General features: G+C 58.2%; 5 protein-coding genes across 5 annotated transcripts in view; 4 read left to right on the top strand and 1 right to left on the bottom strand.

Moving 5' to 3' along the window:
• Positions 1-5,712, top strand: part of LOC119947389 (sodium/potassium-transporting ATPase subunit alpha-2-like) — a 19,120-nt gene extending 13,408 nt beyond the window's left edge. Inside the window, 10 exon segments of the mRNA XM_038769066.1 lie at positions 589-725; positions 1,632-1,782; positions 2,028-2,196; positions 2,503-2,657; positions 2,759-2,882; positions 3,195-3,340; positions 3,640-3,770; positions 3,861-3,962; positions 4,529-4,620; positions 5,537-5,712. Of these exon segments, the coding sequence (XP_038624994.1) occupies positions 589-725; positions 1,632-1,782; positions 2,028-2,196; positions 2,503-2,657; positions 2,759-2,882; positions 3,195-3,340; positions 3,640-3,770; positions 3,861-3,962; positions 4,529-4,620; positions 5,537-5,565 (1,236 nt within the window). The 3' untranslated portion in view covers positions 5,566-5,712.
• Positions 5,713-8,646: 2,934 nt separating this feature from the next.
• On the top strand, positions 8,647-25,612 carry LOC119947390 (sodium/potassium-transporting ATPase subunit alpha-2-like). The gene is made up of 22 exons (XM_038769067.1): positions 8,647-8,769; positions 8,988-9,047; positions 11,120-11,323; positions 11,553-11,666; positions 12,332-12,466; positions 13,210-13,327; positions 14,075-14,343; positions 14,730-14,928; positions 15,089-15,198; positions 16,288-16,422; positions 17,145-17,334; positions 19,060-19,235; positions 19,321-19,457; positions 20,887-21,037; positions 21,353-21,521; positions 21,677-21,831; positions 21,924-22,047; positions 22,375-22,520; positions 22,699-22,829; positions 22,942-23,043; positions 25,255-25,346; positions 25,460-25,612. Exons 1-22 carry the CDS (start codon positions 8,647-8,649, stop codon positions 25,486-25,488), a joined length of 3,069 nt encoding a protein of 1,022 aa, XP_038624995.1. The 3' UTR covers positions 25,489-25,612.
• Positions 25,613-27,689: 2,077 nt separating this feature from the next.
• CASQ1 (calsequestrin 1) lies at positions 27,690-39,528 on the top strand. The gene is made up of 11 exons (XM_038769068.1): positions 27,690-28,117; positions 31,848-31,932; positions 32,586-32,686; positions 33,686-33,797; positions 34,491-34,564; positions 34,711-34,841; positions 35,053-35,098; positions 36,434-36,488; positions 38,443-38,543; positions 38,961-39,035; positions 39,157-39,528. Exons 1-11 carry the CDS (start codon positions 27,821-27,823, stop codon positions 39,286-39,288), a joined length of 1,209 nt encoding a protein of 402 aa, XP_038624996.1. The 5' UTR covers positions 27,690-27,820; the 3' UTR covers positions 39,289-39,528.
• An 8,254-nt stretch (positions 39,529-47,782) lies between these two features.
• Positions 47,783-55,078, top strand: PEA15 (proliferation and apoptosis adaptor protein 15). The gene is made up of 4 exons (XM_038768976.1): positions 47,783-47,879; positions 53,126-53,299; positions 54,124-54,279; positions 54,390-55,078. The coding sequence occupies exons 2-4, from the start codon at positions 53,128-53,130 to the stop codon at positions 54,452-54,454; spliced, it is 393 nt and encodes a 130-aa protein (XP_038624904.1). The 5' UTR covers positions 47,783-47,879; positions 53,126-53,127; the 3' UTR covers positions 54,455-55,078.
• A 1,584-nt stretch (positions 55,079-56,662) lies between these two features.
• DCAF8 (DDB1 and CUL4 associated factor 8) overlaps positions 56,663-67,596 on the bottom strand; it is a 15,435-nt gene continuing 4,501 nt past the window's right edge. The window contains exons 2-14 of the mRNA XM_038768851.1: positions 65,247-65,318; positions 62,659-62,780; positions 61,844-62,571; positions 61,235-61,375; positions 61,041-61,135; positions 60,460-60,570; positions 59,914-59,986; positions 58,922-58,979; positions 58,639-58,746; positions 58,401-58,531; positions 57,390-57,509; positions 57,023-57,139; positions 56,663-56,926 (exon numbers count right to left, since the gene is read on the bottom strand). Coding sequence (XP_038624779.1) covers positions 56,813-56,926; positions 57,023-57,139; positions 57,390-57,509; positions 58,401-58,531; positions 58,639-58,746; positions 58,922-58,979; positions 59,914-59,986; positions 60,460-60,570; positions 61,041-61,135; positions 61,235-61,375; positions 61,844-62,571; positions 62,659-62,707 — 1,845 coding nt within the window. The 5' untranslated portion in view covers positions 62,708-62,780; positions 65,247-65,318 and the 3' untranslated portion in view covers positions 56,663-56,812. The remainder of the gene's footprint in view (positions 56,927-57,022; positions 57,140-57,389; positions 57,510-58,400; positions 58,532-58,638; positions 58,747-58,921; positions 58,980-59,913; positions 59,987-60,459; positions 60,571-61,040; positions 61,136-61,234; positions 61,376-61,843; positions 62,572-62,658; positions 62,781-65,246; positions 65,319-67,596) is intronic.

Raw genomic sequence — 67,596 nt, 5'->3', positions numbered from 1 at the left:
CTTCCCCAGGAACATTCCCTCCCGGCCACCGAGTCCCCCTGCCCTCGTTCGTCTCTCCGGGATCACCACATTCTAGTTATGTTCTTCCTAGCCTCCTCCTGCGCCCGGGCACAAGCATAGGAAGTCATCTCACCGGTGGCCCTTTTTTTGATGCGCTGAACGCTATGCTAAGCACTCGATAGTCCGATCAGAAACAGCACCTGACCCACCCGGAGCTCACAGTCTAGGCACAAATCTTAGGTTCTATGACTTGCCCAGGGTCTCACAGCAAGTCATGGCAGAGCTAGAATTAGCGCTTGGGTCTTCGGACTCCCGGTCCCAGGCTCTATCCACTGACCACCTTAGGTCTTTAAGGGGCTTATTGGCAGATTCAGGGCAGATGGGAGTCCCCATCTGTCTAAGGAAGACGGTAGACCCTGTTCCAGTGGAAGCCCCTTGTGGGCAGGAAACACAGCTCATCCTTTTGTCGGAGTTTCCCAAGCGCTTAGTAGAGTGTACTCCAAGAAATGGGCCCTTGATAAAATCCATTTCTGCTACTTCTACTCCAGCTCTGACACCCTCCCTTCCTTGTACCCTCCCCCCTGCCAGGTGATCATGGTGACCGGTGACCACCCCATCACGGCCAAGGCCATCGCCAAAGGCGTGGGCATCATCTCCGAGGGCAACGAGACAGTGGAAGACATCGCCGCCCGCCTCAACATCCCCGTCAGCCAGGTCAACCCCAGGTCAGGAGACCCCACCTCCCCCCAGCAACCTATCAACAACATGATTTCAGGGAAGGAAGCTTTGTGGGCTAATGTGACCCAGATTCTAACCCTGGCCGTACCACTAGCCTGCTGTGTCACCTCGGGCAAGTCACTGAACCTCTAGCTGCTTCATTTTCCTCAACTGTAAAATGGGGATAAAGCCTCTTTGCTCTACCTCCTTCGTAGACTAAGAACACCTTGTGAGGCAGGGACTGCATCCGATCTGATGATCTTGTATCTACCCCAGAGGATGGCGTATAGTAAGCACCTAATAAATGCCATTATTATTATTACTTTACTAATTGGGGGAGTTCAACAGTTAGAAGAAGTATCCCTACCCTCCAGGAACTTACAGTCTAGAGGGAGAGACAGAGGCTTAAATAATTTATCCCTTTTAGATGAGTTAAGACTTACCTTATCAGTAATAATAATACCTACTCCAAACCCCCACCCTCGAGCCATGGGGTGTGAGGGAGAGAGGAGAGAAAGAATTGGTTCCAAATGCAATGACACAGCGCCAGGGCTTGGGCTAAGTGTAGCTTCAATCAATGGTACTTATACTAAGAGCAGAGCACTGTCGTAAGCACTTAGGAGAGGGCAGGGAAAGCGTCTTGTCCACTCTGTTGTATCGTCCTCTCCCAAGCGTTTAGTACAGCGCTCTGAACACAGTAACACTCACTGAATTCCATCGGTTGATTGGTTACAATAGAGTTGGTAGAAAGGATTACTGCCCTCGAGGAGGTTTCAGGGCGATTTTCTCTGAGCCCCTCAGACTTCCAGGGAGGAGCCCCTCACTCTCCTCCCGGGGCATTGAAACGGAGAGTGGGAAGAGATGGTGATGGAGGAGGGCCCCCCCCCCTCAAATCGCCCTCGCCCTCTCCGCAGGGAGGCGAAGGCTTGTGTGGTGCACGGCTCGGACCTCAAGGACATGTCCACCGAACAGCTGGACGAGATTCTCCGGAACCACACGGAGATCGTCTTCGCCCGCACGTCCCCACAGCAAAAACTCATCATCGTCGAGGGGTGTCAGAGACAGGTCGGGGGGGAGGAGACGGGGATAGAGACAAGTGGGGGGCCAGGGGTCAGAGACAGGTTGGGGCTGAGGTCAGAGACAAGTTGGGGACCGGAGGCCAGAGACAGGTGGTGGGGGGAGGGGGGGGGAGGAGCAGGGGATAGAGACTAGTGGGAGGCCAGAGGTCAGAGACAGGTGGGGGGGTCAGGGCCAGAGACAAGTGGGAGGCTGGGACCCTCACCGGGCCCCCCCCGGCCATCCCCCCACAGGGCGCCATTGTGGCAGTGACGGGCGATGGGGTGAACGACTCTCCGGCACTCAAGAAAGCGGACATTGGCATCGCCATGGGCATCGCCGGCTCAGACGTGTCCAAGCAGGCGGCCGACATGATCCTGCTGGACGACAACTTCGCCTCCATCGTCACTGGCGTCGAGGAGGGTGAGCGGGCGGGGGGCGGCAGGGGGCCGGGGTCCAGATGTCCGAGACCTGGTGGGGGTGGGGTCCAGATGTCCGGGACCGGGGGGTGGGCCGGAGAGAGGCGGGAGTCCAGCCGTCGGCCTCTCCCCCATTGGACTCTCAGCTCATCGTGGGCAGGGAATGTGTCAGTTATATTGTTATAGTGTCCTTCAAGAGCGTAGTACAATGCTCTGCACAGAGTGAAAGCTCAATAAATACGATTGACTGACTGACCCTCTGAGTCTCCCCCTCAAAAAACCCCACCATCTGGGGTCCGTCCCCCGGCAGGTCGCCTGATCTTCGACAACCTGAAGAAATCCATCGCCTACACGTTAACCAGCAACATCCCCGAGATCACCCCCTTCCTGCTGTTCATCATCGCCAACATCCCCCTGCCGCTGGGCACCGTCACCATCCTCTGCATCGACCTGGGCACCGACATGGTGAGGGGGCGGGGCGGGGGACTGGAGGATGGGGACGGACCAGGGGCGGGCCGGGGGGCCGGGGGCGACCCCCGTTGCTCACCTGAGCCCCCCGCCTCCAGGTCCCCGCCATCTCCCTGGCCTATGAGGCAGCCGAGAGCGACATCATGAAGCGGCAGCCGCGCAACCCGCGGACCGACAAGCTGGTGAACGAGCGGCTGATCAGCATGGCCTATGGGCAGATCGGTGGGCATCGCCCGGCCGGGGGCCACCGCGCGGGGGGGGGGCGGGTTGCCCTGCCCTGCCCGCTGGGAGGGGGCACCGCAGGGAACTTGCAGGGGATGGGAGGGGACCGGACCCTCCCTTGGCCCACCAGCCCCCGGAGCCCCCACCAGGCTTCCCCCTGCCCCGCTCCCAACCCCCACCCCTCTAGATTGTAAACCCCGTGTGGGCAGGGATTGTCTCTCTTTTATTGCTAAATTGGACTTTCCAAGCGCTCAGTACAGTGCTCTGCACACAGTAAGGGCTCAATAAATGCGATTGAATGATTGAACGCAGGGATGATCCAGGCGCTGGGCGGCTTCTTCACGTACTTCGTGATCCTGGCGGAGAACGGCTTCCTGCCGTCGCGGCTCCTGGGCATCCGGCTGGACTGGGATGACCGATCCCGGAACGATCTGGAGGACAGCTATGGACAGGAGTGGGTGAGGAGGACAGCTGTGGGCAGGAGTGGGTGAGCGCGGGCTCGCGGGGCCGGATCAGGCCCACTGTTGGGTAGGGACTGTCTCTATATGTTGCCAATTTGTACTTCCCAAGCGCTTAGTACAGTGCTCTGCACATAGTAAGCGCTCAATAAATGCGATTGATGATGATGATGATCGGGGCGAGCCACGGCCCTCACGGAGCACGGCGGGAGCGGTCAGGCGGTCACAGGGGAGAGGGGACAGGACGAGTGGCGGTGACCATCTGTCGCCCTTTGACCCCCCGTCACTCTTCCCCTCAGACGTACGAGCAGCGCAAGGTGGTGGAGTTCACGTGCCACACGGCCTTCTTCGCCAGCATCGTGGTGGTCCAGTGGGCCGACCTCATCATCTGCAAAACGCGGCGCAACTCCGTCTTCCAGCAGGGCATGAAGTGAGCGCGCCCCGGGCCCGACCGCCACCCCACAACGGCTCCCTCCGGCCCCTCCGGCCCGGGTCTACCTCTGTGTCTCTGCCCTGCCAGGAACAAGATCCTGATCTTCGGGTTGCTGGAGGAGACGGCGCTGGCGGCCTTCTTGTCCTACTGCCCGGGCATGGGCGTGGCTCTGCGCATGTACCCACTCAAGTGAGTTCGGGGCCTCCGAGGGGACGGAATCTGGAAGGGATGGGGACTCTGATGTGGGGGGAATTCTGGGTGGGTGGGGACTCTGTTGTGGGGGGGACCCTGGGGTGAGCGGGGAGTCTACTATAGGCGGGGACTCTGATGTGGCGGGGATTCTGGGTGGGTGGGTAGGGACTCGGGTGGGCGGGAACTCTGTTGCGGGGGGCATTCTGGGTGGGCGGGGACTCGGGTGGGCCTGAATTCTGTGTGGGCAGGGACTCTAGGGTGGACGAGGACTCGGGTGGACGGGCCTCTGGGGGCGGGGTCTACGGTGGGCTTGTGATTTGGGGTGGACGGTGACTTTGGGTTGGGCAGGGCCTTTGAGGAAACCAGCCCGCGCACGTGGAGGGCGAGTGCGGGAGGTGACATCTGTGAGGGCCGGCCCTGCCCCGAGGCCCCGCTCTCTGTAGGTGTGGCCCTTGGCTCCCCCCTCTGCCTCCCTCTGGCTCGGGATCTCTGGGGGGGCACGTGTCCCCCACCCCCCACTTCGCCCCGCCCGTGACCTCGTCCCGCCTTCTCGCCTCGAACAGGGTCACGTGGTGGTTCTGCGCCTTCCCCTACAGCCTCCTCATCTTTGTCTACGACGAGGTCCGCAAGCTCATTCTGCGGCGCTACCCCGGCGGTGAGGACCGGACCCCCCGCCCCCATCCGCCCTTCTCCCTTACTCCTCTCCCTGCCTCCTTCCCCTTCCCCAATCTTCCTCTCCTTCACCTCCCCCCTTTTCCCTGCCCATCCTCTCCCATCCCCTCCCTGCCCTGCCCCATCCCCAACCCGCTCCCCAACTTGCCCTTTCCCTCCCTTACAGTGATGACGCCCCCTCCCCACCCTCAATAATCCCACCTCTCTTTCACCTCAACCTCATTCATCATCATCATCATCAATCATATTTATTGAGCGCTTACTGTGTGCAGAGCACTGTACTAAGCGCTTAGGAAGTACAAATTGGCAACATATAGACAGTCCCTACCCAACAGTGGGCTCGCCTGGCTGTCCCAGCTGCCCACCCCCACTCCCCTGGGGCCTTCCCTCCCCCTCCCCCAGGACCCCTCATCTTCCCTGATCCACAACGCCAGGACCACCCACTCCACCTCACATGAATTCATTCACTCATTCGTATTTATTGAGTGCTTACTGTTTGCAGAACACTGTACTAAACACTCGGGAAGTACAATTCAGCAACAAATAGAGACAATCCCTGCCCACAACGGGCTCACAGTCTAGAAGGAGGGAGACAGACATCCAAACAAGTAAACATGCATCAGTAGCATCAATATAAATCAATAGAATTACAGATATATACATATAATTAATATAAATAAGTATAATTATAAATATGTACAAGTGCTGTGGGGCTGGGAGGGCGGTAGAGCAAAGTTGGGGCAAAGGGGAAGCAGATGTAAAGGGGGTTTAGTCTGGAAAGGTTAATTCCACCCTGACCCCTGTCTCTACCCCGCTCAGTTTCCCGAAACCTCCTTTGAGCTGAGCAACACCTCTTCCCTCTTTGCATAGTTATAACCCCACTCTTCTCTCTCCCACAGGCTGGGTAGAGAAGGAGACATATTACTGAGTCCTGCCCAGGACCAACCCGGATTCCATCGGCTGTGGTGGGGGGACAAGGGAGGGGAGGGAGGGAGGGAGGGAGGACACCCTGTAGACTCATCTGTATGCAGCAACTGTAGAAACGATAAACATCTGGGGCCCTGCCTCAACCCTACCATCTGCTTATCTTCTTTTTGGTCTATGGGAGATGGGTGGGGGGGCTTGTGGAAACTATCCCCTTCTCAATGGGGAAACTGAGGCTGGAAGGGGGGAGAGGCAGCCCCCTGATCAGAGAACTCAAAAGGACTTGCTGGAGTTTTTAAATAAAAAGTGGCCCAACTCAATTGTTGGGAGTTGGGTGTGGAGAAGGGGCAGGGAAAGGTGTGGGCTCAGAAAGGAAACTGAGGTAGAGGCGGGGGAAGGGTGAGGCGGGGGAAGTGTCAGTCTGCTCGGTGGCCTCATGGGGAGGTAGCAATGGAGCCCAGGGGATAAATCAATCGTCAAGAATCCTTGTCCAGCCTTGTCCTTAGCCTCCCCACTCCAAACCAGATGGATCAGCTACCTGCACAGAGGCAGAGGATCAGACAGAATGACCGTCTGCTAACGCCACCCCCTTCCCTCATCCAGGAATCAATGAATGAATGAATGATTAAATGAATTCACTGAGCACTTACTGTGTGCAGAACTCTATACTAAGAGCTTGGGAGAGTTCAGTATAGCAGAGTTGGTAGACACGCTCCCTGCCCACAGTGAGCTTGCAGTCTAGATAGGGAGACGGACGTTAGTATAAATAAATAAATGACAGGTATGTACATAAGTGCTGTGGGGCTGACAGTAGGATGATTAAACGGTGCAAATCCAAGTGCAAGGCTAATACAGAAGGGAGTGGAAGAGGAGGAAATGAGGGCTTAGTCGGGAAAGGCCTCTTGGAGGAGATGTGCTTTTAATAAGGCTTTGAAGGTGGGGAGAGGGATTGTCTGTCGGATATGAGAAGGGAGGGCATTCCAGGCCGGAGGCAGGATGTGGGCGTACGATCAGCGTCGAGATAGGCGAGATCAAGGCACTAGTGAGTACACTGGCATTAGAGGAGTTAAAGCCGGGATGGAGTTTCCCACACAAGAAACTCATCCTAGACCTATTCAATCAATTAAGCAATCGTAATGATAATAATAATAATGGTATTTGTTAAGAGCTTACTATGTGCTTACTAAGCACTGGAGTGGATACAAGCAAATTGGGTTGGTTACAGTCCCTGTCCCATATGAGGTTCACAGTCGCAATCCCTATCTTACAGATGAGCTAACTGAGGCATAGAGAAGTGAAGTGACTTGCCCAAGGTCCCACAGCAGACAAGTGGTGGAGCAGGGATTAGAACCCATGACATTCTGACTCCCGAGGCCCATGCTTTATCCACTATGCCATTCTGCTTCTCCAATTTTCACCCTTCATGGAACTTACACAGTGGAAATGTCACCGTTCATCAACATCAACATCATCAACATCCTCACTCAGGATTTATTGACATCTACTATGTTTGGGACACTGTACTAGGCACATACAGCAGGCAAAGTGCTGTAATGAACACCTACTGTGGGCAGAACACTGTGTCTGACACCTAACGTAGCAGTGTGCTGGGTGTTTGCGGTGTGTATCGACCCATCCATGTATCAGTTAATCAATCAATCAATCAATTACTGGGAGCCTGCTGAGTGCAATGGACTGTACGAAACGCTTGGAGAATACAACACATATAAGGCAGATGTTCCTTGCTCTCAAAGAGTTTCCACACACAGACCCACGCATATACACACATCAATCAATCAGTGGCATTTATTGAGTGCTTACTATGTGCAGAGCACTGTACTAAGCGCTGGGGAGAGTCTAGTACAATAGAATTAGCAGACATATACTCACCCAGGCAAGACACACAGAGACAAGAACGCCCACTCTATGCTCATGAAAATTCAAATCAGCACAGGCCTACCAGACATAGTCAGGCTCTGCTCCTCTCTCACCTCCAGCCCCCGCTTTTTTCTCACCCGCCCGCCCGCTGCAAGAGTGAGCTCAGGAAAAACTGAGGTTTGGGGAAGGGGCTCTGGGGAGGGAGGAGGAAGCATTTCTCTATCCTCCGAGATTCCAGCCCCAGCCCTAGCTCCACGTCTTAGTCCTGGCTCTTCAGGGACCCCCAGGGTGGTCCAGTGAGACGGAGAGGGACTTAATGAAACCTAATGAGGCTCAGGGAGACCTGGGGTAGTCTAGTGAGACCCAGTGAGACCCAGTGAGGCCTAGTGCGGCCTAACGAGGCTTACTGAGGCCTAGCGAAGCTTAGCGTGGCCTAGGTTGGCCTACTGAGAAGCAGCGTGGCCTAGCAGCAAAAGCCCGGGCTTGGGAGTCAGAGGTTGTGGGTTCTAATCCTGATCCCGCCACTTATCAGCTGTGTGACTTCTCTGTGCCTCAGCGACCTCATCTGTAAAATGGGGATGAATACTGTGAGCCCCACGTAGGACAACCTGATTACCTGGTATCTACCCCAGCTTGGCACATAGTAAGCGCTCAATACCATCATTATATTATCTATAATTCTATTTATTGCTATTGTTGCTACTGATGTCTGTTTACTTGTTTTGATGTCTGTCTCCCCTCTTCTAGACTGCGAGCCCGTTGTTGGGTGGGGATTGTCTCTAGTTGCTGCCGAATTGTGCTTTTCAAGCGGTTAGTACAGTGTTCCGCACCCAGTAAGCGCTCAATAAATATGATTGAGTGAATGAATGATTACTGAGGCCTAGTGAGGTCTGGTAAAGCCTGGTGGGGGCTAGAAGCTATGTGAGGCCTAGTGAGGCCCAGCCAAGCCTGAGTTCCACCGTAACCATGGCAACCACAGGGTCTCTAGAAGGCAGGGAGCGGAGCCCCTGCACCCAGCACTCCCTGTCGCCCCGCTGTCACTGTCATTGGACAGATCAACTTCTGCTTCCCCCCCCCCAGCGCTCGGGCCTGACCCCCGAAACCTGACTTCCTATCTCCCCTCAGTCGGCTCGCCCCCTAAGCCAGTTTTCCCCGTCCTCCTGGCCGGGTCTCTGTCCAAACCCCCTCCCCCCCGAACCCCGGGACGATGGTGTTGGGGTGGAAACGTCAGAGGACAGAGCCCCAGCCTGCCAGCCCCAACCTGGACAATGGCGGCAAGAAGAAGCAGAAGGACTGGGAGCTGGATGAGCTGAAGAAAGAGGTGGCCATGGTGAGAGCCTCTGGGAATCTCAAGGCCTCCTCCACCATCTCCCCAGCCCCCTGTTCCCCTAGCCTGGGATCCCAGACCCTCTCTCAAGGGGCTGGGCAAGCTTGCTACAGCTCCTCACCCTTTCTGGGAGAGGCCCCCCATCTTCCCGCCCTGGGCCCCTCCTCTCAGCTCCATCCTCCTCACAACCCTTCCACCACCTCATCCCTCCTCTCCTCCAGGAAGATCACAAGCTGTCCCTGGAAGACTTGGGTATGAAGTACCAGGTGGATCTGACCAAGGTGAGTTGAGGAGTGGGGGGTCTCTTTCTGGGAGGGAAAGGGGTTAGCCGCCTAGTAGAAATTGGGAGTCAAGAAATTCAGGTTTTAATCTCAGCTCCCCTGGAGCTAACCTTCTCAATGTGCCTCGATCTCTCCTGTCACACCGCCGACCCTCGGCCCACATCCTATCTCTGGCCTGGAACGCCCTCCGTCCTCAAATCCGCCAATCACTCTTCCCCCCTTCAAAGCCCTACTTGTTTTGATGTCTGTCTCCCCTCTTCTAGACAGCAAGCCCATTGTTGGGTAGGGATTGAAGGCGCACAAATTCCAAGAGGCCTTCCCAGACTAAACCCACTTTTCCTCAGCTTCCCCTCCCTTCCGTGTCACCTCACCTCGCTCCCTTTGTTCTCCCTCCTGCCCCACAGCACTTATGTATATATGTATATATCTACAATTCTACTTATTTATATTGATGTCTGTTTACTTGTTTTTATGTCTCCCCCGCGACCTCCAGACTATAAGTCTGTCGTGTGCAGGGATTGTCTCTTTATTGCTATATTGTACTTCCCAATCACTTAGTACAGTGCTCTGCTCACAGTAAGTGCTCAATAAATACGATTGAATGAATAAATGAATGAATGAACGAATAATCTCAGCTGGGCTGCTTGCCTGCTGGGTGATTTGGGGCAAGTCACTTAACTCCTCTGGGCCTTGGTTTCATGATCTGCAAAATTAATTCAATCATATTTATGGAGTGGTTACTGTGTGCTAAGCACTGGGGAGAGTACAATATAACAATAAACAGGCACATTCCCTGTCCATGAAGAGCTTACAGTCTAGAGGCATAAACGGGGATAAAATCGCCATTCTCCCTCCCCACTAGACTGTGAGCCCCATGTGGGACGAGGGACCGTGTCCAACCTGATTGTATTGGACACTGAGGAGCAGTGTGGCCAAGTGGAAAGAACATGGGCCTGGGGGTCCAAGGACCTGGGTTTTAATACTGGTTCTGCCACATACCTGCTGTGTCACCTTAACTTAAGTCGCTTAACTTCTCTGTGCCTCAGTTCCCTGATCTTCATTCATTCAATCATATTTACTGAGCGCTTACTGTGTGCCAAGCACCGTACTAAGCATTTGGGAGAGCACGATATAACAACAGACACATTCCTGCCCACAACGAGCTCACAGTCTGGAGGGGGAGATTGATATTAATATAAATAAATAAATAGGTAAATAAATTTAAAAATTACAGATATATACAGATTTATACATATGTGCTGTAGGGATGAGAGGGAGGATGAATGAAGGAGCAAGTAAGAGTGGCCCAGGAGAGAGTGGGAGAAGAGAAAAGGAGACCTTGAACTGCAAAATGGGGATTCAAAACCTGTTTTCCCTCCTACTTAGATTATGAGCTCTTTGTGGGACCTGAATATCTTGTATCAACTCCAGTGCTTAGTACAGTGTTTGGCACATATTAAGCCCTTAACAAATTTTGCTAGTATTATTATTATCTGCCCCAGTGCTTGGCATATAATTGGTACTTTAAAATAGTATTATGATTAATAATATTACTAGTAGTAACAATAATAATACTGATGACCTCAATTACTTCATATCCACCCCAGTACTTAGTACAGTGCTTGGCACATAGTAAGCGCTTGACAGATACCACAATATCATCATTATCAGTTATAATTATCGTATCTACCACAGCGCTTGGCGTATAGTTGGCACTTTAAAATCACCACAGTTATTCTGAATATTATTGTCATTAGCATTATACCTACCCCAGCGCTTGGCCCATAATTGGCAGTTTTTAAACCACCACAGTTATTATTATCATTATTATGATTGTTACAGGGGAGCCCCACCTGGAATCTTCTCCCCTTTTTTGCCTCTAAGGGAAGGTCTCCCTCTGGGGGTACCTTCCTCTCCCTGCCCCCGTCTGCCTCCTTCCGCCATCCATCCATCCCTCTGTCTCTGCAGTGGTTGGTGGGGGGTGGGGCCAAGCTCCTTTCCTGCCTCCCTCCTTAGCACACCCCCCGGTCCTCCCCAACACCTCCCAATGACCCCCTCAACCTGCTGCCCAGGGGCTCAGCAACCAGCGGGCCCAGGAGATCCTGGCCCGGGACGGCCCGAACGCGTTGACCCCGCCACCCACCACCCCGGAGTGGGTGAAGTTCTGCCGCCAGCTCTTCGGTGGCTTCTCCATCCTGCTTTGGATCGGGGCGCTGCTCTGCTTTTTGGCCTATGGCATCCAGGCTGCCATGGAGGAGGAGGCTTCCAAAGACAACGTGAGCCCTGGGCTGGGGGTGAGGATGGGGAGGTGGAGCTTGGGGGGCCACCCTCTCCCACCCCCACCCACGGGGACCCCTCCTCCTCACCCACCACAACACTCCCAACTCCTTCACTCCGGCCTCTCAGCAGATCCTGGCTCCCCCCTAGTCAGTTTCCCACCCCCTCAACAACCACTGATTTGTCCCCTGCTTTCCCACCCCCCCAACCTCCCCCTCCCCCCCATAGCTGTACCTGGGGGTGGTCCTGGCGGCTGTGGTCTTCGTCACGAGCTGCTTCTCCTACTATCAAGAGGCCAAGAGCTCCAGGATCATGGATTCCTTCAAGAAAATGGTGCCGCAGGTAGGGGCCAGAGAAGGGTGGGAATGAAGGAAGCAGCGTGGCCTAGCAGAAACAGCCCGGGCCTGGGACTCAGAGGATCCCGGCTCCACCACTTGTCTGCCATGTGACCTTGACCGAGTCGCTTCGCTTCCTCGGCCTCAGTTTCCTCAACTGTAAAATGGGGATTCAATCTGTCAGTGCTATTTATTGAGTACTTACTATGTGTAGAGCACTGTACGCAGCGGTTAGGAGAATTCAATATGTACTCATAAAACCTGTTCTCCCTCCTCCTTAGACTGTGAGCTCCGTGTGAGACAGAGATGGTGTCTGGCCTGAACAGTCCTTGACACAAAGTAAGCCCTTAATGAATATTATTATTATTATCATCATCATCATTATTATTATTTACCCCTACTTAGAGTCAGAGATGATTCAACAGCATAAGACAAGGCAAGACTTAGACTGTGAGCCCCATGTGGGACAGAGTCTGTGTCCAGCCTGATAATCTTGCATCTACCCCAGTGCTTATAACAGTGCTTGACACATGACACATAGTAAGGGCTTAGCAAATACTATACATAATAATGATGATGATGACGATGATGAGATGGAGGAAGGGGAGGGGGTCACTGTCAGTAATGGTCATGGTGTCTACCCCCTCCCCTCAACCCTCAATCTGCCCACAGCAAGCCCTGGTGTTGCGGGAGGGAGAAAAGATGCATATCAACGCGGAGGACGTGGTGGTGGGAGACCTGGTGGAGGTGAAGGGGGGAGACCGGGTCCCCGCAGACCTATGCATTATCTCTTCCCATGGCTGCAAGGTGACCGTGCTTGACACCCCCCCGCCCCCCCCCCCGGCCCCCGAGTCTCAGAAGTTTTTTGCGGAGGAAGGAGCCCAGGAAGATCTGGGTGGACCCACATTGTGGGAGGGAGAGGTTGGAGGTGGAGTGGGTGGACTTTCTCTCTCATGCCCCAGAGAGGCTACAACTGAGAACTGGAGGGGGGCGGGGGTCAAGGTGGCCATAAGGGATGGTGGGTGTTTGTAATTGGCGTGGGGGGTCCCTCATGTCGGGACAAATCCAGCCAAATTTGTGGGGATGGTGAAGATGGGTTTGCTTACTTGGGTGCAAATCTCGGGGGGAGGATGTGAGCGGATGGGTCTGTACCCGGTGACAGTGTGTGTCTGTGTGGAGTGTTAGTTATGTGACTAAGTGTAGTGTCGGTGTGTATCTGTGGGAGGGTTCGAGGAATTGGTGTGTGTCTGTGGGAGGATGTGAGGTTTCAGTGTGTGCCCAAGGGAGGGTTTGAGATGTCAGTGTGTGTCTGTGGGAAGGTGTGAAGTTTTGGTGTGTGCCTATGAGAGGGGGTGAGGTGTTGGTTTGTGTCTGAGGGACGGTGTGAAGTGTTGGTGTGTGTCTGTGGGAGGGTGCAAGGTGCCGGTGTGTGCCGGAGGGAAGATGTGAGGTGTCGTTGTGTGGCAATGGGAGGGTGTGAGGTGTGGGTGAAGAGGCTGACGAGTCCCCTCCGCCGTGTACCCCCCGGCCGCCACTGGCCCCGGGCCCAGGTGGATAACTCGTCCCTGACGGGCGAGTCGGAGCCGCAGACCCGCACCCCCGAGTTCACCCACGAGAACCCGCTGGAAACGCGCAACATCTGCTTCTTCTCCACCAACTGCGTGGAAGGTGGGCGCCGGTCGGGACCCCCGGGGACCCCCCGACCCCCCGGGACCCCCGACCCCCCGAGCCCCGGGGACCCGCAGGAGGCCCCCCCGCCCTGACGGGCCTCCGTGCCAGGCCCACGGCCGCCATCAAGGGGCAGGCTGGGCCCGGGGCAGAGGGAGGCCTCCGTGCTACGTCCTGCCCGCCACCATTCATTCATTCAATCGTATTTATTGAGCGCTTACTGTGTGCAGAGCACTGTACTAAGCAGAGCACCACTGTCCTGTGCAGAGCACCAGGGGCTAGGCAGGGCTTGGCCGGGGTAGAGGACGAGAGAAGAGGGGGAGGAGGCGCCACCGGCCTCCCGGTGCATCAGGGAGCGGCCCGTCCTGGACTGTTAGTCAATCGTATTTATTGAGCGCTTACTATGTGCAGAATACTGTACTAAACGTTTGGGAGAGGATAGTAGAACAATAAACGGACCCATTCCCTGCCCACAACCAGCTGACTGGGGAGGCTGGAGGAGGAGGGGGGAGCTTTCCCTGCGAGTAAAAGGTGGGCTGGAAATCGGCTGATGGACCGTCCAGATGGTCAGGAGACAGTGGCGCTGTCCACTACTAACTACCACCAGCATCACCGGGACCCCGTCTCTGCCCCAGGACCAACCCTCTGCCCTGCCCGTTCGACTTTCTCCCCAACCCGCCTGGTTGAGGGAAGCCAGGGGCCCGGAGGCAGGGGGATGGCCAGGTGACCTCCGCCCCCGCCCCGCAGGCACGGCTCGGGGCATCGTGATCGCCACGGGCGACCGGACGGTGATGGGCCGGATCGCCTCGCTGGCGTCGGGGCTGGAGGTGGGGCGCACGCCCATCGCCGTGGAGATCGAACACTTCATCCACATCATCACGGGCGTGGCCGTCTTCTTGGGAGTCTCTTTTTTCATCTTGTCTCTGATCCTGGGCTATACCTGGCTGGAGGCCGTCATCTTCCTCATCGGCATCATCGTGGCCAACGTGCCCGAGGGGCTGCTGGCCACCGTCACCGTGAGTCCTCCCTTCCCCCTCCGGCCCCCCGAAACCCGTACTGAAGCAGCGTGGCTCAGTGGAAAGAGCCCGGGCTTTGGAGTCAGCGGTCATGGGTTCAAATCCCGACTCCGCCAATTGCCAGCAGTGTGACTCTGGGCAAGTCACTTAACTTCTCTGGGCCTCAGTTACCTCATCTGTAAAATGGGGATTAAGACTGTGAGCCCCAAGTGGGACAACCTGATCACCTTGTAACCTCCCCAGCGCTTAGAACAGTGCTTTGCACATAGTAAGCGCTTGATAAATGCTATCATCATTATTATTATTCTTATTATCCCCGCCCCCGGCCCCTCCCCGGGTGAGTGAGGAGGGGGTGACCAGGTGCCCCGCGCCCCCCGTCCCCCCAGGTGTGCCTGACTCTGACGGCCAAGCGCATGGCGCGCAAGAACTGCCTGGTGAAGAACCTGGAGGCGGTGGAGACGCTGGGCTCCACGTCCACCATCTGCTCCGATAAGACCGGCACCCTCACCCAGAACCGCATGACCGTCGCCCACATGTGGTTCGACAACCAGATCCACAAAGCGGACACCACCGAGGACCAGTCCGGTCAGCGGGGGTCCCCCGGGGGGAGGGAAACGAAGACCAAGTCTGGTCAGAGGGGTGCTGGGGGCCGGGGACCGAGGACCACAACGATCAGCTGAGGGGGTGGATCCGGGTCACCGAGGGTAGCCCGCAACCACGGCCCCCCGACCCCCGACCCCCACAGGCGCCACGTTTGACAAACGGTCCCCGACCTGGGCCACCCTGGCCCGCATCGCCGGACTCTGTAACCGCGCCGTCTTCAAGGCCGGACAGGAGGGCATCTCCGTGGCCAAGGTGGGTCAATCAATCAATCAATCAATCGTATTTATTGAGCGCTTAGTGTGTGCAGAGCACTGGACTAGGCGCTTGGGAAGTCCAAGTTGGCAACATCTAGAGACGGTCCCTATCCAACAGTGGGCTCACAGTCTAGAAGGGGGAGACAGAGAACAAAACAAAACATATTAACAAAATAAAATAGAATAGATATGTACAAGTACATATGTACAATGTACAAGGTGGGTCCGGGGGAGGGGTCGGAGTGAGCGGGGGCATCGTGGGGGAAGGGGCGGGCCTGCACCCCTCAGATGACACCCCCCCATCATCATCATCATCATCAACAACACCAGTATCGGTAGTCTTATATTGACGCCCATTGACTTGTTTGGATGTTTGCCTCCCGCTCTCTAGACTGTAAGCCCGTTGTGGGCAGGGATTGTCTCTCTTTATTGCTGTATTGTACTGTATCGTGCTGTATTCGTTCATTCATTCAATCGCATTTAGTGAGCGCTTACTGTGTGCAGAGCACTGTACTAAGCGCTTGGGAAGTACAAGTTGGCAACATACGGAGACGGTCCCTGCGCTTGGGAAGTACAAGTTGGCAACATACAGAGACGGTCCCTGCGCTTGGGAAGTACAAGTTGGCAACATACGGAGACGGTCCCTGCGCTGGGGAAGTACAAGTTGGCAACATACGGAGACGGTCCCTGCGCTTGGGAAGTACAAGTTGGCAACATACAGAGACGGTCCCTACCCAACAACGGGCTCACAGTCTAGAAGGGGGAGTACAGTGCTCTGCAAAGCACAGTGCTCTGCAAAGAGTAAGCGCTCACCAAATACGCTTGAATGAATGGATGAACGAATAGTCTGGGGGCGCCCGTTGTGAGTCCGGTGCTGAATTGTATTGTAGTCTCCCAAGCGCCTAGTACAGTGGCCTGCACACAGTAAGCGCTTCATCAATACGGTGGAATGCATGAATAAAGGGGAAGTCACCTGCCGAGGAGGACCTTAGCGTCCCCCCTTCTCTCGGGGTCCCCCTCCCCCGGCCCCGGTGGATTCCTTCTCCCCCCTGGACGGGGTCTCCGACCGGCTCCCTCCACCCGGCAGCGGGACACGGCGGGCGACGCCTCGGAGTCGGCGCTGCTCAAGTGCATCGAGCTGTCCTGCGGGTCGGTGCAGGCGATGCGGGACAAGAACCCCAAGGTGGCCGAGATCCCCTTCAACTCCACCAACAAGTACCAGGTCCGGGGGGCCGGGAGGGGTCCCGGGGGAAGCCTGAGAATCCGAGGGGGAAGGGAGGGGGGTCGCCTCTGCCCCTCCTCCCGCGCCCCAAATCGTCCCCATCAATCCAGGGTATTTACCGAGAAGCAGCGTAGCTCAGTGGAAAGAGCACGGGCTTTGGAGTCAGAGGTCGTGGGCTCGAATCCCGACTCCGCCACTTGTCGGCTGTGTGACTTTGGGCAAGTCACTTCACTCAAAACATATTAACAAAATAAAATAAATAGAATAGATATAGAAGGCCTCAGTTCCCTCGTCTGTAAAACGTGGATTAAGACTGTGAGCCCCCTGTGGGACAACCTGGTTGCCTTGTAACCTCCCCGGCGCTTAGAACGGTGCTTTGCACATAGTAAGCGCTTAATAAATGCTATCATTATTATTATTTATTGAGCGCTTACTGGGTGCAGGGCACTGTACGAAGCGCCTGGGAGAGTCCCGTCTAGCAGAGTCGGTAGACGCGATCCCTGTCCTCGGGGAGCTGATAGCTGAAGGGGGAGCTTACAGTCTCCACACTAGCCAGCCGCCTCCACGAAGCCTCCCGGGGTTTACCTTTCCCACTGTGTCTGCCTCCGCCCTCGGCTCATCCCGGGGACAGAGCGGGTCTGCCGGGCCCCGTCCTCCCCTACTGGAGACCCCTTTCTCTGACGGAGGCCTGCCTCCCCTCCCTTCCCCTCCCCTCTTCACAGCTGTCCATCCACGAGCGGGAGGACAGTCCCCAGGGCTACGTGCTGGTGATGAAGGGGGCCCCGGAGCGCATCCTGGACCGCTGCTCCACCATCCTGCTGCAGGGCAAGGAGCTGCCCCTCGACAAGGAGATGCAGGACGCCTTCCAGAACGCCTACATGGAGCTCGGGGGGCTGGGGGAGCGCGTGCTCGGTGAGGGGCGGGGATGGCGGAGCGCGTGCTCGGTGAGGGGCGGGGATGGGGGTGCGCGTGCTCGGTGAGGGGCGGGGCTGGCGGAGCGCGTGCTCGGTGAGGGGCGGGGCTGGGGGTGCGCGTGCTCGGTGAGGGGCGGGGCTGGCGGAGCGCGTGCTCGGTGAGGGGCGGGGCTGGGGAGCGCGTGCTCGGTGAGGGGAGGGGCTGAGGGAGCGCGTGCTCGGTGAGGGGAGGGGCTGAGGGAGCGCGTGCCCGGTGGGCGGGGCTGAAGGAGAGCGCGCTCGGTGAGGGGCGGAGCTGGGGAGCACGTGCTCGGTGAGGGGCGGGCTGAGGAGCGCGTGCTCGGTGAGGGGAGGGGATGGGGAGCGCGTGCTCGGTGAGGGGCGGGGATGGGGGTGCGCGTGCTCGGTGAGGGGCGGGACTGGGGAGCGCGTGCTCGGAGGGGGCGGGGCTGAGGAGCGCGTGCCCGGTGAGGGGCGGGGCTGGGGGAGCGCGTGCTCGGTGAGGGGCGGGGCTGAGGGAGAGAATGATCTGAGAAGCAGCGTGGCTCAATGGAAAGGGCAGGGGCTTTGGAGTCAGAGGTCATGGGTTCAAATCCCGGCTCCACCAATTGCCTCCTCCAGGAGGCCTTCCCAGACTGAGCCCCTTCCTTCCTCTCCCCCTCGTCCCCCTCTCCATCCCCCCATCTTACCTCCTTCCCTTCCCCACAGCACCTGTATAGATGTATATATGGTTGTACATATTTATTACTCTATTTATTTTACTTGTACATTTCTATCCTATTTATTTTATTTTGTTGGTATGTTTGGTTCTGTTCTCTGTCTCCCCCTTTTAGACTGTGAGCCCACTGTTGGGTAGGGACTGTCTCTATGTGTTGCCAATTTGTACTTCCCAAGCGCTTAGTACAGTGCTCTGCACATAGTAAGCGCTCAATAAATACGATTGATTGATTGATTGATTGATTTTACTTGTACATTTCTATCCTATTCATTTTATTTTGTTGGTATGTTTGGTTCTGTTCTCTGTCTCCCCCTTTTAGACTGTGAGCCCACTGTTGGGTAGGGACTGTCTCTATGTGTTGCCAATTTGTACTTCCCAAGCGCTTAGTACAGTGCTCTGCACATAGTAAGCGCTCAATAAATACGATTGATTGATTGATTGATTGATTGATTGCCAGCTGTGTGACTTTGGGCAAGTCACTTAACTTCTCTGTGCCTCAGTTACCTCATCTGTAAAATGGGGATTAAGACTGTGAGCCCCCCGTGGGACAACCTGATCACCTTGTATCCCCCCAGCACTTAGAACAGTGCTCTGCACGTAGTAAGCGCTTAATAAGTACAATAATTATTATTATTAATTATCGGTGGGGGGGGCGGGGCTGAGGGAGCGCGTGTTTGGTGAGGGGCGGGGCTGAGGGAGCACGTGCTCGGTGAGGGGCGAGCTGGGGAGCGCGTGCTCGGTGAGGGGCGGGGATGAGGAGCGCGTGCTCGGTGGGGGGCGAGGTTGAGGGAGCACGTGCTCAGTGAGGGGCGGGGGCGAGAGAGGGGGCCGGCGGTTTCTAAGGTCCCCTTGGGGTGGGGGTGACCCGTCGGGGGGCGACGGAGCGGAGCCGGGATGTCGCCCTCACACCTGTGCCCGCTCTCCTCCTGCTCCTGCTCCTGCTCCTCCTGCTCCTGCTCCTCCCGCTCCCGCTCCCTCTCCGGCTCCTCTCCCGCCCCCGCTCAGGGTTCTGCCACCTGAACCTGCCCGCCGGGAAATTCCCGCGCGGCTTCAAGTTCGACACGGACGAGGTGAACTTCCCCACGGACAAGCTGTGCTTCGTGGGGCTCATGTCCATGATCGACCCGCCGCGGGCCGCCGTGCCCGACGCCGTGGGCAAGTGCCGCAGCGCGGGCATCAAGGTGGGGCCCCCTTTCCTTCTCTCCCTCCCCCCAAGACCTCCCCTCCTCAGCCCCCCGAACCCCGAGGGCTTCCTTCTCCCGCCAGGTGATCATGGTGACCGGTGACCACCCCATCACGGCCACGGCCATCGCCAAGGGCGTGGGCATCATCTCCGAGGGCAACGAGACAGTGGAGGACATCGCCGCCCGCCTCAACATCCCCCTCAGCCAGGTCAACCCCAGGTGAGGCCTGTCCACCTGCCCCCTCCGTCGCCTTCCTTCCCCCACCCCGTCCAACCAACAAGGGGCAGAGCGTTCTGGGGAAAAGTCTGGGCTGGACTCAGAGAAGAAGCTTGACCTAGTGGAAAGAGCCAAATCCCAGCTCCGCCAACTGTCTGCTGTGTGACCTTGGGTAAGTCACTTCCCTGGGCCTCAGAAAGGGAGGTCTGCAGAAGGTAAGGAGGTCAGCGTGGTGTATGTATGTCGGTCGGGGTGAGGGGGGCCTTGGAGGGAGCAATCGATCTATCAATCACTAATATTTATTTATTTGGTGCCTACTCTGTGCAGAGCGCCATACTAAGCACTGGGGAAAGTCCCTCAGAGGACTCTCCCCCTCTGGATTATAAGCTTGTCGTAGGCAAGGAAAGTGTCGACTAACTCTCTTATATTGTTGTATTGTACCCTCCCAAGCAATTAATACAGTGTTCTGGGCACAGAAACCTCTCAATAAATATGACTGATTGATTGACATGATAATCATGCTGAGGTTGCAGGCTTCGGCAGCAGGGAGGATCGGTCAGTCATACTTATTGAGCACTTACTGCGTACAGAGAACTGGACCAAGTTCTTGAGAGGGTATCATATAGCGGAGTAACGGATGCGTTCCCTGCCCACAGTGAGCTTTCGGTCTAGAGCGGGTGATGGAATGGTTAACTGGGGTGGAAAAGTTCAGTGGAGAGGAATTAGGAGGGAGCATGAGATCAGTTTTTGATTGAACTGTGTCTGTTCTGATGATCCCAGCTCTTAGCACAGTGCATGGGACATAGTGAGCACTTCACAAATACTATTATTATTATTATTATTATTAATAAAGTAAAAATATACCATAATATAATAATAAACATGGGGTGCCGGCTGGGCATCCATATGAAGATGTCTTGCAGACAAGAGGAAATGCGAGATTGTAGGTTGGAGAAACACGTCGAGCCCAGTGAGATAGATTTCCAAGTCCTGGTTGAAATCTTGGAGGTGGGTGAGCTCTCCAATGGAGTGGGTGTAGGTGGAGAATAGAAGGGGACTCAGAACAGAGACTTGAGGGAACCCCCCCTCCCCTCTTCAAGGGAAGAGGGGCAGAAGAGGAGCCAGAGTAAGAAGCTGAGAAAGAGCTGAGGAAGCTGGAGAGGTGAGGAAAACCAGGAGAAAACCGTCGGTGAAGAAAAGGACAAGAGTGGGACGAAAGGCGACTGAATGGTCAAGGAAAATAGGAAGAAAGAAAGTCCTTTTTCTAGCTTTGGGGAGGAATTGGACACGAGACCATGAAGAGTAGCAGTCACGGGGGTCTTTAGGGTGTTGTGGGGAGCTGAAGAGACAAGTGGGGGGGGGCAGGGGAATTATGGATGTGCCCAGCCTCCCCCCACCCCCACTCCGCCCCACCGCTCCGCTCTCTCTGCAGGGAGGCGAAAGCTTGCGTGGTGCACGGCTCGGACCTCAAAGACATGTCCACCGAACAGCTGGACGAGATTCTCCGGAACCACACAGAGATCGTCTTCGCCCGCACATCCCCACAGCAGAAACTCATCATCGTCGAGGGGTGTCAGAGACAGGTTGGGTGGGGGTGGGGGGGGGGCAGAGACAGGTGGGGATTTGAGGATAGAGGCAGAGGAGGAAGATTTGGATGGGGGGAGTCAAAGGACCAGGAAGGGAGTCATCAGAAATATGTCAGGAAAGTCAGAGACAGGTGTGACTTGAGTGGGAGGTTGAGAGACAGGGATGGCGGTGTCGCTGGGGGTCAGGCACTAATGAGGGAACAGGAGGGGAGCGATCGGACTAGATGGGATCAGCTGGGTCTGGGGGAGGAAGAGGACCATCCAGGACCCTCCCCACGACTCCCCTCGAACCTCTGCCCCTGCCCACCGCAGGGCGCCATCGTGGCAGTGACGGGCGACGGGGTGAACGATTCTCCGGCACTCAAGAAAGCGGACATCGGCATCGCCATGGGCATTGCTGGCTCTGACGTGTCCAAGCAGGCAGCCGACATGATCCTGCTGGACGACAACTTCGCCTCCATCGTCACCGGCGTCGAGGAGGGTGAGCGGGCGGGGGCGGCAGGGGGCCGGTGTCCAGATGTCCGGGACCAAGGGGTTGGGCCGGAGAGAGGCGGGAGTCCAGCAGTCCGTGGGTGGGCCCTGGTACCCTCTGAGTCCGTCTCCCCCTCCCCCAATCTGGGGTCCCTCCCTTGGCAGGCCGCCTGATCTTCGACAACTTGAAGAAATCCATCGCCTACACGTTAACCAGCAACATCCCCGAGATCACCCCCTTCCTGCTGTTCATCATTGCCAACATCCCCCTGCCGCTGGGCACCGTCACCATCCTCTGCATCGACCTGGGCACTGACATGGTGAGGGGGCGGGGCGGGGGGCTGGAGGTTGGGGACGGACCAGGGTGGGCCGGGGGGCCCGGGGCAACCCCAGCTGAGCCCCCCGCCCCCAGGTCCCCGCCATCTCCCTGGCCTACGAGACAGCTGAGAGCGACATCATGAAGCGGAAGCCGCGCAACCCACGGACTGACAAGCTGGTGAATGAGCGGCTGATCAGCATGGCCTACGGGCAGATCGGTGGGCATCGCCCAGCCGGGGGCCACCGTGCAGCGGGGGCGGGTTGCCCTGCCCTGCCCTGCCCGCTGGGAGGGGGCACCGCAGGGAACTTGCGGGAGACGGGAGGGGACCAGACCCTCCCTTGGCCCACCAGCTCCCGGAGCCCCCCCCCACCCGAGGCTTCCCCCTGCCCTGCTCCAGACCCCCCGTCCCTCTAGATTGTAAACCCAGTGTGGGCAGAGATTGTCTCTCTTTATTGCTGAATTGGACTTTCCAAGCGCTTAGTAGTGCTCTACACACAGTAAGGGCTCAATATATACGATTGAATGAATGAATGATTGAATGCAGGGATGATCCAGGCACTGGGCGGCTTCTTCACGTACTTCGTGATCCTGGCGGAGAACGGCTTCCTGCCGTCGCGGCTCCTGGGCATCCGGCTGGACTGGGATGACCGGTACCGGAACGATCTGGAGGACAGCTATGGGCAGGAGTGGGTGAGGAGGACAGCTACGGGTAGGAGTGGGTGAGAGCGGGTCCGCGGGGCCGGACCGGGGCGAGCCGCGGCCCTCACGGAGCACGGCGGGAGCGGTCAGGCGGTCACAGGGGAGAGGGGACAGGACGAGTAGAGGTGACCGTCTGCCGCCCTCTGAGCCCCGTCACTTTCCCCTTCAGACGTACGAGCAGCGAAAGGTGGTGGAGTTCACATGCCACACGGCCTTCTTCACCAGCATCGTGGTGGTACAGTGGGCCGACCTCATCATCTGCAAAACGCGGCGCAACTCCGTCTTCCAGCAGGGCATGAAGTGAGCGCGCCCCGGGCCCGACCGCCGCCCCACAACGGCTCCCTCCAGCCCCTCCGCCCTGGGTCTCCAGCCCCTCCACCCCGGGTCTACCCCTGTGTCTCTGCCCTGCCAGGAACAAAATCCTGATCTTCGGGCTGCTGGAGGAGACGACGCTGGCGGCCTTCCTTTCCTACTGCCCGGGCACAGACGTGGCTCTGCGCATGTACCCGCTCAAGTGAGGGCGGGGCCATGGAGGGGGAGGGGGCAGGGCCTATAGTAGTTGGGGCTCGGAGTGAAGTGGCACGTGCGCTGATGGTTGAGGAAGCGAACCTCTGTGTGCGTACGTACGTACATACGTGCGTACATACGTGCGTGCATGAGTGAATGCATGCGCATATGTGTGTGAAGTCCCTTCCCCCCCTGGGGGACAGCCAATCAGTCATCATCAGTGGTAGTTATTGAGCGCTTATTACGTGCGGGGGAACTCTACTTAGCCCTTACTATCAAGCGCCGTCAAGTCATTTCCGATTCAAAGGACTCTATGGATGTATTTTCTCCAGAACGTCCTGTCTTCCACCATAATCCGCAACCTTTCTTCATAGCGTGGCTCAGCAGAAAGAGCACGGGCTTTGGAGTCAGAGGTCATGGGTTCAAATCCCGACTCCGCCGACTTTCAGCTGTGTGACTTTGGGCAAGTCACTTAACTTCTTTGTGCCTCAGTTACCTCATCTGTAAAGTGGAGATTAAAACTGTGAGCCCCCCATGAGACAACCTGATCACCTTGTAACCTCCCCAGTGCATAGAACAGTGCTTTGCACATAATAAGCACTTAACAAATACCACCATTATTATTATTATTATCTAGCTGCCGGGCTGCCTCTTCCACATTTTCCCTGGATTTTTCCTAGTATTAGTGTCTTCTCCGGAGAATCCGTCCTCCTGATTATGTGTCCAAAATATACTCATCCAAGTCGAATCATTTGGCCTTCCAAAGACCACTTTGGCTTAATTTGTTCCAAAATTCATTCATTTGTTTTTCGGGCAGTCCATGGTATTTGCAAAAGCCTTCTCTGACTCCACATTTCAAAAGAATCGAGGCTCTACCACCTCTCATGACTTTTTCCAGGCTCTTCGTAACAAGTCTTCATAACATTAATCATCCGCGTATTTCTTGATTACTCGTTCCTTTATTATTGATTATCGATCCCAAGAGAGAAAAACTGTCAACTATTTCAATCTTCTCTCCAACCACTTGTCTTAAGCCGTCGAGTCATTTCCAGCCCTTAGCGACACCACGGACACATCTCTCCCAGAATGGCCAGCTCTCCATCTGCAATCGTTAGGGTAGCGTATCCAAAGAGTTTTCTTGGTAAAAATATGGAAGTGGTTTACCTCCTTCCACTCAATAAGCTTGAGTCTCCGCCCTCGACTCTCTCCCAAGCCACTGCTGCCCAGCACGGGTGAGTTTTGACTTGTTGAAGATTGCCTTCCACTGGCTAGCCATCGGCCAAGCTAGGAATGGAATGGGCATGCCTCTGCTTGACTCTCCCTCCCATTGCCGAGACAGAGTACTGGAAACTCTCCAGGTGCGACCCTGAGAGGGGTCTCCATCCACTACAAATGTGTTAAGACTTCCAGTTGTCCTGAGCTTTGTTTTCTTGACAAATGTGGGCCCATCTTTTTGCTCTGTTCCTTAACTTTTAATGATAAGTCCTTCGAATCTTTTTCACTTTCTGTTAGCGGGGTAGTATCATCAGCATAACGACGGTTGTTTATATTCCTTCCTCCAAGCTTTGCTCACCGTTCATCTTCATCCAATCCAGCTTCTCTCATTAGGTCCTCGGTATAAAGGATGAACAGATAAGACGAGAGGACAATACGGCAGAGTTGACAGACATGTTCCCTGCCCACCAGGGGACTCGCAGTTTAGAGCGGGAAGACAGGTGTTACAATAAATTCCCGCAGAGTATAATCATCTACAGATTTATATGGCATTACATCTCCCCCTCTAGAATGCAAATTCCTTATGGGTAGGGGGCATGTCTAGCCAACTGTTGTGTTATCCTCTCCCAAGCGCTTAATCCAGTGCCCTGCGCACTGTAAGCGCTCAATAAATACCATCGATTGATCGACTGATTGATAAGGATACGTACATCAGTCCTGTGGGGCTGGGGTGAGTGTTTAAGTGCTTAGGGGTGCACACCACAGTGCATAGGTGAGGCAGAAGGGAAGGCGGGGGAATCGAAAGGTTAGCGAGGGAAGGCTTCTTGGAGGAGATGTGATTTTCAGGAGGGCTTTGGTTATAGACCTCTCTCTATTTCCTGTCTCCATCTCTGTGCTTGTCTCTCCTGCAATCTGGATCTCTTTCCCTCTGTGTCTCCTTCTCTTTCCCTCCTCGCCCCCACCCCACCCCTCGTACCCTCACTTTCTCTCCCGCCTTCAACAGGGTCACGTGGTGGTTCTGCGCCTTCCCCTACAGCCTCCTCATCTTCGTCTACGACGAGCTCCGCAAGCTCATCCTGCGGCACCACCCCGGCGGTGAGGGTCGTCTCCCCGCCCCCCTCCCCAAACCTGTCCTCTCCCCCCACGGTCCTTCTCCCCACCCTGACTCCTTTCCCCGGCTCACCCCGAGGCTCCCCTCACTCCCACAGGCTGGCTGGAGAAAGAGACGTACTACTGAGAGCCGGTCCGGAGGAGGAGGAGGAGCCGAGGGTCCCCGTCTTTGGGTTCTGGGGGTGCTCACCGAGCCCGGCGGGGCACAATCAATGCAGACACTAAAACGTTGGGCCCAAGCGCCCCCACCCCCACCCCCACCCCGCTGTGTGGGTCTCTGCTTCCTCAAACCCGGCCAGTTCTTCCCCAGATCTAACCCCCATCCCTCCTACTGCATCTCCTCACTGCAGGGCACGCCTTCCCCATCCAGTCGGCTCTGGCTCCCCGTTCGAGCCAAGGAAGTGTTGGGGACAGCGGCGGGGCAAAGATTGATTCACTTATTCATTCAATCATATTTATTGTGCGCTTATTTTGTGCAGAGCACTGGATTAAGCGCTTGGAAAATACAGTTCAACAAATTCAACAAGATGGGGTCGGAAGGTCGGAGTGATGGGGAGAAAGGTCCAGGACGCGGGAAAGAGGGTACAGAATAAAAGAGGGAAGGAAGGGATGGACAGATGGAAGGAAGAGTTGGACAGGCGGCCCTGATCCCGCAGTCAGTCCATCAGTGGTATTTACTGAGCGCTTACTGTGTGCAGAGCACTGTAGTAAGCAGTCGGGAGCAGACAACATAACAATGGAGCAGGTGGGGGCAGCCGGACCCCCGGCGTTCAGCCAGCACCCTCCGCCCCGTGCTGTCCGTGGGGGGTCTGGGAGGGGGTTGGGGGGGAGGGTCCGGGCCTGCGGCTGCTCAGATTTCGGGCATTAGAGGCGTCGGGTGTCCGGCGGGTTAAAAATACAGAGGCCGCAGCTCAGGTCACCCGACACCCAGGACAGCGGGACCACGGGTGGGGGGCTGAGGCCTCGGGGGAACGTTTGGGGGGACAGCAGGACCGGGGGGCCTCCTCCCCCCCCCCCCCATCATGGCGTAGTGGCTAGAGAAGCAGCGTGGCGTAGTGGAAAGAGCACGGTCCTGGGAGTCAGAGGATGCAGGTTGTAATTACAGCTCTACCACTTGTGGGCTGTGTGACCTTGGGCAAGCCGCTTAACTACTCCGTGCCTCAGTTACCTCATCTGTAAAATGGGGAGTAAGACTGGGAGACCCACGTGGGACAACCTGATGACCTTGTATCTACCCCAGTGCTTTGAACAGTGCTTGGTACATAATAAGAGCTTAACAGATACCATCATTATCATTATTATTAGAGCCCGGGCCTGGAAGCCAGAAGGTCATGAGTTCTATTCCCAGCTCCACCACTTGTCTGCCGTGTGACCTTGGGCCAGTCACTTCACTTCTCTGGGCCTCAGTTCCCTCATCTGTCAAATGGGAATCGAGACTGTGAGCCCCTCGTGGGACAAGGGACTGTATCCAACCCGATTTGCTTGGATCCACCATTATTAAGGCCAGGAAAGGGAGGCTGCGATGTCGTCTATCCCCCTGCCTCTAGGTCCCCTTTCTTCATCAGCCTGGGTGAGTCTAGCTCTGCCCCCTCCGGCTGCAGCTTCACCCCTTGGTGACCTCGCCCCCCACCAGAGACCAGAGTTTGGGGCTGGCCAGTCCTAGGAGACCCTCAGGCAGACTAGCAGCCGCCCCTCCGCCCCACTAACTAAGGTGGAGGGGGGTCCCACGTCCCACCCTCCATCCCCCGCTATTGGGTGAGGCCTCGCCTGCCGCTCAAGGAGAACCTTCCCCTCCGATTGGCCGGTGCGGGGTGATGAGTGGGGGGGGGGTGGAAGTGTTGGGGGGTGGGGGGCGGGTCTGCAGCACCAGGGCCGAGGACGGCGGGGGGCGGCGCAGGGAGGAGAAACCGAGGCAGGCCAGGAGCCTCCCGGCATCTTCCCAAAAAGCTCCCAGGGAGCGGCTGGGCCTTCCTGGGACTCTGGGGGCTCACAGTCGCCCCCCACCCCGGCAGGACCAGGGGCGGGGGAGGGGGGCAGGAAGGGTCACGGGCTCCTCGAGGGTTTTGGCCTCCACTCGGGTGCCCCCGCCCCCACCTCGGGTCTCCCATTACCCTTCCCCCTGCTTCATTTACCTCCGACTCATCTGATCTTATTTTTAGGCCCCTCCGGGGCCGGGGGTCCTTTTCCTTTCTTAATATGGCGATGAGGGAGAGAAGCCTCAGAGAGGCTTGGGCAGGGGGTGGGGAGATGAGAGGGGCGGGGGGTCGGCCGGGCCGCAGGCCGAGACATATTTAGCTGGGACCTGGGCGCTGGGGCCGGTCCTGTTCCCTCTTTATTGCCCCCAGAGAGGGGCTCAGGTCTGAGCCGTCTCCACCGGCCGGGTCCCCCCTCTCTGCCGCCTCGGCGTCCCCCCCAGTTCCCAGAAGCCAGGGCGCCCCCGCCCGGGCCGCGGCGGGACCATGGCGACCTGGCGGCCGGTGACCTTGCCCCGACCTCGGGGCTGGGGACCACTGTTGCCGCTGCTACTGCTACTGTTGCTGCCGCCGCCTCCGGCCCCCCAGTCCGGCGGGGTGCGGGCCGAGGAGGGGCTGAACTTCCCGCAGTACGACGGGGTGGACCGCGTGCTCAACGTCAATGCCAAGAACTACAAGGCCGTCCTGAAGAAGTTCGAGGTCCTCGCCCTGCTGCTCCACGAGCCCGTCGGCGACGACAAGGTCTCGCAGCGCCAGTTCGAGATGGAGGAGTTGATCCTGGAGGTGAAGGAAGAGGGGAGGGGTCCCCAAGCCTCCCCACACACACACACCCAGCCCAGGCCCCCTCCTTCCTCCCTCCTCCGTTACCCCCAGTCCCACTTCAGCCCCCCTAGCGGGTTACTCCACACACACTGGGAGGGCCAAAGTGGAGCGGAGGCAGGGGCGTGGCGGCGTTGACCTTCTGTCAGTCTGGGACGAGGGCGGGGAAAGCGATGGAGCACCCTGTGTCCAGCACCTCGTTGTGGGGGGGGCTGAAATGGCGAAGAGAGCCCCCACCCCATACCCCCCCGACACCGCCCCTCCTTCCCGGGTATCCTGAGAAGCAGCGTGTAGAGGATAGAGCAGTGGCCTGAGAGTCAGAAGGCCATGGATTCTAATTCCGGCTCCACCACTCGTCTGCTGTGTCACCTTGGACGAGTCACTTCGCTTCTCTGGCCCTCAGTTCCCTCATCTGGAAAATGGGGACTGACACTGGCGAGCCCCAGTTGGACTGTGTCCAACCCAATTTGCTGGTATCCACCTCCAGTGCTTAGTGCAGTGCCTGGCACAGAGTAAGCACTTAACAGATACCATTGCTATTATCACCCTGGGCCCCTCCTCAGGTGCCCGAACCCTGTATCATCCTCTCCCAAGTGCCGTGCACATAGTAAGCGCTCAATAAATACCACTGATTGGTTGATCACCCCTTTGCCCTCCACGGTACTCCAACCTCTCCCTCTCCGCCCTCCGGGACCCTGGCATCGGGCCTCTCCCCCAAACCCCAGGTTTCCCTTCCCTCCCCCTCTATCCCCTCCCCCCCGCCCCCATAAGGGCTGGTGGGAAGGGGTGAGAGGGGTGGGTCCCAATGGGTATTTTTAACCCATCACCCCCCTGCTAGGTCGGTGGCTTCTCCAACAGCCTAAGGTGGCTGAGGAATCAGGACGCAGCAGGGAAGGCGGGAGGAGCGGGGGCTTGGCCCCCTTCTGCCCAACTCAGAGTCTGGAGGGGTCGGGGTTGGGGGGAGGGATGGCTGGAGAAAAGTTGGGGGGGGAAGGCATCTGGGTCACCCCCCTCCCCTTCTCATTCCAGGCCAGAAGATGGGCTAGGTCTCTGGCCATCTCTGCCTCTCTCCCACTATGGGTGTCTCTCTTCGCCTCCGCCTCTCCTTCTGGGTCTCTTAGGGTGTCTTCGGGTCTCTCTGACTCTGACTCTGATCTTCATCCACATCCCTACCGTTTCCTTCAGCAGCAAGCAGCGTGGCTTAGGGGGAAGAGCACGGGCTGGGAGTCAGAGGACCTGGGTTCTAATCCCGGCTCCGCCGCTGGTCTGCTCTGTGACCTTGGGCAAGCCGCTTCACTTCTCTGGACCTCAGTGACCTCCTCTGTAAAACAGGGATGAAGACTGTGAGCCCCATGTGGGACAACTTGATTGCCTTGTGTCTATCCCAGCACTTAGAACAGTGCTGGGCACGTAGCAAGCACTTAAATACCCAAATTATTCAGCACTTAGTACAGTGCCATTCATTCATTCATTCAATCATATTTATTGAGCGTTTACTGTGTGCAGAGCACTGTACTAAGCGCTTGGGAAGTACAAGTCGGCAACATATAGAGGCAGTCCCTACCCAACAACAGTCTAGAAGGAGGAGATAGACAACAAGCTCGGTTCCTGTCTGCCTCTTGTCTGTCTCCCTTTGCCTCTCTTACCCTCTCTCCTTCTCTGTCCTTGGTCCCTGTCGCGGATCCTTATTGAACAATAATAATAACGATCATAATTTTAAGCACTTACTCTATGCCAAGTAGCGGGACAGATCCAGGATAATTTGATCGGACACGGTCCCTGTCCCACACGAAACTCACAGTCTGAGGGAGAACAGATATTTAATCCCCATTTTACAGGTGAGGTAAATGGAGCACAGATTAGTTAATTGACTGGCCCAAGGTCACGCAGCAGGCAAGCGATCCAACCGGGAAGAGAACCCAGGTCTCCTGACTCCCAATCCGGTTTGCTTTCCACTAGGGTGGCGCCGCCTCCCTGTTTTAGTGGCCCTGGGATTCCCGGGAGGAGCGAGGGACACCTGGGAAAAACGAGGGGTGGGAAATGGGGAAGGGGTGTGGAGGGGGGAAGACGGGTGTGGGGTGTGTGAGGGGGAGAGGGAGATCGGATGGGTGGGGGGGAGATAGAGAGGATGGGAGAGGGCTGGCAGCAAAGCGGGACCCCTCCCGTCGATATATTCAAGAAAAGTCTGAACCTCAATAATAATGATGGTATTTATTAAGCGCTTACTATGTGCCAAACACTGTTCTAAGCGCTGGGGCACTGTTCTAAGCGCTCCTCCCTCCCCACCCGCCCAGAGGCGCTAGGAAACTTGATTCGCCCTCAGAATCACACCGCAGCCTGATTTCTCCGAGCTCTGCTGCCTGGTTTTTTTTTTTCCAGCCATTTGGATTTTCCCCCTCCCCGAATGATGAATTCCTTCAATCGCATTTATTGAGCGCTCAGTGTGCGCTTAGAACACTGCTCAGCTCTTAGAACATTACTTGGCACATAGCGCTTAACAAATACCATCATCATCATCACAGCACTGTACTAAGCACGGTCTAATCATTAGTCTTGGGGGGCAAGCGCTCAGTACAGTGCTTGGCACAGAGTAAGCGCTTAACTTGTACTTCCCAAGTGCTAACTCGTACTTCCCAAGTGCCAACTTGTACTTCCCAAGCGCTTAGTACAGTGCTCTGCACACAGTAAGTGCTCCATAAATACGATTGATTGATTGATTAATGTATATGATTGCGTGAATGAGGAAGGGTGAAACCCGCCTCGGTTTCGCCGCGCCCCTCCCTGCTAATAATAATTCATTCATTCATTCATTCAATCGTATTTATTGAGCGCTTACTGTGTGCAGAGCACTATACTAAGCACTTGGAAAGTACAATTCGCCAACAGAGACAATCCCTACACAACAACGGGCTATTCGGGTATTTGTGAAGCGCTTACTACGTGCTGAGCACTGTTTTAAGCGCTGGGATAGATACAAGGTAATCAAGTTGTCCCTCGTGGGGCTCACAGCCTTCATCCCCATTTTACAGAGGAGGTAAACTGAGGCATAGAGAAGTGAAGTGACTTGCCCAAGGTCCCAGCAGACAAGTGGCAGAGTCGGGATTAGATCCCACGTCCTCTGCCTCCCAAGTGAAGCCACACTGCTTGCCCCCTCCTAAGGGACTCTACCACCCTTCATCATCATCATCATCAATCGTATTTATTGAGCTCTTACTATGTGCAGAGCACTGTACTAAGCGCTTGGGAAGTACAAATTGGCAACATATAGAGACAGTCCCTACCCAACAGTGGGTTCACAGTCTAAAAGGGGGAGACAGAGAACAAAACCAAACATACTAACAAAATAAAATAAATTGAATAGATATGTACAAATAAATTAAATAAATAGAGTAAAAAAAATATGTACAAACATATATACAAATATATAGGTGCTGTGGGGAAGGGAGGGAGGTAAGATGGGGGGATGGAGAGGGGGACGAGGGGGAGAGGAAGGAAGGGGCTCAGTCTGGGAAGGCCTCCTGGAGGAGGTGAGCTCTCAGCAGGGCCTTGAAGGGAGGGCCTTCTCTCCCTGCACCCCAAAGCGTGCCCCAGCCGAGCTGGGGGATCCCGGGAGTGGGGTGGGGGGAATAGGGAGGAGGAGGAGGCTGAAGGGGGAGCCTCCTCACCTTCTGTCTCCCCCCCCACCCCACAATAGTTGGCAGCTCAAGTCCTAGAAGACAAAGGCGTGGGTTTTGGCCTGGTGGATTCTGAGAAGGACGCGGCCGTGGCCAAGAAACTGGGTGAGGGCCCGGTGGGGTGGGAGTGGGGGGGGAAAAGGGGGGAGCCCGGAGCGGCCTCTACCCTAATTTAGAGGCCAGCCTTGCGGGACTTGGCCGCCAGGGGGCGCTGCGGAGGCGGGGCTGGACCGCCAGGGGGCGCTGCGGCGGCGGGGCGGGGCCGCCAGGGGGCGCTGCGGAGGCGGGGCTGGACCGCCAGGGGGCGCTGCGGAGGCGGAGCGGGGGCGCTGTAGAAGCGGGGCTGGGCCGCCGGGGGCGCTGCGGAGGCGGGGCTGGGCCGCCGGGGGGCGTTGCGGAGGCGGGGCTGGACCGCCAGGGGGCGCTGCGGAGGCGGAGCGGGGGCGCTGTGGGAGCGGGGCTGGGCCGCCGGCGGCGCTGCGGAGGCGGGGCTGGGCCGCCAGGGGGCGCTGCAGAGGCGGAGCGGGGGCGCTGTGGAAGCGGGGCTGGGCCGCCGGGGGCGCTGCGGAGGCGGGGCTGGGCCGCCGGGGGGCGCTGCGGAGGCGGGGATGGACCGCCAGGGGGCGCTGCGGAGGCGGAGCGGGGGCGCTGCGGAGGCGGGGCGGGGCCGCCAGGGGGCGCTGCGGAGGCGGGTGTCTCTGGGAGCCGGGGAAGATCCAGGGGGTGGGGGCGGGGGTCTCATATTCCCCCTCCCCCAGGCCTGACCGAGGTGGACAGCATCTACGTGTTTAAGGGAGACGAAGTCATCGAGTACGACGGCGAATTCTCCGCGGATACGCTGGTGGAGTTCATGCTGGATGTGAGGCTCCGCCCCACCCCCCATCCCCTTCCCCAAAAGGCGTCCTCTCCTAGGCCAGGATCCTCCTTGGAGAAGCAGCGTGGCTCAGTGGAAAGAGCCCGGGTTTTGGAGTCAGAGGTCATGGGTTCAAATCCCGGCTCTGGGCAAGTCACTTCACTTCTCTACGCCTCAGTTCCCTCATCTGGAAAATGGGGATGAAGACTGTGAGCCCCATGAGGGACAACCTGATCACGTTGTAACCTCCCCAGCGCTTAGAACAGTGCTTTGCACATAGTAAGCGCTTAAGTGCCAACATCATCATCATCCCACCACCACCTGAGGAAAACCTCCTCTCCCGGGGACCCCCTTCCCTCCGGGGATCCTCCCTGGATCTACCCTCTCCCGGGCCAGGATTCCCCTCTCTTAGTCACTCTCTTCCCTGGACTTCTTTTTCTCTGGGAATTCTCCTTCCCCGGATCCCCTCCTCTCCCGGGAGCCAGTGTAGAAGCAGCATGGCCTAGTGGGAAGAGCCCGGGCTTCAGAGTCAGATGTCATGGGTTCTAATCCACGCTCCACCATTTGTCAGCTGTGTGACTTCGGGCAAGTCACTTCACTTCTCTGTGCCTCAATTACCTCATCTGTCAAATGGAGATTAAAACTGTGAGCCCCATGTGGGACAACCTGATTGCCCTGTTTATCCCCCAGCGCTTAGAACAGTGCTTGTCACGTGGTAAATGCTTAACAAATAGCAGCAGCAGCAACTCCCTTCCCTGAGACCCACCCCACCACAGACCCTTCCCTCCCTTCTACTCTCACACACACATACATATAAACACACCCACACATGGAAGCACACGAGGGTGTTAGTGGGATGGGACTGAGTTACCCCTCCCTACTACGCGTCCATCTGTTCCCCCTCTTGTCCGTCGGTCTGCCTCTTGCTGTGTCTGCTCACCTGGCCCTGCCCCATCCCCTGCCCCCCGCCGTGTCCGTGTCTGTGGTGTGCCCACCGACCCCCAGGTGCTGGAGGACCCCGTGGAGCTGATCGAAGGGGAGCGGGAGCTCCAGGCCTTTGAGAACATCGAGGACAAGATCAAACTTATCGGCTACTTCAAGAACGAGGACTCTGAGCGTGCGTGAGCCCCCAAAACCCCCCTCATCACTCCCTACAAACCCCCACTACCTCTCCATGACCCCCTCATTGCCCCCTGTGAGCTCCTTATAGTCCCCGTGAACCCCTTATAGCCCCCATGACCCTATAACCTCTCCAGAGCCTCCCGAGACCCCCTCATAGCTCCCCATGACCTACTCATAATAATAATAATAATAATAATGGCATTTATTAAGCGCTTATTATGTGCAAAGTACTGTTCTAAGCACTGGGGAGGTTACAAAGTGATCAGGTTGTCCCAAGGGGGCTCACAGTTTTAATCCCTATTTTACAAATGAGGTAACTGAGGCACAGAGAAGTGAAGTGACTTGCCCAAAGTCACACAGCTAACAACTGGCAGAGCCGGGATTTGAACCCATGACCTCTAACTCCAAAGCCTTTTCCACTGAGCCACGCTGCTTCTCTCATCCAGAGCCCCCCCCTTAGCCCCCCTTCATATCTCCCCATGACCTCCATAACTTCTCCACGAGCTCCTCATAACCTCCTTTGCTTCTTATACCCGGCCCCGTGAATCCACATAACTTCTCTGTGACATTCCCTCAAGACCCCCGATGAAGGAGGGGATCCTGGAGAGTGAGGAAGGAGGTAGGGGATGCCGCCCCCTCCCCGGTCCCCGCGCCCCCAGAAACCAACCACCCCCTCTATGCCCCCCAGACTACAAGGCATTTGAAGATGCAGCAGAAGAATTTCATCCATACATCCCCTTCTTCGCCACCTTCGACAGCAAGGTACCGTCGGGCCCCGTCCACCCAGCCCGGACTGCCCCCCCGTCAGGGGATTCCTCCCTTATACCTCCCCGGACTCTCTCCTCTTCCTCCTCCTGCTCCTCCACACTGCTTCCTCCCCTTTCTCCCCCACCTCCGGCCTTGGGCAGGTGGCCAAGAAGCTGACCCTGAAGCTGAACGAGATAGACTTCTACGAGGCCTTCATGGACGAGCCCGTTACCATTCCCGACAAGCCCAACAGCGAGGAGGAGATCGTCAGCTTCGTGGAGGAGCACAAGCGGTAGGGCTTGGGGAAGGGGCGAGAGGGTCACCGCTCCCTGCACGGACACGGACCCTCCCTCCCAGGAGACCCCCAGACGCCCCCCATCACCAAGACTAATCGGGCAGGCTTTCATCCCTCCGGGTCACAGATGAGACTTGAGGCGGTGGGCTGGGGGACGGGGAGGGGGGACAGAGCCTCCCCACTCACCCTGCCCCCTTGTTCTTCCCAGATCAACCCTGAGGAAACTATTGCCGGAGACTATGTATGAGACCTGGGTGAGTTCCAGCGACAGGTGGGAAGGGCAGGAGAGACCCTTTTTTAAAAAAAATAATACTTCTTAAGCGCTTACTATGTGCCAGGTACTGTGCTAGGCACTGGGTAGATACAAGATAATCGTGTCCGTGTCCCACGTGGAGCTCACAGTCCTAATCCCCATTTTGCAGATGAGGTAACTAAGGCAGAGAGAAGTGTAGTGACTTGCCGAAGGTCACACCGCAAACCAGTGGTGAATCTGAGATTAGAACCCAGGTCCTCCGACTCCCAGGCCCAGCCGTTTTCCACAAGTCCATGCTGCTTCCCTTGGATCCTCCTCCTTTCCCTCTCCCACCCTATCAATCCATCTGTGGAACTGATTGAGTACCAACCGTGTGCAGAGCACTGTGATGATGATGGTATTTGCGAAGTGCTTACTATGTACCAGACACAGATACAAGCAAATTGAGTTGGACATGGTCCCTGTCCCATGTGGGGCTCAGAGTTTCAATCCCCATTTTACAGATGAGGTAACTGAGGTCCAGAGAAGTGAAGTGACTTACCCAAAGTCACACGGCAGACAAGCGGCAGAACCGACATTAGTACCCATGACCTTCTGTCTCCCAGGCCCGGGCTCTGTCATCATCATCATCATCATCAATCGTATTTATTGAGCGCTTACTATGTGCAGAGTGCTGTACTAAGCGCTTGGGAAGTACAAATTGGCAACATATAGAGACAGTCCCTACCCAACAGTGGGCTCACAGTCTAAAAGGGGGAGACAGAGAACAAAACCGAACATACTAACAAAATAAAATAAATTGAATAGATATGTACAAGTAAAATAAAATAAATAAATAAATAGAGTAATAAATATGTACAAGCATATATACATATATACAGGTGCTGTGGGGAAGGGAAGGAGGTAAGATGGGGGGATGGAGAGGGGGACGAGGGGGAGAGGAAGGAAGGGGCTCAGTGTGGGAAGGCCTCCTGGAGGAGGTGAGCTCTCAGCAGGGCCTTGAAGGGAGTACACCATGCTGCTAAGCGCTCAGGAAGGATGATAGAATGGGCATACCTGATCGCTCCCTGCCCTCAAGGAGCTTCCAGTCTAGTAGAGGAGACCCCCAAAATGTCCTGCCCCGGGACCTGATCTCAGGTGCCTAGATCCCATCCCTGGGGCACACTGAGTAGGGAGGTGGACCTGATGGGGCTGCTTGGGTTTTGTCGGGGGGGGGGGGGGGTCCGCTGTCTGCTTTCTGTTGGGCCCGCTGCCTGATGTCTTCTGGAAGGGCGAAAGAGAGGAGGTTGGGTTGGCAGGATGGCTCACTGCTCCTCCCTGCCTCCCGACCCAACAGGAGGACGACATGGACGGAATTCACATTGTGGCCTTTGCAGAAGAGACGGATCCAGGTGAGGGGGTCGGGGCCTGGGCATCCTCTTGAGGGAGGGCAGAGGCAGGGATTAAGTGATAGAGAATGAATGAATGAATTTAGCTTTAATTCTGTCTGTTCTGACTTGACACCCGTCCACGTGTTTTGTTGTCTGTGTCCCCCTTCTAGACTGTGAGCCCGTTGTTGGGTAGGGACCGTCTTTACATGTTGCCAACTTGTACTTCCCAAGTGCTTAGTACAGTGTTTTGCACACAGTAAGCGCTCAACAAATACGAATGAATGAATGAATTTAGCTTTAATTCTGTCTGTTCTGACGACTTGACACCCTTCCACGTGTTTTGTTGTCTGTCTCCCCCTTCTAGACTGTGAGCCCGTTGTTGGGTGGGACCGTCTTTACTTGTTGCCAACTTGTACTTCCCAAGCGCTTAGTTCAGTGCTTTGCACACAGTAAGCGCTCAACAAATACGAATGAATGAATGAGTGAATGAATGGAGGGGGAGAGTAGCTGGGGTGGTGAGATTTCTGAGGAGCAGTGTGGTCTATTGGGAAGAGCACAGCCTGGGAGTCAGAGGACCTGGGTTTTAATCCCACCTCTGCCAACTGCTTGCTGCATGACCATGGGCACGTCACCTAACATCTCTGTGCCTCGCTTTCCTCATCTACAAAACGGGGATTCACTACCTGTGAACCCCAGGCGGGACCCGATTATTTTGGGTCTAGCCCAGTGCTTGGCACAGGGTAAGTGCTTAACAAATATCACAGTTAGTATCTCTGGAAGGTAAAGGTGAGACATAAAAGCTGGAGATGAAGATTGGGAATCTTGTACCAACAATACTGATTGAGCCTTCTCAATCAATTAATCAATCCATCGTATTTATTGAGTGCTTACCGTGTACAGAGCACGATACTAAGTGCTTGGGAAAGTGCAATATAATAGACATTTTCTCTGCCCACAGCGAGTTTACAGTTAGAGGGATCCCTGATCCCTGCCCTTGGGGAACACATAGTCTAACTGGGGAGACAGGAAACTTATGGCCAGCCATATGAGTGTGAGAGAGCAGCTAGAAATGGACATGACCAGAGGGAAGTGGTAGACTTTATGCTCCGTGAGCACCGAGGTGGCCAGGAGGGTAGGGGAATTGGGCAGTGGTTGGGCTAGGGTCAGGGTTCGAGTTACACCTGGAGCTTGCGAGATGTGGTTCCGGGCCAGGGGTTCAGACCGGGGTTGGGGGAGAGGGCCACGCTTAGGGTTAGGGATAGGGTGTAGCTTTGAGTTAGGGGTTGGGGTTAGGTTAGAGTCAAGGTCAAGAGGAGTGAGGTGAGAGCGATGACCTTGTTGAGGTTGGGATGAGGGTCGTGGTTGGGGTCCAGGTTGAGGTAGAGTCTGGGTGAGGTTGGGGTCAATCCCCGGGTCGGATTTGGGAGCCGGGGAATTTCCACATCCTGCTTCCAACATGGCGGGGCCCCCACGGGGGTGACTGAGGTGGGGAAGACCAGGTTTTGCTGGCTCCTGCAACCCTCTCCTGGGAATCCCTTTACTCAGGGCTTCCTGCCCAGACCCCTTTTCCCAGTACACCCTCACCTGGAACCCCCCCCCCCATCATCCCTCCCCGGCCCTCCTCCCCAGCACCCCTCAGCAGGGCCCCCTTACCAACCTTCACTTGAGCCCCCTCCTTCACCACCCCTCATTCCTTCATTCAGTCATATATTTTCATTCAATTCATTCATTCACTCAATGGTATTTACTGAGTGCTCACTGCGTGCAGAACACTGTACTAAGCGCTTGGGAAAGTTCAGCACAGAAATCCCTGCCCACGACGAGCTCACAGTCTAGATGAGGGGGCAGCCATCAATATAAATAAATAATATAAATAAATACCTTGGCCTCCCTCACCCTTCCCGTCCCACCCCCAACGTGGTCCCCATCTCCCAACACCCTGCCACACCCTGCCCCTCTCCCTCGGGTGACTCAGACGGCTATGAGTTTCTGGAGATCCTGAAGTCGGTGGCCCGGGACAACACGGAGAACCCGGACCTCAGCATCGTCTGGGTGGACCCCGACGACTTCCCCCTGGTGAGATGCCGAGGACGGGGCGGGGGCGGAGGAGAGGCCCCCCTTTCTCAGGGGATGTTGGGGGGCTGCGGCCGCAAGGACTCGAGGGGAGAATCGGGCGGGGGGGAGGGATGCCCCCTGCTCCCTCTCCTCCCCCCTGCTCAAGGGAAGGGATGCCTGGTACGGAGGCGGGGGGATGGACGAGATGACCCTTGGGAGGGCCTGGGCTCTCCGGGCGACATCCCTTGGGGGCGGGGCGGACGCCCCCTGCCGTGGCCCCTCACTCTCATCATCATCAATCGTATTTGTTGAGCGCTTACTATGTGCAGAGCACTGTACTAAGCGCTTGGGAAGTACAAATTGGCAACATATAGAGACAGTCCCTACCCAACAGTGGGCTCACAGTCTAAAAGACCCTCCCCGTTCTCGCCCCTTCAGCTGGTCCCCTACTGGGAGAAGACGTTTGACATCGACCTGTCCCACCCGCAGATCGGAGTCGTCAACGTCACCGACGTGAGGAGGGGCCGGGGGTCGGGGGGCCGGGGGTCGGACGGGGTCGGACAGGGTCAGACGGGGTCGGGGGTCAGACGGGGTGGCAGCCGTCGTCCCCCGTGGCCCCCTTGGCGCCCTCCAGGCCGACAGCGTGTGGCTGGAGATGGACGACGAGGAGGACCTGCCATCGGCCGACGAGCTGGAGGACTGGATCCAGGACGTCCTGGAGGGCGACATCAACACCGAGGACGACGACGACGACGACGACGACTAGTTGCCCGGGCAACAGCCTCCTGGCCCCCGAACTGGGGCGACCCCCCGCCATCCGGACTCTGGGCGTCAGGCCGCCCCCGACCCCCTTCTCCCTCTCCTCCCTCCGCTTCCCCTCCCCCGGCCCGCCCCCCGCCATATCCCGCTCCTGGGGGGGCCCCGGGGCGCTGGGTGAGGGGGTCCCCACCCCCCGCTGCCTCCTGTTTAATTTATTTGTGTCAAACGAGAAGCTGGATTAAAAGAATCTGGGGCATCGACGACCTGCGGAGTCTGTGAACGTCACCCCCGGCCCTGCCCACGTGGCACGGCGCGGGCAGGGGGAGGGAGGGTGGGCACAGGCCTGGTGAAAACTGCAGGCCGAGAAGCCAGGACCTGCACAGTGGCAGGAGGGGTGTGTCTGTGTGTGTCTGTGTCTTTGTGTGTGTGTGTGTGTGTCCACTGCCTGGACCCCTCTGAATCCTCTCCCTCCCCAACCAGAACCTGACTTCCCTCCCCATCAGTGACCAGGCAGTGCCGTGTCGTGATGTACACTGGACTGAGCGCTTGGGAAAGTACAATACAACCATAAACAGACGCACTCCCTGCCCACAAGGAGCTTACAGTCTAGAGGACTTCGTTAAGCCCTAGCTACGTGCCAGGCACCGTTCCAAGCGCTGGGGTACTTACAAGCTAATCAGGTTGGACACAGTCCATGTCCCACTTGGGGCTCTAATCCCAACTCCACCACTTGTCTGCCGTGAGACCTTGGTCAAGTCACGTCACTTCTCTGGGCTTCAGTTTCTTGAGCTGTAAAATGGGGATTCGATACCTGTTCTCCCTCCTACTTAGAGTATGCCTCCCCACCCCCACCACCACCCCCACCGCCCCACTGTGGGCTTGTTGATCTTGTATCTACTCTAGCACTTAATACAGGACATGGGTTCTAATCCTGACTCTGCCACTCGACTGCTGTGTGACCTTGGCAAGCCACTTAACTTCTCTGTGCCTCAGTTGCCTCATCTGTAAAATGGGGATTAAGATTGTGAGCTCCATGCGGGACAACCTGATTACCTTATACCTACCCCAGTGCTTAGAACAGTATTTGGCACATAGTAAGTGCTTAACAAATACCATAATTATTATTATTACAGTGTTTGGCACATACTTCTCGCCTTTAATAAATCCCACAATGATTAGAATTGCCCCCCCCCCTTTACTCCTGGCCCGAGATGAAGCAATCGACCCTCTAGACTGTTAACTCCTCCAGACTATAAACTCGTTGTGGGCAGGGAATATGTCTGTTTATTGTTGTATTGTACTCACCCAAGCGCTCAGTATAGTGCCTGCACAAAGTAAGAGCTCAATAAATAAGATTGACTGACGGACTGACAATGGCTAGACCTGGGAGCGAACTCTGCCTACACCTGGGCCCGGGCTTGAGTAGAAGAGACGTCCTGAGCAGGTTAGCCCAAGAAAGGTTAGCGCTTAGCACAGCGCTCTGCACACAGTAAATGCTCAGTAAGTATGATTGACAAATGGTTACCCCTGGGAAAGCCACTTTATTTGGAAACAGGTGACATCGAGGAGTTAATCTCACTTAGAGAAGCAGCATGGCTCAGTGGAAAGAGCCTGGGCTTTGGAGTCAGGGGTCATGGGTTTGAATCCCAGCTCTGCCAATTGTCAGCTGTGTGACTTTGGGCAAGTCACTTCACTTCTCTGGGCCTCAGTTCCCTCATCTGTAAAATGGGGATTAAGACTGTGAGCCCCCCGTGGGACAACCTGATCTCCTCGGAACCTCCCCAGTGCTTAGAACAGTGCTTTGCACATAGTAAGCGCTTAATAAATGCCATCATTATTATTATTATTTCATTCAGAGGAATCGAAACCCAACGCAGACCCTTTTCTTTTTTAATGGCATTTGTTTAAGCGCTTCCTACACGCCAGGCACTGTTCTAAGCTCTGGGGTAGATACAAGCTAATCAAGTTGGACACAGTCCATATCCCACATGGGGCTCCCAATCTTAATCCCCATTTTACAGATGAGGGAACTGGGGCACAGAGAAATGAAGTGAGTTGCCCAAAGTCACAACGGCACACAAGTGATGGAGGTCAGATTAGAACCCAGGTCCTTCTGACTCTCGGGCCCATGATCTAACCACTAGACATCACTGCAAGTCATGTCAAGTGGTTGGGGGCAGAACTCAGACTCAAACCTGGGTCCTCTGGTGACAACACAACACACCACTTCTAGGTGTAGTGACACCAATCAGACAATCAGTGGTATTTATTGAGGGTTTACTGCGTGCAGAGCAGTGTGGTTTAGTGGAAAGAGCACAGGTTTGGGAGTCAGAGGACGTGGGTTATAATCCCAGCTCTGCCACTTGTCTGCCATGTGACTTTGAGTAAGCTACTTTACTTCCCTGTGCCTCAGTTACCTCATCTGTAAAATGGGGATTGACAGTGAGCCCCAAGTGGGACAACCCGATTGCTTTGTATTTCCCCCAGTGCTTAGAGCAGTGCTTGGCACCTAGTAAGTGCTTAACAAATACTATAATCATTCATCATCATCATTCACTTAGGAGAGTAAAATACAACAAATTTGGTAGGCACATTCCCTGACCACAAAAAATTCACAGTCTGTAGGGCTTTAAGAAGATCAGAAGAAAACTTCTGCTCAATCAATCAATCAATCAATCAATCGTATTTACTGAGAGCTCACATTGTGCAGAGCACTGCACTAAGCCCTTGGGAGAGCACAACACAACAAAATTACAGATACATTCCCTTCCCACAATGATCTTACGGTCTAGAGGGGAGACACACGTTGATATAAATAGATAAATACAGATATGGACATAAGTGCTGTGGGCTAGGGTGGGCTGATGAGTAAAAGGAGTAGGACAGGATGACACAGAAGGGAGTGGGAGAAGAGGAAAGGAGGGCTTAGTCAGGGAAGGCCTCTTGGAGGAGGTGGGCCTTCAGTAAGGCTTTGAAGGCGGGTGGGAGAGTCATGGTCTGTCGGATCTGAGGAGGGAGGGCGTTCCAGGCCAGAGGCAGAGCTGAAAAACCACAACCAGAATCAGGTTTTGTGGCCTCTGGGGAAAGATTCCCCGTCGCCTCACCCCTCCTCATCCAGCTAACCACTTCGGTGGGCTTCAGGGGCCCGGGATGCTTGGTGATGACAGGCCGGACCACGGGAACGCACAATCCACGATACAGTCATTCATTCATTCATTCAATCGTATTTTTTGAGCGCTTACTGTGTGCAGAGCACTGTACTAAGCGCTTGGGAAGTACAAGTTGGCAACATATAGAGACGGTCCCTACCCAACAACGGGCTCACGTCGACGAGGAGCAGGGCGGCCTAGCGGAAAGAGCTCAAGCCTAAGAGTCAGAGGGCCCGAGTTCTCATCCCGGCTCCGTCACTTTTCTGTTGCGTGACCTTGGGCAGGTCACTTCACTTCTCCAGCCTCACTTTACTTATCCGTAAAATAGGGATTTTTACCCGTCCTTCCTCTCATTTAGACTGTGAGTCCGGTACGGGACAGGGACTGTGTCCGACCTAATTCACCTCAGGGCTTAGAATAGTGTCCGATGCCCAGAAAGCACTTAACTGATGCCGTAATTATTAATGATTACATTTGCAGGGATGGATCGCTGGCTCCCTTGTGGGGTTTGCCCGCACTGCTGACCTTCCCTGTTCTGGAGTCCCCTTAGGCACCCCCACCCCACCTCACAGCCAGGCCAGGGTGGGGGCCTGTAGCAGACGCTTCCCTCGGACGGTGGGGATGGAAAGTCCCGGGTCGGGAGAGGGGAGGGCTGGGAGAAGGAGGAAATGAGAACTAGCTGGGCGAGTAGGAGGAGGGCAATGGGGGGTGGGGAGGGACAGAGCTGGAGAGGGGGTGGGAAGATACAGGGAATAGAGGGGGAGTGGGGAGAAGTCAGGTGAGCCAGGGAGTGGGTGAATAGGAAGAGCCCCTGGTCAGGGCACAGAGGGGCTACAGGCAAGAGGGACTCTCAGAGCTTAAGTTCATGGAGAGAGGAACAATAACAATAATAATAATTGTGGTTTTTGTTAAGCGCTTACTATGTGCCAGGCACTGTGTACTAAGCGCTGTGCTGGGTACAAGCAAATCGGGTTGGACGCAGTCCCTGTCCCCGTTAGTACAGCGCCTATGCACACAGTAAATACGATTGAATGAATCATCACGGTCATCATTCATCACGGTCTCAATCCCCAATAGTGGATAGCACAGTCCTGGGAGCACAGTCATGGGTTCTAATCCCGGCTCCGCCACTTGTCTGCTGTATGGCCTTGGCCAAGTCACTTCACTTCTCTGGACCTCAGTACCCTCACCTGTCAAATGGGGATGGAGACAGTGAGCCCCACGTGGCACAGGGACTGTGTCCAACCTGATTTGCTTGTATCTACCCCAACGCTTAGCACCGTGCCTGGCACGTAGTAAGTGCTTAATAAATACCATTATTATTATTACAGTGGGCTTGCTGTGGGCAGACAGTGTATCTCTTTATTGTTATATTGTCCTCTCCCAAGAGGTTAGTACAGTGCTTTGCACACAGTAAACGCTCAGTATGGCTTAGTGGCAAGAGCACGGGCTTGGAAGTCAGGGGATGCGGGTTCTAATCATCATCATCATCATCAATCATATTTATTGAGTGCTTACTATGTGCAGAGCACTGTACTAAGCGCTTGGGAAGTACAAATTGGCAACATATAGAGACAGTCCCTATCCCGGCTCAGCCACTTGTCTGCTGTGTGACCTCGGGCAGGCCACTTTACTTCTGAGGATGAAGACTGTGAGCCCCATGGGGGACAACCTGGTGACCTTGTATGTACCCCAGTGCTTAGAACAGTGCTTGGCACATGGTAAACGCTTAACAAATACCATAACTATTATCATTACCATTGAATGAATGCGTGAATGAATGAGGGAACTGAGGCCCAGAGAAGTGAAGTGATTAGCCTAAGGTCACTCGGCAGTCAAATGGTGGAGGCAGGATTAGAATCCATGTCCTCCCGCCTCCCTGGCTGGGGGTCTGCCCACTAGGCAAGGCAGAGAGGAAGTGGGGGGGCAGATAGACAGGAGGGTACGGGGGTGGCAGACAGGCGGGTACGGGGGGGGGGCGGCTGTTCCTAGGAGTTCAAGAGCTGTGGGTGTCGGTGCCCTCATCTGCATACATTTGCACATCATTTAATAATAATAATAATAATGATGGCATTTATTAAGCGCTTACTACGTGCAAAGCACTGTTCTAAGCGCTGGGGAGGTTACAAGGTGATCAGGTTGTCCCACATAGGGCTCACAGTCTTAATCCCCATTTTACAGATGAGGTAACTGAGGCTCAGAGAAGTGAAGTGACTTGCCCAAAGTCACACGGTGACAAGTGGCGGAGCCAGAATTTGAACCCATTACCTCTGACTCCAAAGCCCGGGCTCTTTCCACTGAGCCACGCTGCTTCTCTGCCCTTGCAGCACCGCCCCCCCCCCCCACGCCCCCAAGCTTCAGGCATATGGGGAAGCAGGAGGAAGGAAATTCAGCAGGGGGTCAGCGGGGGGTCACTGGGCATCCCGCCGGAGACCGAGTCGGAGGGCCACCACCAGACACGCGGAAATAATAATGATGATGGCATCTGTTAAGAGCTTACTATGTGCAAAGCACTGTTCTGATCGATCAATCGTATTTATTGAGCGCTTACTGTGTGCAGAGCACTGTACTAAGTGTCTGGGAAGTACAAGTTGGCAACATATAGAGACAGTCCCTACCCAACAGTGGGCTCACAGTCTAAAAAGCACTGGGGAGGTTACAAGGTGATCAGGTTGTCCCATGGGGAGCTCACAGTCTTCATCCCTTCCCTCCTTCTCCAGCCCAGCCCGCACCCTCCGCTTCTCTTCAGCCGCACACCTCCTCACTGGGCCTTCTTCTCGCCCGTCCCGCCGCCGACCCCCGGCCCATGTCCTCCCCCTGGCCTGGAATGCCCTCCCTCTGCCCATCCGCCAAGCTAGCTCTCTTCCTTCCTTCAAAGCCCTACTGAGAGCTCACCTCCTCCAAGAGGCCTTCCCAGACTGAGCCCTTTTCCCTCTCCTCCTCCCCATCCCCCCGCCCTACCTCCTTCCCATCCCCACAGCACTTGTATATATATATATATATTTCTACAGATTTATTACTCTATTTATTTTACTTGTATATATCTACTATTCTATTAATTTTGTTAATGATGTGCATATAGCTTTTATTCTATTTGTTCTGACGATTTTGACACCTGTCCACGTGTTTTGCTTTGTCGTCTGCCTCCCCCTTCTAGACTGTGAGCCCGTTGTTAGGTAGGGACCGTCTCTATAGGTCGCCAACTTATAGTTCCCAAGCGCTTAGTCCAGTGCTCTGCATACAGTAAGCACTCAATAAATACAATTGAATGAATAATAATGATGGCATTTATTAAGCGTTTACTATGTGCAAAGCACTGTTCTGAGCCCTGGGGAGGTTACAAGGTGATCAGGTTGTCCCATGTGGGGCTCACAGTCTTAATCCCCATTTTACAGATGAGGCAACTGAGGCCCAGAGAAGTGAAGTGACTTGCCCAAAGTCACCCAGCTGACAATTGGCGGAGCCGGGACTTGAACCCATGACCTCTGACTCCAAAGCCCGGGCTCTTTGCACTGAGCCACGCTGCTTCTCAATCCCCATTTTCCAGATGATGCAACTGAGGCCCAGAGCAGTGAAGTGACCAGTGCAAAGGCACCCAGCTGACAATCGGCAGAGCTGGGATTTGAACCCATGACGTGCGGTACAGCGCTCTAAGCGCTTAGTACAGTGCTCTAAGCGCTTAGTACAGTGCTCTGCACACAGTAAGCGCTCAATAAATACGATTGATTGATGACGTCTGATTCCCAAGCCCGGGCTCTTGCCACTGAGCCGGGGAGGAAGACCCAGGACCGAGAGGCGGAGACCCGGAGCCCAGAGACAGACTTGGGGCGCAAGAGACTGTGAGCCCACTGTTGGGTAGGGACTGTCTCTGTATGTTGCCAACTTGGACTTCCCAAGCGCTTAGTCCAGTGCTCTGCACACAGTAAGCGCTCAAAAAATACGATTGATTGATTGATTGATTGAAGAGACAGAGACGGAGAGACTGACGGAGCCACAGCTGAGAAGAGGAGCCCGGGAGATGGAGCCCTCCAGGAGGCCTTCCCTTCCTCTCCCCCTCGTCCCCCTCTCCATCCCCCCATCTTACCTCCTTCCCTTCCCCACAGCACCTGTATAGATGTATATACGTTTGTACATATTTCTTACTCTATTTATTTTACTTGTACATATCAATTCTATTTATTTTATTTGGTTAGTATGTTTGGTTTTGTTCTCTGTCTCCCCCTTCTAGACTGTGAGCCCACTGTTGGGTAGGGACTGTCTCTAGATGTTGCCAACTTGGACTTCCCAAGCGCTTAGTCCAGTGCTCTGCACACAGTAAGCGCTCAATAAATACGATTGATTGATTGATTGATTGATTGATTGATTGAAGAGGCAGAGACGGAGACACAGACGGAGCCACAGCTGAGAAGAGGAGCCCGGGAGATGGAGCCCTCCAGGAGGCCTTCCCAGCCTGAGCCCCTTCCTTCCTCTCCCCCTCGTCCCCCTCTCCATCCCCCCATCTTACCGCCTTCCCTTCCCCACAGCACCTGTATAGATGTATATACGTTTGTACATATTTCTTACTCTATTTATTTTACTTGTACATATCAATTCTATTTATTTTATTTGGTTAGTATGTTTGGTTTTGTTCTCTGTCTCCCCCTTTTAGACTGTGGGCCCACTGTTGGGTAGGGACCGTCTCTAGATGTTGCCAACTTGGACTTCCCAGGCGCTTAGTCCAGTGCTCCGCACACGGTAAGCGCTCAATAAATACGATTGATTGATTGATTGATTGAAGAGGCAGAGACGGAGAGACTAGACGGAGCCACAGCTGAGAAGAGGAGCCCGGGAGATGGAGCCCTCCAGGAGGCCTTCCCAGCCTGAGCCCCTTCCTTCCTCTCCCCCTCGTACCCCTCTCCATCCCCCCCATCTTACCTCATCATCAATCGTATTTATTGAGCGCTTACTGTGTGCAGAGCACCGTACTAAGCGCTTGGTACACCTTACCCCCTTCCCTTACCTCCTTCCCTCCTCCTTCCCTCCTTCCCTTCCCCACAGCACCTGTATATATGGATATACGTTTGTACATATTTCTTACTCTATTTATTTATTTATTTTACTTGTACCTATCTATTCCGTTTATTTTATTTGGTTAGTATGTTCGGTTTTGTTCTCTGTCTCCCCCTTTTAGACTGTGGGCCCACTGTCGGGTAGGGACCGTCTCCAGATGTTGCCAACTTGGACTTCCCAAGCGCTCAGTCCAGTGCTCCGCGCACAGTCAGCGCTCAATAAATACGATTGATTGATTGATTGAGCCCCTCCCCCCGGGGGGGGCGGGTCCCCCCTCGGTCCCCTCCCCGGGTGTGACGTCACGGGCGGCGGGCGCGGGCTCTGCCTCCGGTGGCGGCGGCGGCGGCGGTTTTGGGAGCAGGGGACGCCGGGGTCCGCGCCCACACCCTCCCCGGACTCGGTGAGTTGGGGGGAAGGGGTGATCGCCCCCAACCCCTCCCCAACCGGAGCTTCTGGATCCCCCCCATCCCTGCCTGCCTCGGTTTCCCCACGAGAGCCGGAGTCCGGGTGGGGGACCCCCGGGCAGTGACACCCCCCCCTCCTCCTCCATCCCCCCGGGGATCCAGCGCCAGCTGCCCCGCACCCTTAGCTGGGGGTCAAGAGGGGCAGAGCCTCCCCACCCCAAACGCGGTCACACAATCCACACAATCCACACAATCATCATCCCACCACCTCTCCCGGCCGTCGCCACCCTGTGACTGAGTGGGCGTGGAGCCGGCGGGAGGGGACGGGACGTGTCCGTGGGTGTCCCCGGGCACCTGGGACTCTGTGGGCGGGTGGGCGTGGGGGGATGTGGGGAGGGTCCGAGCGGTCGGGGGCCTGATGGGCCTGCCTGGGAGCTCGCGTGGCCCGCGGGGATGCTTCGGGTGCATTTGTGACCGTGGACGGGGTGTGCGTGCGTGGCTTTGTATGTGCCTGGCATCCTTGTAGGAGGCCCCCGAACATCTGTGTGGGCGGTGAGGAAGGACTGGGTGTGGACACGCAGCGTCTCTCAGAAGCCCCCCCACAACCTCCCCGGGACGGTGGGCAGCCTCTGCCCAGCCACGTTCCTTAGTTTCAGTTTCCCCTCCTTACGGTCGGGGTGTGGGGGGGTGAAAGGAGGGAGAGGGGCAGTCAGAAGGCATCCACAACCCCCATTCTCTCCCCCTGGTCTCCCCAACTTGGGCACCGGGAGCCAGGTTTTGCCCCCCACCCGCCTTGGCCGGGACTGGGCCGAGGAGGGAGGGGGCGGGCAGCGGGGAGGGGAAGGCCCGGGCTTGGCAGCTGGGCCAGGGGAGCCGGAGGCCCCGGCCCGGTCCTGGCTCTGGTCTGGTGGCCAGGGAGAGTGAGCCAGGGGTCCCAGCCTCATCTAGTGACCGGGGAGTGGGAGGGGAAGACAGAGGCCCCCGCCTGGTCCTGGCTCTGGTCTGGTGGCCAGGGACAGTGAGCCAGAGGCCCTGGCCTCATCCCGGCCCTGGTCTGGTGGCCAGGAAAGGGGAGCTGGAGGTCCCGGCCTGGTCCTGGCTCTGGTCTGGTGGCCAGGGAGAGCGAGCCAGAGGCTCTGGCCTCATCCCGGCCCTGGTCTCGTGGCCAAGAAAGGGGAGCCGGAGGTCCCGGCCTGGTCCTGGCTCTGGTCTGGTGGCCAGGGACAGTGAGCCAGAGGCTCTGGCCTCATCCCGGCCCTGGTCTGGTGGCCAAGAAAGGGGAGCCGGAGGTCCCGGCCTGGTCCTGGCTCTGGTCTGGTGGCCAGGGACAGTGAGCCAGAGGCCCTGGTCTCATCCCGGCTCTGTCTGGTGGCCGGGAAAGAGCAGCCGGAGGCTCCCGCCTGGTCCTGGCTCTGGTCTGGTGGCCAGGGAGAGTGAGACAGAGGCCCTGGCCTCATCCCGGCCCTGGTCTGGTGGCCAGGAAAGGGGAGCCGGAGGTTCCGGCCTGGTCCTGGCTCTGGTCTGGTGGCCTGGGAAGGGGAGCCGGGCACTCCAGCCCGGTCCTGGCCTGGTCCTGGCTCTGGTCTGGTGGCCAGGGAGAGTGAGCCAGAGGCTCTGGCCTCTTCCCGGCCCTGGTCTGGTGGCCAGGAAAGGGGAGCCGGAGGTCCCGGCCTGGGCCTGGCTCTGGTCTGGTGGCCGGGGAAGGGGAGCCGGACACTCCAGCCCGGTCCTGGCCTGGTCCTGGTTCTGGTCTGGTGGCCGGGGAAGGGGAGCCGGTCACTCCATCCCGGTCCTGGCCTGGTCCTGGCTCTGGGCCGGTGGCCGGGGAAGGGGAGCCGGACATCCCAGCCCGGTCCTGGCCTGGTCTGGGGGCCGGGGAAGGGGAGCTGGAGGGCCTGGGCCTGGTCTGGTGGCCGGGGAGGGAAAAGAGGGAAAGAGTGAGTCAGGGTTTGGCCCGAGAGAGCCCGGAGCCCGCCCCAGAGAAGGACCGACCCACCGACCGAGCGACACACAGACAGATGGACGGGCCGCAAGCCGGTCGCCAACTCCAGGACAAACTGCCAAGTGGCGGGGGAGCCTGGGGAGGAGGGAGGAAATTATGGCTGCCTGGGTGTATCCCTCCAACGCTGTGGGTATGTGTGTGTGTGTGTCATTCCACGGGTGTGTCGGTTCTTGTGTGCGAGTGTGGGTGTCTGTGTGTGCGTCTGCCTGCATCTGTGGGTCTGGCACTCTGTGAAAGAGAGAGTGAGTGAGTGAGTGAGTGAGTGTGTGTGTTTTGCGGGGCGCCATTGCTGGGAAGGCTAGTTCCCTTTGTGGTGAGATCCTGGTGGGAGTGAATTGGCAGCTGTGCCGTGTGCCCGCCTGTGCCCACCCAGCCGGGACGAGGAACAGGAAACCAACAAGCTGAGAGCTCTCCTCACCCTCCTGCTGCCAAGCCTGGGAAACTGGCCGCCCCCGCACCCACACTCTTGCACCCCCGCCCCCATAAACACTGGAGAAGCAGCAGGGTTTATTGGTTAGAGCCCGGGCCTGGAAGTCGGGAGGATCTGGGTCTTAATCCCGGCCCCGCCGAGTGTCTGTGGTGTGACCTTGGACGAGTCACTTCACTTCTCCCCGTCTCAGTTGCCTCATCTGTAAAACGGGGTTTAAGACTCTGAGCCCCTTTTGGGACAGGGACTGTGTCCAACACGATTAGTTTGTAGCTACCCCAGTGCTTAGTGTGGTCCCTGGCCCATAGTGAACGCCTAGCGAATGCCATAAAAAAAACAAAAACCCAAGAAACCTAAAACACTAACACACACCTAGAGCCACATGCCTTAACACACTTACATGGCTGGACATACATGTCCCCAGCCACACGGGCACATACACACACGCCTCTGACACAAATTGTACTCTCCCGAGCACTTGGTACAGTGCTCAGCACGCACTAAGTGCTCAATAAATACTGTTGAATGAATGAACCTGCACATACACCCAATTCCCTTCAGCCCCTCCCCCTTTCTGCCATCATCCTCTCCCCTCTTTTCCCCCCGGTGGGGAAACTGAGTCCCAGGCAGGGCCTGGATCCAGGCCCTTATGAGAGGTGTTGCTCGGGGGCCAGAGGGACGGGACAGACTCAGAGATCCAGAAACCAACCTCCACCCCAGGGTGGGGGAGAGAGACAGAGACAGCGAGGGTGCTGAGGACCGAGGCGGCGGGGGGCTTCCTTCTGGGGGTCACCTCCCATCGAAGCCCCCGTTCCGAGCTGGGGCCTGCGGTGGGAGCCGGAAAAGGTGGGTGGTCCACCGCCCTTCTCTGCTTGTTCCATCCCGGGAGTCTACCCACACTCCTCCCGGCTGTCGATCCTCCCCGACGGATGGGGTTGAAACACTTCGGGTTCCCAACCCCTCCCCGCCGACGTTGCCAACTTGTACTACTTCCCAAGCGCTTAGTACAGCGCTCTGCAGGCAGTAAGCGCTCAATGAATACGGTTGATTGATTGATTGACGTGGGCCTGTGGGTCCCTGGAAGGGAGAGGAGGGTGGGGGTGGGGGGAGGGCAGGGAGAGGAGCTTGCGGCCCCCTCCCCCCCCCTTCCGAGGGGGTTGCGGCGGCGGCAGCTGCCGCCCGGGGGATGGGATGGGGCGCCCTTAATTCCCAGAGATTATGGGGGATTTGGCCGTCGGTGATGGACGCCGGGGCGGGGGCGGGGGGAGGTCCCCCGCCCCCCCCCCTTTCCTCGGCCCTGAGCCAGAGTCGCCCCTTCCCACGGTTGGCAGCCCTGCCCCTGCTGCCAAGAGGGCCCGGGCTGGGGTCCCCGGTGGAGGGGGGAGGGGCGGGGGCCGGTCCAGCCCGAGAAATTCATTCAGCCGTATTGATGGAGCGCTTACTGTGTGCGGAGCGTTGTGCCGAGCCCTTGGGAAAGGCCAGTGCAGCCGAGGGACTGACGGGGCGGGGGGCGGGTCACCCAAGGGTCATGGCATCCGTCCTCCTGCCCACGCCACGGACCCCCGCGGGGGCGGCGGCCGTTGCCATGGCGACCGCCGGGCCGCGTGGCGCGCCCCCCCTCCCCTCCCCCCGGGCCCCCCGGGCGGCGGTGACCTAGATGTGCGGGGAGGGGGGCGGGAGCGGTCCGAAGGGGGGGCCCCCCCCCCGGCGCCCCCCGCCTCCCACCCGGCCTGGGAACCGGGCCCGGGGCCAGCGGCCACAAAAACCCGCCCAAGGGCCACAAAAGCCGGGGCCAGCCGTGCCCCCCGCGCCCCGCCTGCCAGGCCGGCCGGCTGGCTGGCTGGCTGGCTGTTTGGGGGGCGGGCGGGCGGCCACCGAGAAAGCGGGAGTGGGGGGTTACCATGGTAACCACCGCCTCCTCCGGCCTGGGGACAGTTGCCCGGGCAACCGGGAGGGGGTGGGCGGCCAGCGCCAAGGCTTGGAAGGGGGGGGGGGGCTGAGCCTTCTTCCCCCCCCCCCCCAGTCCATCCCCCTCCCCCAAATCCTGGGCTTGGGCGAGCAGGACAAGACGGGCCTGGGACCCCCCTGGGCTGGGGCCGGGACCCCCGGGTCCAGTTGGGGTGGGGAGCGCTCTGTGCTCTCGCCCCCGCCCCCCAAAAAAGGCCTGACTGGGAAGGCGGCTTGAGCGAGTGTTAAGAGCGGGGGACTGGGAGTGAGGGGACCTGCACCCCGCCCTGACCGACGGGGTGACCTCAGCCAAGTCGTCTGCCCTGTCCGGGCCTCAGTTTCCCCGTCTGTACAACGGGAGCCCCTTGGGGGCTGGATGGGATCTTCTCCGCTCCCCCTTCACCCCCGGGGAAGCTCAGTCTGGACAGTAACGACACCCCTCTGGGAGGCAGAAGGACCTGGGTTCTAACCCCTGCTCCGCCTCTCGTCCGCCATCAGACCCTGGGCAAGTCACGTCCCTTCTCTGGGCCTCAGTTCCCTCATCCAAGAAATAGGGATGAAGACCATGGGCCGGGGACTGTGCCCACCCTGATTTTGCTCATATCCCCCCCGGCACTTATTTTGTTAGTATGTTTGGTTTTGTTCTCTTGTCTCCCCCTTTCAGACTGTGAGCCCACTGTTGGGTAGGGACCGTCTCTAGATGTTGCCAATTTGTACTTCCCAAGCGCTTAGTCCAGTGCTCTGCACATAGTAAGCGCTCAATAAATACGATTGATGATGATGATGACGTAGTAAGCGCTTAACCGGTGTCACAGTTGCTGTTCTCCTTTGTGTCCCTGCCGGTCTCCCGCCCGCCGTGCCCACAGCCATGGCCGAGTACGGGACCCTTCTGCAGGAGCTGACGGAGAACATCACCCATGAGGATTTGGAGCAGCTCAAGTCCGCCTGCAAGGAAGACATCCCCAGTGGGCGGGGCGGAGAGATCACCACCGGCAGCGCCTGGTTCAGCTTCCTCGAGAACCACAACAAGCTGGACAAGGGTGAGGAAAGGAGGGGCACCGCCCCCATGGTCACGCCGGCCATTCCCCTGCCTCAGTCGCCTTCTGCCCCCCCAGGGATCGCGTCTCCTTCGCCGCCCCCCGTTTTTATTGTATTTTTACGGCATCCGTTAAGCACTTACTATGTGCCAGACACCACTCTTAGCGGTAGAAGCTAATCGGGTTGGACGCGGTCCGGGTCCCACGCGGGGCCCGGACTCTATCCCCGTTTTAGCGGATGGAGCAGGAACCTGGGCGTCAGGTCGTGGGTTCTCATCCCGGCTCCGCCGCTCATCTGCCCTGTGGCCCTGGGCGAGTCACTTCTTCACTTCTGTGGGCCTCGGTTACCTCATCTGTAAAATGAGACCGTGAGCCTCATGCGGGACAGGGACCGTGTCCAACCCGATTGGCTTATATCCACCCCAGCGCTTAGTACGGTGTTCGGCACACAGTAAGCGCCTAACAAATACCACAATTGTTATTATTATTGAGGCACGGAGAAGTGAAGTGACCGGCCCCAGGTCACACAGCAGATCATCATCATCATCATCAATCGTATTTATTGAGCGCTTACTGTGTGCGGAGCACTGTACTAAGCGCTTGGGAAGTACAAGTTGGCAACATTAGAGACAGTCCCTACCCAACAGTGGGCTCACAGTCTAAAAGGGGGAGACGGGGTGGATGCTTCTTCTGATTCCCAGACCCGGCCTCTATCCGCTAGACCACGCCAGTTCTCAGTTGCTGGGAAGTTGGGGTTCAACTGGATGCTGGCAGTGGGTGGGAGGGTCGGTCATCTGACCTCCACGTGCTCCCCTCCCCGTCCCCAGACAACCTGTCCTACATCGAGCACATTTTTGAGATCTCCCGGCGCCCGGACCTGCTGACCATGGTGATCGACTACAGGACCAAAGTCCTCAAGATCTCCGAGGACGACGAGCTGGACACCAAGCTCACCCGCATCCCCAGCGCCAAGAAGTACAGAGGTGGGTGCTGCACGGCCGCCCCGCCTTCCGCCCCTGGGGTGGGGGCGGGACGGGGGGCAGAGGTGTCCCGGCTCACGGGCCCCCGCTTCCTTCCCTCCCTCCCGCCTCAGACATCGTCAGACAGCCCTCGGAGGAGGAGATCATCAAACTGGCTCCGCCGCCCAAGAAGGCCTGAGGAGGAGGAGGAGGAGGAGGGCCAGACCTTCAACCGACCACTCACCCTCCCCCCCCCGTCCCTCCCAGCCAGAGGAAGGGGAGGGATCGCCCTGTAGCCCCTCTCCTCTCCCCCATCCAACTAACCTGGTCTAACCCCCCGTCCTGTGCGTGTGTGTGCGCCTTGTCCGTGTCCATCCGCCTCACACCGACCTGGCGTGGGGCTGGGGGGGTGCAGCTTGGCTGGTGGCCCGGCGGGAGCTGTTTCTATGCACACTCCCCGCCCCCCCCACCCCAAGCCCCTTCCCCGAGAGCAGCCCCCCTGCCCTGGAGGGAGCTGCTCAGAGACTGTTGCGCAGTGTCGTGTCCCCCCCCCTCCCCATTTATCCCCCTGCTGGGAACCATGAAGAAGGGATGACAGGATCTCCCCCTTGCTCCTCTAATATTTCCCTTTGCACTGAGCCCCCCCCCCCGCCACCCGATATGTGAGACCTCCCCCCCGCCCAACCTCCCCTCACCAAGCCAGTGAGGGCAGGGACCAGGGCGGGGGAAGGAATATAGCACCCCCAGCCAGCCCCCTCCCCTGACCGTGCTAACTGTGTGTACATATATATTCTACATATATGTATATTAAACCCCGCCGCACTGCCGCCTGTCTGCCCCCCCCCCGCCCCCCCCCCCCCCCCCCAGGTCCGTGTGCTTGCTCGTGTTAACTTATTGAGCGGGGTGAGCTGGGCGGCCCGACGGACGGCGGACGGACGGTGGACGGAGCCCGAGAGAGGGGGGGAAGGACAGAGGAAGTGCGAGTTTTGCATTGTGCAGGCCTGAGCCTGGCTTTATTTAGAGAAGGGAAGGCTTGTGGGAAGGAAGTCGGAGCAGATTTGACTGGGAGCCAGAGAGCCGAGGGAGAGGAGGGGGCAGGAGTTGGAACCGGGAAGAAGCCAGATGTGCGGGGAGGAAGCCCACCCCCCAACCCCTCCACCCCCACCACTGCCGCCGCGGACACCTGCCTTAACACTTGCCTCTCTGGACGTTTTTTGCCTTAAAGGCCTCACCCGCTCCCCCTCCCCGCCACCCACCCCCCCGTTCCCCCCCGCCCTGCTTCTGCCTCGGTGGAGTGTGTGTTGCGGGGGTGGTGGCGGAGTATGAGCAAAGGACCACGGGAGCGAGAGAGGAAGAGTGGGAGGAGAGGAGTCCACTGAGTTCCCCAACCGTGTGAACGGCGATGGCGGGGTCACTGTGTTCACCGCGCCCTGCCCCCTGTGCTCTAACCCCAGAATAAAGGTGATTGTACCCCATTGTGCCGACTGGGGAGAATGGCGGGGTGGCATCCCTCCTGCTCAGCCCAGGGAGAGGGAGAGAAAACACACACACACACACACACACACACACACACACACACACACACACACACACACACACACACACCCCCACCCACCCACCCACCCACCACCACCCCCCCCCCCCACCCCCAGTGGCCCTCCCCGAGTTGGGGGGGGGATGGGACACTTTTGAAGTTTGAACCCAGTCTGCTGCCCCACCCAGCCTTTCCCTGCCCCCCAAGAATGGGGGGCAGGGCACCGTGGGGTCCCCCCCCCAACTACCAAAAAGCCACATCTGAAACAGGCCCAGTTGAATTTGCTCTTTTAATATATTTATAGATACAAAATTAGGCCTCTACCAGTGATAGGGCAGGAACCTCACTGCCTCTAATCAATCCATTTCCTCAAAAGTAACACGGACCAACGTCCCCCTTCTCGGTCCAGGGCGGGCAGAGATGACCGGCGGGGGGGGAGGGGGGCCCAAAGGTCAAAAACGAAAGGTGCAGAACACTGTGATATATGTACAGGGGCCCACCCCAGCCCCATGTTGGGGGGGGGGGGGAAGCAGAGGGGAGAGCGGGGGGAGTGTGGAGCAACGGGGCGGGGGGGGGGGTGCGGAGAAGCTGAGGACATTCCAGCCTTTGATAAGGAGGGAGGAAAAAAAAGGGGAGACGGGGACAGACCCTACCCCAAACACCAAGGCCCCCCAAACTCTCAGGGGGTGGGCACGGACCCTCCCCCGCCAAGCAGCCATAGCCACCCTGCCTTTCACCCAACCTGAGGAGGAAAAAAAGAGGAAAAAACAAAAAGAAAAGACCCACACACCTCCCCGGCCCCCAACCAGCACAGCAAAAGGCTCAAATAAAGCTTGGGGCGGGGGGAGAGGCTGGGGTGGGGGGTCGGAGGGGAGGGCACAGTGCAGGTTGCCCATCCCCACATCCTCACACCACACCCCGGGACGGTTCCCCCCTGCCCTCCCTCTAAAGCAAGGAGTCCAAAGTGCAATTCTGCTCAGGGTGGGAGGGCCGGGGTGGAGCGGACGGGACCGGACCACCAACTCAGGACGGCATGCACTGCACGCGGTCCGGCCCCTCTTCGTCCGAAGTGTCCGACGCGCTGGGGGACTCGTCCGAATCTCCGTCCGCGGCCCCGACGCCGGACTCTCGCCAGTGCTGCGGGGAGGGGGATGCGCCGGGCCAGGGGTCAGCGAGGGCCCCCGCCCGCCCGCCGCCGCCCCCCGCCCGGCCTCCCGGGAGGCGCCCACTGACCCGGTGGTGGCGGCGCTGGCGCAGGTGGTGCATGAGGAACCAGAGCATGTGGCTGTCGAATAGGTCCGTGTGGTGCAGGCTGTCCTCGTCCCGCTCCCTCTTGTTCCTCTTCATCACCTGCGGGTGGGTGGGTGGGTGGGTGGGAGGACTGACCGGGGGGGTGTCACTGGGTAGGCGGGGACAGGGTCCCGCCTTGTGTGTGCACGTGCCCGGGGTGAGGGTCTGTGCTCGTGTGTGAGGCCAGGGAAGGGGACCGCATGGAGGTCCCAGGTGCCTTGCTGCCCCTCCCTTGGAGTTCAGGGGGGCCCTTGCTCGGACTGGGGCTGAAGGCCTCTCCCCCCGCCCGCCCGCCCCCTCGGCCACTCACGTCCTTGAGCCCCGCCAGCTCCGTGGGGGCCTTGGCCGTGGGGGCCCAGATCTTGACGTCGTGGTCCAGGCCGCTGGTGGCCAGCACGGGCAGGTGGGGGTGGGGCTCCAGGCAGTTCACCTGCAGAGGGGGGCAGAACGAGGAGGGCTCGGGGACCCCTCCTCTCCTTCGCTTCCCCTTGCCTCCGGGCCCGGAGCGGAGTCAACAAGCTCAGTCGTCTCCACAGCGCAGGTGCCGGGTGGGGACGAGGCGGGGGACGGATAAACCGGAGAGGGACTGGGGACCCCAAGGACATCACACCGCCACCACACCCCCACATTGGCCCACAGGGTCCCCGGCCGGTTCCCAGCCCAGCCTGTCCAGGGAGGGTCTTTCCCAGCCCCCCCAATCCCCCCCCACTTGTGGCAGAAGCAGGTGGGAGGTGGGCCTGTCCACTCACAGCCAGGCTGCTGGGAGGGAAGTGCCTCTCCCCCAACTGGAGGGGCAGAGGAGGCCGGTGCGGGGGGTTGGGTGGAAAGAGAAATGACAGGATGGGAGGGAGGAAGGAAGGGTGGGCACAGGCCCGGGCAGGTCCCGCTTCGTGGGACGCAGCTGCGGTGCAGGGCCGGGGGCTTTGCCTTAGGTCCCCGAGGGTCCCCGGCCCCCCCAAGGCCGCGTCCTGGACGGCGGTGCCAGGTCTCCACCCTCAGGCTTCCTCTCTGAGGCCGAGGCCGGCAGGCGGCGACCCCCCTCTGCCCCTCCGAGCCCAGCCGGTGGCCTGGCGAAGGCGGCTCCTCCCCCCGCTGACTCAGTCCGGCCGGGAAGGAAGAGGGGTGGGCGGCCGGCCGGCCGGTCTCTCCGTGTCAGTCAGGAGCCGGCCCCTCCGGCCAGCGGGGACGGCTCCTCCTGCCTGCCCCGCCTCCCCACCCCTGTGGTACCAGCTGGGCCTTCCCACGGGTGGGGGGCGGGGGAAACGGACGGACGCGGGGGTGGACAGGCGGCGACCGGAACATCCCGTCCCCCCGCACTCACCACGCCGCCCTTGTCCCCCTCCATGAACTGGACGATCTGGCAGGAAGACTTCTCCCACAGGAAGATGTGGCCGCAGTCGCTGCCGCTCACCACGAACTCGCTCTTGGGCCCGTAGAAGTTCACGCCCTTCACTGCAGCCGACGAGAGCGGGGCGGGGGGGGGGCCCCTCCTCGTGTCACAGCCGCCCGGGGCCCAGCCTCTCCCTCGCCCCCGGGGCCGGCGGGGAGGACGGCCTCACCTGTGGCGTTGTTGCGGTGTCCCTTGTATCTCTTGACGTACTGGGCCCCGTCACTGTGGGACGAGTCGAAGAGGTAAATGTCTTCGTCGTTGTAGCTGGCCAGGAGCTCTGCGGGGAGGGAGGGACGGAGACAGAGACAGAGAGATAGCCCAGATGAGAAGGGAGGAGAGAGACGGGGCAGGGGCTTGTCCCTGGGGGCCACCCTCCATCGCCCTGCCACCTCCCCCCCCACCCCTGCCGGGGCCAAAAGGGGGTCGGGGAGGGAGGCCGGGCCCCCACGCACCGCTGCCGTCGTGACTGTACACCAGGCACGTGATGTTCGCTTTTGACTCGCTGGTCACCTGGAGCGAGGAGTAGAGTCGTGAACCCGGATAATAATAACAATGGCGTTTACTAAGCGCTTACTATGGGCAAAGCACAGCGCTGGGAAGGTTACAAGGTGATCAGGTTGTCCCACAGGGGGCTCAGTCTTCCCCCCCATTTTCCAGATGAGGTAACTGAGGCCCAGAGAAGTGAAGTGACTTGCCCAGTCACACAGCTGACAATTGGCGGAGCCGGGATTTGAACCCTCGGGCTCTGACTCCAAAGCCCGGGCTCTTTCCACTGAGCCACGCTGCTTCTCATGTCTATCTTCTAGACTGTGAGCCCACTGTTGGGTAGGGACTGTCTCTATATGGCGCCAACCTGTACTTCCCAAGTGCTTAGTGCAGTGCTCTGCACACAGTAAGTGCTCAATAATAATAACAATAATAATAATGATGGCATTTGTTAAGCGCTTACTGTGTGCAAAGCACTGTTCTAAGCGCTGGGGGGGGATACAATGTGATCAAGTTGTCCCACGTGGGGCTCACAGTCTTAATCCCCATTTTTACAGATGAGGGAACTGAGGCTCAGAGAAGCTAAGTGACTTGCCCAAGGTCACACAGCAGACTTGTGGTGGAGCCGGGATTCGAACCCATGACTTCTGACTCCCGTGCTCTTTCCACCGAGCCACGCTGCTTCCCCAATAAATACGACTGATTAATTGATTGATGTGACATCTGATGGCACTTCTGGGTCACACTGAAATGAACCTACTCCCCCCGCCGCCCAAAAAGCCCCCCACCCCACCCCTGCCCCCTGCTGAGATGATGCCTCCCCCCAACCCCGGCCCCCGGCCCCAGGAGGCAGGGGCTGAGGTGAGGCCGCCCCTCCTCGGGACCCCGCGCTAGAGGACGGAGGCTGCTGGCCCGCCTCCACCCGCCCATCCCCTCAGAGCCCCAGCCAGGGGCTCACCAGGTGGTGGGGACAGAACTTCTTCAGCACCCCGTTGTTCTCGTTCTCGTCCATCTTCCGCTGGTCGTAAATCCTAGGGGGGAGAAAGGGGTGAGCCCACCCTGCCCCCACCCCTGCCGGGGGGAGGGAGGGGGAGCTGGCCCACGGCCCGGCTGGAGCGGAGGCCTCAGCTCGCCCCGTCCAAGCTGCCCGTTGCCACCCCGGCCGGGCGGGCCCTGCCGCCCGATAGAGTCCGCGGTTCCCAGTCCCGGATAGAGACTGTGACCCCACTGTTGGGTAGGGACTGTCTCTATATGTTGCCACCTTGTACTTCCCAAGCGCTTAGTACAGTGCTCTGCATACAGTAAGCGCTCAATAAATACGATTGATTGATTGATTGATTCCCAGCCATGTGGCTCGTCTGCTCCCGCTGGCTCCCTCATCCCTGGCCTCTCCTCAGCGCCCAGCGCAGGGCTTCGCACCCGCGAGGCGCTCACTCGGCCCAGCCCTCAGCCGTCTCCCTCTGGCCCGGGATCACCGCTGCCCAGCCGCCGTCCGTCCCCTCACCTCACAAACTGGTCTCTCCCGCCCACGGCGAACTGGTGCGTGTTGGCCGGGTTGACGTAGATGGTGTACAGCCCCACCTTCTTCTCCTTCTCCTTTGTCACCACCAGCTTCCTGCCGGGAGCCCCCGTGAAGGCGCAACACACCGCTGCTTGGGCGGTATGGGACGCGGACGGGCCGGCGCGCACGCACGCACTCACGCGTGCATGCGAACACCACCTCCCTACCCCCTGAGGGGCTCACAGTCAGCCCAACACTAGCTGGGGGCTTGTTTTGTGTGTGTCTGCCAGTTTGGGGCAGGGGAAAGAGACACAGGGGCTCCACAGGTGGGTCAACACCGTGGTCCAGCCAGCCCATCTCCATGGCAACAGAAGGCTTGACGGCACCGCGGGCTGCCCGTCTTCCTGGTGTTCTCGTGACCCGGCCCGGCCTCCCAACGGGGAAGTGAGCCCTCCCCTCTTCCAGCGGCCCCAAGGGTGGCAGGGGGTGACGGGCGGCAGTAGCCAGCTCCGCTGTGTCCCCTGTGTGTGTGTGTGTGGGGGGAAATCCCAGTCCCCCATCCCCCCCCCCCGGGGGTCCCTTACGATGCCGGACGGTCCTGTCGGAGGTCGATGGTGAAGACAACGGCATCTTCGCCCGCAGACAGGAAAGTACACGGAGAGTCCGGCTCCAGGGCCAGCTGCGGGGTGGGAGAGAAGGGGGCGGTTGGGGGCGGGTCGACCGTGACCCCTGGAGGGGCTGGGGGCGGGAGGGGCTGGTGAGGGGGGTCGGGGCCCACCTTGTGCGAGGCGCCCTTGTGCTGGGCCACCCGCTTGGTGTTGCGGCAGCACTGGGTGGCCGACAGCTCCGCCACGCGAACCTGCCCGTCGCGGGCGCACATGGCCAGGGTCGAGTCGCCGCTGTTCGGGAGGAACTTGGCCTGCAGGGTAGGGGGTGGGGGAGAAACACGGGTGGGGGGGGGGGGGGGGCCCGGCCGGGAGCACAGGGGAACCAGAGGTGGCAAAGGGGTGGTTTAGAAGAGTGACCCCCGACCCGGCGGGGGGGGGGGGGGGGGAGTGGTTGCCAGGCTGGGGGCACAGAAGAGCATGGGCGGGGACTGGTTGGGGGGCAGCCCCCTACCCCTGAGACTGTGAGCCCACTCTTTTAGACTGTGAGCCCACTGTTGGGTAGGGACTGTCTCTATATGTTGCCAACTTGTACTTCCCAAGCACTTAGTACAGCGGTCTGCACACAGTAAGTGCTCAATAAATACGATTGATGATGATGACCCATTGGGGGGGAACGAGGGCGGACGGGCGAGGGGGTCAGGAGATCGCCGGCCCGTGCGGGGGGCGGGGCGGGGGGGTCCCCGAGTGGGAGGATCAGGAGAAGAGCCGCCGGCCCCCACCTGGAAGACGTTGCTCTTGTGGCCGGTCTCGAATTCGAGGACGGGGCGGCGGCGGCCCCAGTCCCAGACGACCACCTTGAGGTCGTCGCTGCCGCTGGCCAGCCGCGTCCCGCGCCGGTTGAAGTGCAGCGTGTTGACGCAGCCGGCGTGGCCCTCCAGGCTGTGCTGCAGGCGGAACCGCTGGACGAAGGCCCGGGCCCCACAGGCCTCGCGGGCGAAGCCCCGGCCCGCCCCCAGCTCCCGCTGCCGCAGGGCCGCCAGCGCCCGCCAGCGCGGCCGCGGCAGGGCCCACGTCTCGGCCGCCGCCCAGGCCTCCAGGACCCGCTCGCCCTCCGCGTCCGGCCCGGCCGACTTCGGCTCCACTCGGATGCGGGGCAGCTCTTCGTCCTCCCCGTCCTCCTCCTCCTCCTCCTCCTCCTCCTCCTCTTCCCCGTCATCGTCATCCTCCCGGCCCCGGTCCTCCTCCTCGTCGTCGTCGTCGTCGTCCTCCGAGGGGCCGGGGCCCCGGGTCTCGTCGCTGACCGAATAGCGGCCCGTGTCTTCCATGCTGTCCTCGTCCTCGTCGTCGGGCGAGCTGTCGCCGCCGGGCGAGGGCCCCGGCCCGGTCCCGTCCTCCCCGCTCAGGCTGAAGCTCAGGTCCGAGGCCTCCGCCTCGATGCCCGACGACGTCTCCCGCCCCTCCTCCGCCCCGGACGTCTCCTCCGGGCCGCTGCTGCTGGACGGGCTGCCTGCGGGGGGTGGGCGCGGAAAGAGTCGGGGAGTCCGTTCTCCCCCCACCGGCTCCGACACCGAGCTCCGGCCCCCGGCCCTCTTACCGTTGGCCAGGTCGGCCTTCCCGTCCAAACCGGGCCCCGGGCTGGACATCTCGTCGGGTCTGCGGCCGGCTGGGCTCGGGACAGGGAGGGAGAGGGACCGTCGAGCGGGCGGAGACTGGCCCCTGCGGGGGAGACGGGGCGGTCAGGGGACTGGACCCCCGTGGCCCATGCCACCACACCCCCCACCCGCCCTCTTCCCTGGAATCCAAGGCAACCCTGCCCTGCTGCCCCCGGGGACTAGCTCTAGCGGGCCCCCACGGCCCACGAAGAGGGTCGGAAGGACTGGACGATTGAGCTGAGCTGGACCGCGGTCATATCCTGGGCCCGGTGGGCGGCCGGGAGGGAGCCCTGGGTTCCAGTCCCGGCTCTGGCGCTTGCCTGCTGTGTGGCCTTCGGCAAATCGCTTAACCTCTCTGAGCCTCAGTTTCCTCATCTGCCCAACTGGGAGAGGCTCCCCGCCCTCCGAGCCTCCTCCTCTGACCGTGCTCCCCAGGGTTTGAGGTTCATCTCATCAGCCATTACCCGCCCCTGCTCGGGGCACACGGCGAGCACCGCTCTGCAGCCCAACTAGCCGAGCTCCCCTCCCTCGACAGATTTGGACAGATTCGCAATGACCCGCCGAGCTCTAACATGGCTCCCTGGCGGTCCCTCCATCGTGGGGGTGAACCGACTGCCCCCCCTGGCCCCGGGCTGCCGGGAGCCAGCCTGGGTCCCGTCCCCCCGCACAGAGCGGCACAGGCACAGCAGGCCCTGGGGCGGAGACAAGGGGGTGATTGTGAGACCCGCCGCCTCCCTCCACCCAGGCTCAACGGCCTTTTCATTCCGGGCGGCCGGGGGCCCGAGGGCCCCGGGCCCGTCCCCGGGCAGGGCCGCGCCAGGAGCCTGTGGCCCGGCTCCGGGTTGGGGGAGGGGAGGCCTGACCCTCTCGGTTCAGGCCGAGGGGGAAGCGGGGGACGAAGCAAAGGTTCTGGTCCCAGCTCCGCCGCGGGCCGGTTGCTTCACCTCTCCGGGCCTCAGTTTCTCGTATGTAAAAACGGCAACGGGACGCCTGGTTTGGCTCCCTCGGACCACGAGGGTCCCGTACGGGGCCGGCCCCGAGAGCCGCCCGACTCCTCCGGCACGGTGCCTGGCACGCAGCCGGTGCTTTACAAGTGCCATCGCCACCTCCGCCACAGTAGCGCTTTGCGTGACCGCCCCCCCGCCACCGCACTGACTGGGACTACAAGTCCCAGCAGCCCACGGGAGCCACACCTCAAGGCCCCCTCGGCCTCCCCACCTCACCCACGTTTCTCTCAAACCCAGGTGAGGGGGGCAACTTCAATAGGGGAGCCCCCGCCCCTGCCCCCGGGGTCCAGACCCCCCACTCCCGAGCGCCAAGGCACCTTAGGGTGGGTATTGTGGCGCGGGGCCGGATGGCCGGCTGCTCGGCCCCGAGCAGTGGATAATGGGCCCCTCCGTTCTCCCCCGCCGCGCAGTCCTCGCCCGGCCGGGGGTCGGGGTGAGGGGGCCAGTCCGGTCACCCCGCGCCTCCATCCATCCTCCTCTGGCCTGGCCGGTCCAGCCCAGACCGTGGCCGCCGGGCGCCACCTCGTGGCCCGGCTGTACACCCGCAGGCCCGGAGGCCCGGGGTCTTGCTGGAGTGGGGGGCTCTGAGCCCCCCTCCTCGGCTAGCCAGGTTAATAGAAGGGCTCGGCTCTCCCAGCCACGCCACCGCTTGCCATTTAGAGGGGCACAGGTCGTTCACCGGGTCATTCACCATCTCCCGTCCCCCTCCCCACAACTGCGGGGGGAGGCACCAGGACCCGCACTCTACCATCACCGGGGCAACGGGTTATCAATCAATCGTATTTGTTATCATTAATAATAATAATTGATAATAATAATAATTGATATTGATATTTATATCATATTAATTAATATTATAATATATTGTATATGATACTGACATTAATATTAATTAATTTGTTAATTATTGATATTAATATTAATGATTGATATTAATGATTAATAATGGTGATGGTATTATTAACAATATCAATCGAATGTTTATTAATAATAATTATTATAATGGCATTTGTTAGCGCCATTAGTACAGTGCTAAGCGCTTAGTACAGTGCTCTGCACATAGTAAGCGCTCAAAAAATACGATTGATGATGATGTTAAGCGTTTAAGGTGATCAAGTTGTTCCACGTGGGGCCCACAGTCTTAATCCCCATTTTACAGGTGAGGGAACTGAGCCTCAGAGAAGTTAAGTGACTGGCCCAAGGTCACTCAGCGGACACGTGGCAGAGTCGGGACTCGAACCCATGGCCTCTGACTCCAAAGCCCGGGCTCTTTCCAATGAGCCACACTGAGCGCTTACTGTGTGCAGAGCACTGGACGAAGCGCTTGGGAAGTACAAGTTGGCAACATATGCAGACAGTCCCTACCCAACAGTGGGCTCACAGCCTAAAAGAGTTATGCGCTTATTAGGTACCCAGTGCTGCACTAAGCGGCGAGTTAGCTACTAGACTCGGCAGGTAGGGGTGGGCCCGTCCCATCCCTTCCCCCACCCCGTCCCATCGGTCACGGGCAGACCCTGACTCACCTCCTCCCTGGACTGTGGCTGTGAAGGTGGGTGTCGGCACAAGAGATGGGGTGGAGGGGAGTCACTGGGGGTCTGTGGGGGAGAAAAAGAAAGAGAGTGAAAAGGGGGATGGGGGCATTCATTCACTCATATTTACTGAGCACTTACTGTGTGCACGGCACTGTACTAAGCACTTGGGAAGTACAAGTTGGCAGCATACAGAGATGGTCCCTACCCAACAGCGGGCTCACAGTCCCTACATCTTCAGCAGGTTGGGGTTCAGCAGGAAAAGCATCCCCCCGGGACCCACTGGGGACAGCCCCCAGCAGATCCATCCACACAGCAACCCGCTTCCTTCCAGGGCCCCCCGGCCCCCTCCCACCGTCACGGGACTGGCAAATGCCATGGTAAATCGAGATGCTGTTAGGGGACGGGTTGGGGGTGGGGGGACCTCTCTGCCCACAGTTCAGCTCCGACAATCCTGCCCTACCAGCTGGAAGCTTCTGGTCAGCTCAGGACGGTGGGTCTGAACCGGCAGGATCGTGCCGGCCAGCACTCCCTGCCCCTGGGGTGAGGGGTCAACTCCGGATGGCCTGGGGGCAATGGTGGGCCTCAATTCTGTGACCAGTCCTGAGGCTGGGGCACCTCTGAGCAAGCCCCCCCCCCCACCACCACCACCACGGATGGGGATAGCAGCAGCAGGCATGGGGGCAGGGAGGGTACGGGGGAGTGCTATGCTTTGGGAGAGACCCACTACCCCCCGCGACAAGGCCAGACCTGATTTGACAGAGATGGATTGGGGAAATGAAGCAGGAGCTGGGGGAGCCAGGGATTTGAGGTGGGATTTTGCACACAGAGGCGGGAAGGGGGGAATTGAAGCCGAGAGTGCGGGGTCCAGACTGAAACAGGAGAACAGGCTGGGCTGTGTGTGTTCTGGAGGGGGGGGTCACAAACAGGCCTGGGGCCAGAAGCCTGGGAGCCCACTGTTGGGTAGGAACTGTCTCTATATGTTGCCAACTTGTACTTCCCAAGCGCTTAGTACAGTGCTCTGCACACAGTACGCACTCAATAAATACGATTGATTAAGCAGGGCCTAGGCCAGGGGGAGGAAAGTGGGAGGAAGCAAGACAGACAGGAGGAAGAAGCAGGGTCTGGCCCAGGACGAGCAGGGAAGGCTGGGGGAGAAGGACAGGCAAGAGTGGGGTGCGGGGCCCAGACTGGGGGAGCAAAGGAGGCTGGGGAAGGGGAAGAGGGACAGCGGGCCTGCAGCGTGGAGAGAAATTGGGGCTAGAGCAGCGTGGCTTAGCAGAAAGAGCCCGGGCTTGGGAAACAGAGGTCATGGGTTCCGATCCTGGCTCCGCCACTCAATCAATCAATTGTATTTATTGAACGCTTACTGTGTGCAGAGCACTGTACTGAGCGCTTGGGAAGTACAAGCTGTCAACATATAGAGACAGTCCCTACCCAACAGTGGGCTCACAGTCTAGAAGGGGGAGACAGAGAACAAAACCAGACTAACAAAATAAAATAAACAGGATAGGTACAAGTAAAATAAACAGAGTAATAAATATGTACAAACATATATACATATATACAGGTGCTGTGGGGAAGGGAAGGAGGTAAGATGCGGGGGATGGAGAGGGGGACGAGGGGGAGAGAAAGGAAGGGGCTCAGTCTGGGAAGGCCTCCTGGAGGAGGTGAGCTCTCAGTAGGGCCTTGAAGGGAGGAAGAGAGCGAGCTTGGCAGATGGGCAGAGGGAGGGCATTCCGGGCCCGGGGGAGGACGTGGGCTGGGGGGTCGATGGCGGGACAGGAGGGCTGAGTAGGTGCGAATGAGGTTGTCCTTAATGTAACTTGGTGATAACAAGGGCCTTTTCCCCGGGGTGGGAGGGGTGGGGGGGAGATCAGTCAGGACCGGACCGGGAAGGGGGGTTGGGGGGCACTAGAAGGAAGGTCGCTTAATTTGGGGGGGGGGGGGGTGGAAGCACGGGGCGTCTATGGCAGCGCTCGGAGGAGAGGAGACTTCCGGGAGCAGCGGGGCAAGAAGCAGGGCCTAGACCAGGGGGAGGAAAATGGGAGGAAGCAAGACAGATAGGAGGGAGAAGCAGGGCCCGGCCCAGGCCGAGCAGGGAAGGCTGGGGGAGAAGGACAGGCAAGAGTGGGGTGCAGGGCCCCACGCACTCATCTGCTGCGTGACCTTGACCAAGCCACGTAGCCTCTCCGGGCCTCAGTGATCTCATCTGCAAAATGGGGATGAACCCCGCGAGCCCTACGTGGGGCAACCTTGTATGCGCTCGGCAGACAACAAGCCTTAACAAACAATGACAGTTACGGCATTTGGTATGCCACGCGCTTACTCCGTGCCGGGTACT

Source organism: Tachyglossus aculeatus, chromosome Y4, assembly GCF_015852505.1.
Source record: "Tachyglossus aculeatus isolate mTacAcu1 chromosome Y4, mTacAcu1.pri, whole genome shotgun sequence".
Lineage (NCBI taxonomy): Eukaryota > Metazoa > Chordata > Mammalia > Monotremata > Tachyglossidae > Tachyglossus > Tachyglossus aculeatus.
The sequence above is the reverse complement of the archived record's forward strand: the minus strand, read 5'-3'. Positions and strand labels throughout refer to the sequence as shown.

Excerpts from the sequence above, each read along its gene's own strand:
- LOC119947390 (XM_038769067.1), top strand. The coding sequence starts at position 8,647 with ATGGTGTTGGGGTGGAAACGTCAGAGGACAGAGCCCCAGCCTGCCAGC. Across the intron at positions 21,522-21,676 it reads CGTCACCGGCGTCGAGGAGG|GCCGCCTGATCTTCGACAAC; the intron begins GTGAGCGGGCGG and ends CTCCCTTGGCAG. Across the intron at positions 25,347-25,459 it reads CCTGCGGCACCACCCCGGCG|GCTGGCTGGAGAAAGAGACG; the intron begins GTGAGGGTCGTC and ends TCACTCCCACAG.
- CASQ1 (XM_038769068.1), top strand. The coding sequence starts at position 27,821 with ATGGCGACCTGGCGGCCGGTGACCTTGCCCCGACCTCGGGGCTGGGGA. Across the intron at positions 31,933-32,585 it reads GGCCGTGGCCAAGAAACTGG|GCCTGACCGAGGTGGACAGC; the intron begins GTGAGGGCCCGG and ends CCCCTCCCCCAG. Across the intron at positions 33,798-34,490 it reads CAAGAACGAGGACTCTGAGC|ACTACAAGGCATTTGAAGAT; the intron begins GTGCGTGAGCCC and ends TATGCCCCCCAG.
- PEA15 (XM_038768976.1), top strand. The coding sequence starts at position 53,128 with ATGGCCGAGTACGGGACCCTTCTGCAGGAGCTGACGGAGAACATCACC. Across the intron at positions 53,300-54,123 it reads CCACAACAAGCTGGACAAGG|ACAACCTGTCCTACATCGAG; the intron begins GTGAGGAAAGGA and ends CCCCGTCCCCAG. Across the intron at positions 54,280-54,389 it reads CAGCGCCAAGAAGTACAGAG|ACATCGTCAGACAGCCCTCG; the intron begins GTGGGTGCTGCA and ends CTCCCGCCTCAG.